The 70,468-nt window shown below is 54.7% G+C and overlaps 3 protein-coding genes across 8 annotated transcripts in view; 2 read left to right on the top strand and 1 right to left on the bottom strand.

The window, feature by feature from the left end:
- Positions 1 to 7,172, top strand: part of LOC133358276 (peptidyl-prolyl cis-trans isomerase G-like) — a 13,991-nt gene extending 6,819 nt beyond the window's left edge. The window contains exons 9-14 of the mRNA XM_061576513.1: positions 1,350 to 1,501; positions 2,337 to 2,510; positions 3,300 to 3,396; positions 4,599 to 4,777; positions 5,478 to 5,784; positions 7,014 to 7,172. Of these exons, the coding sequence (XP_061432497.1) occupies positions 1,350 to 1,501; positions 2,337 to 2,510; positions 3,300 to 3,396; positions 4,599 to 4,777; positions 5,478 to 5,784; positions 7,014 to 7,172 (1,068 nt within the window). The remainder of the gene's footprint in view (positions 1 to 1,349; positions 1,502 to 2,336; positions 2,511 to 3,299; positions 3,397 to 4,598; positions 4,778 to 5,477; positions 5,785 to 7,013) is intronic.
- A 9,079-nt stretch (positions 7,173 to 16,251) lies between these two features.
- On the top strand, positions 16,252 to 34,193 carry AGMO (alkylglycerol monooxygenase). Of its 6 annotated transcripts, XR_009757049.1 has the most exons (15): positions 16,404 to 16,463; positions 17,701 to 17,836; positions 18,906 to 19,033; positions 19,919 to 20,070; positions 20,966 to 21,069; positions 25,157 to 25,252; positions 26,464 to 26,530; positions 26,955 to 27,020; positions 27,973 to 28,052; positions 29,483 to 29,617; positions 30,492 to 30,608; positions 32,071 to 32,153; positions 32,359 to 32,449; positions 32,755 to 32,972; positions 33,132 to 34,193. XR_009757049.1 is itself a non-coding variant. In XM_061576651.1 (14 exons), the coding sequence occupies exons 2-14, from the start codon at positions 17,714 to 17,716 to the stop codon at positions 32,809 to 32,811; spliced, it is 1,299 nt and encodes a 432-aa protein (XP_061432635.1). In that variant the 5' UTR covers positions 16,252 to 16,426; positions 17,701 to 17,713; the 3' UTR covers positions 32,812 to 34,193. The 6 variants fall into 6 exon arrangements, 5 of the variants coding, with proteins under 5 accessions (XP_061432635.1, XP_061432633.1, XP_061432631.1 ...); XM_061576651.1 differs by having other exon boundaries at positions 16,252 to 16,426; positions 32,755 to 34,193; XM_061576649.1 differs by having other exon boundaries at positions 16,253 to 16,486; positions 32,755 to 34,193.
- A 9,648-nt stretch (positions 34,194 to 43,841) lies between these two features.
- On the bottom strand, positions 43,842 to 58,132 carry LOC133358397 (tetraspanin-31-like). The gene is made up of 6 exons (XM_061576716.1): positions 57,637 to 58,132; positions 50,828 to 50,995; positions 46,958 to 47,038; positions 45,907 to 46,023; positions 44,954 to 45,055; positions 43,842 to 44,620 (listed from the first exon to the last, which is right to left on the bottom strand). The coding sequence occupies exons 1-6, from the start codon at positions 57,697 to 57,699 to the stop codon at positions 44,546 to 44,548; spliced, it is 606 nt and encodes a 201-aa protein (XP_061432700.1). The 5' UTR covers positions 57,700 to 58,132; the 3' UTR covers positions 43,842 to 44,545.
- Between the last annotated feature and the right edge of the window lie 12,336 nt (positions 58,133 to 70,468).

Raw genomic sequence — 70,468 nt, 5'->3', positions numbered from 1 at the left:
AATGTATGCACTGTCCTTGAAATTGATTGGTCCACACCTGAGACAGCTTTCCTTAGAGCCTAGTCTCACATGGTGTTGGACCAGATGACGCCAAAAGGCGCACAACTCAAAGACAATGCACCATCAGAGTATGAGAGCTCTGGGTAAGCATTTCACCATTGGAACCTCCTTTGCCAGTAGCAAAATATGATAATTGTTTTTTTACCCTTTTATCTGGCAACAAAACTGACACCTTTTTTTACAAGGAGTCATGTTTATTATCATATTTAGCTACTGAATGAGAATGAGGTTCCAATGGTGAAGAGCTATGTAGTTCAGTGGGGCCTTACCTGATAAAATAAAAAAAGAGTTTAGTTTAGCATCGGGGAGCGTGACCACAGCGTCCATGCATGTGCAAGGTTGTTCTTGTCCTTCTTTTCAATCTTCTTGGTTCTTTCGGTAAATTCACGTCGAAGGGAAATAATAAAATAATAAAAATAAAACAATAAAATACAATTCTCACGACGTTTTGGCCACAACGCAAGCAGCCGTCCTCGGGTGAAGAACAGGTCTGTCGGAAAGACAGCGTCTGAATGAGCACCACCAAGCTTGGCAGCATATATTTAAGCTGGGTTAGAGGAGGAAGGGCGCCTTGACAAAGTAATTTGCATATCAACAGAGGAATTTAACATATTTATGGAAAATGCAGATATGGGATTAGTTGTGGAATGCGTAGGAGGTGGGGGGGGTCTCAAAGTCATATTATGCCCGTGCATTGTGTAGGATTAGCAGCAACAATGTTTATCTTCTTGGTTCTTTCGGTAAAGTCACGTAGAATGTAAATAATAAAATAAAAAAAATAAACATAATAAAATATTATTTTATTATAAAAAAATCTAAATAAAACATAATAAAATATAATTTTATAATGTTTTATTTTTATTATTTTATTATTTCCATTCTACGTGACTTTACCGAAAGAACCAAGAAGATGAATCCCTGCAGTCACGAAAGCTTTAAATCAAATTCTTAGGTTTTTTCGGTAAAGTCACGTAGGTAAAAAATTAAAATTAAAATTGATACAGCTATCGTGCTGTGACGGTTCCACCTGAAAACGGAAGCTTGTGTTGCCTCCGAAATGTCGTGATTTTTATTTTATTATTTTACTTTTATTAATTTTAATTACATTTTTTGACCTACGTGACTTTACCGAAAAAACCTAAGAATATGAATACTTGCAGTCACGAAAGCTTCAAATCTAGAATCTTTAAATCGAAATTTAACAATATTTTTATTCCTTCTTTTAACACAGAGAAAAAAAGAAGGCGGCAGCGGCGGGCAGCGGCGAGGAGTCTCCCTCCTCGTCCGAGAGCTCGTCCAGCAGCTCCAGCGAGACCTCCTCCTCTTCCTCTTCGGACTCGAGCAGCGACAGCGACGAGGAGGCCACAAAGAGGAAGAAAAAGAGGAAGACCAAGAAACACAAATCTGCCAAGGGCAAAAAGGAGGGAAAACGCGAGAAGACGTAAGGACGCAGATGTGCAAGGCACTGGCTGGCATTGCAGGGCATCGCAAAGTGACTAAGAGGCTATGGACTATGGGTCTCTGTGCGTGAGTCTTTGTCTATGGGTCTCTGTGCGAGTCTATGGACTGGGTCTCTGTGCGAGTCCTTGTCTATGGGTCTCTGTGCGAGTCTATGGACTGGGTCTCTGTGTGCGAGTCTATGGACTATGGGTCTCTGTGCGTGAGTCTTTGTCTATGGGTCTCTGTGCGAGTCTATGGACTATGGATCTTTGTGTGTTAGTTGATGTACTTTGGGTCTCTGTGTGTGAGTCTTTGTCTATGGGTCTCTGTATGAGTTTATGGACTGGGTCTCTGTATGAGTCTATGGACTATAGGTCTCTGTGTGCGAGTCTATGGACTATGGGTCTCTGTATGAGTTTATGGACTATGGGTCTCTGTGCGTGAGTCTATGGACTATGGGTTTCTGTGCGAGTCTATGGACTATGGATCTGTGCGAGTCTATGGACTATGGGTCTCTGTGCGTGAGTCTTTGTCTATGGGTCTCTGTATGAGTCTATGGACTATGGATCTGTGCGAGTCTATGGACTATGGGTCTCTGTGCGTGAGTCTTTGTCTATGGGTCTCTGTATGAGTTTATGGACTATGCATCTCTGTGTGTTAGTTGATGTACTATGGGTCTCTGTGTGTGAGTAAGGACTATGGATTTGTGCGAGTCTATGGACTATGGGTCTCTGTATGAGTCTATGGACTATGGGTCTCTGTGCGCGAGCCTATGGACTTACACGGTGCCGCCACCCTGCCGCCACCCTGCTGACTGAGTTCTGCCTCCCCCACAGGAGCGAGGCGGAAGTGGGGGCCAAGGAGGCGGTGGCGGGGGAGGCGAGCGCCCCGGAGCGCCACGAAGTTGAGAACGACGCAGCGGTGCCCTCGGTGCGGCCCGACGAGATCCCCACGGGGCCCTCCAACAGCTTCCTCATGCGGCGGAGCCCCCAGCGGACGGACGAGCAGAGGTAAGCGTGGGGGACCCGGCCCCCCCCCTCCCCCGCCGTCACCCCCCGGGGCGATCGTTAGTGCCGCCCTGACTGCCCCCTGGCGCCACGTAGCTCAGTCGACCATACATGGTAAGATAAACATAGTTTATAGTCATGTGGAAGGGGGGGTAAACAATTGTTTGACCACATCCTAACCTGTTTTACGTGTGCACGTGCGTTCTCTGTTTTGTCGCTCTGTGTCTGTGCACCGTGTGTGTGTTTCTGTGCACTGTGCGTGTGTGTGTATTGTGTGTGTCTGAGCACTGTGTGTGTGTTTCTGCACTGTGTGTGTGTCTGTGCACTGTATGTGTTTCTGCACTGTGTGTGTGTGCACTGTGTGTGTCTGTGCACTGTGTGTGTGTGTGTGTCTGTGCACTGTGTGTGTGTGTCTCTGTGCACTGTGTGTGTGTGTGTGTCTCTGTGCACTGTGTGTGTGTGTGTGTCTCTGTGCACTGTGTGTGTGTGTCTGTGCACTGTGTGTGTGTGTCTGTGCACTGTGTGTGTGTGTCTGTGCACTGTGTGTGTGTGTCTGCACTGTGTATGTGTGTCTGTGCACTGTGTGTGTGTCTGTGCACTGTGTGTGTTTCTGCACTGTGTGTGTCTGTGCACTGTGTGTGTGTCTGTGCACTGTGTGTTTGTGTGTCTGTGCACTGTGTGTTTGTGTGTGTGTCTGTGCACTGTGTGTTTGCGTGTGTGTCTGTGCACTGTGTGTTTGCGTGTGTGTCTGTGCACTGTGTGTGTCTGTGCACTGTGTGTATGTGTATCCAGCAGCACCATGACAAACTCTGGCGCTGAGTACCCACGTCAGTGGAACCGGCCCAAGTACACGCGGTCAGGTCGCAAGATCAAAGGGCGCGGACCCATGGTGGGTAACACCGCATCGCAGCCTCGCGAGGCCCGGCCACGCGGGGCTCGGAGACGCCGACATGCCACCGCTCAGACGCCGGCTTCCATTCCGCGTTTTAGATGCCGCTGCCCGTGATTAAACCGGGTTCTCAGGTGCTGTAGTGAGTTGGTTGTCTCGGCCCGGTCACCGCAGACTCGCACAGAGACGGGTAGACTCGCACAGAGAGCTACAGACTTGCACAGAGCCACGGACTCGCACAGAGATCCGCGGACTCGCACAGAGAGCCACGGACTCGCACAGAGAGCCACGGACTCGCACAGAGACCCGCGGACTCGCACAGAGAGCCACGGACTCGCACAGAGAGCCACAGACTCGCACAGAGAGCCACAGACTCGCACAGAGAGCGACGGACTCGCACAGAGGGCGACGGACTCGCACAGAGAGCCACAGACTCGCACAGAGACCCACAGACTCGCACAGAGAGCGACGGACTCGCACAGAGAGCCACAGACTCGCACAGAGACCCACAGACTCGCACAGAGAGCGACGGACTCGCACAGAGAGCCACAGACTCGCACAGAGACCCACAGACTCGCACAGAGAGCGACGGACTCGCACAGAGAGCCACAGACTCGCACAGAGAGCCACGGACTCGCACAGAGAGCCACGGACTCGCACAGAGAGCCACAGACTCGCACAGAGAGCCACGGACTCGCACAGAGAGCCACGGACTCGCGCAGAGAGCCACGGACTCGCACAGAGAGCCACGGACTCGCACAGAGAGCCACGGACTCGCACAGAGAGCCACGGACTCGCACAGAGAGCCACGGACTCGCATAGAGAGCCACGGACTCGCACAGAGAGCCACAGACTCGCACAGAGAGCCACAGACTCGCACAGAGAGCCACAGACTCTCTGTGCGAGTCTATGTAGCATGGTTGGCTACATACACTGCGACAGAAGTTCAGCCTACATACATACAAACGCACAAAGCAGTTCTAAAGAAATTACTTTTCAGTTTAGATACATAACATATTCCAATGTTATAATCGCTGTAAAGCGCCTTGGATAAAAAGCCGCTGCTGTGCAAATCTGGATATCGAGATAAGATGTTTGGGCAGCACGAGGCCCGACCGCTCGGCCACCGTCGGGCCGGGCCCTTCCGCCCGTGTCGCGCCTCGCGACGTCGCCGCTGACGCACCCCGCCTCTCGTTCCGCAGCGCTACCGCACGCCGTCGCGCTCCCGCTCCCGCGAGCGCGGCTCCCGCGGGGGCATGCGCAGCGACACGCCGCCGCACTGGCGCGCCGAGCTGCAGCGCCGGCGCCACAGCTGGCAGCTCCAGGGCAACCGGGAGCCGGGGAAGACGGAGCGGTGGAGCGCCGGCAGCGCCCTCGAGACGTAAGAGCCGGTTTCACCCGTCGGGTCACGTCGGGTATTGTTGTTCGCACGCGAGACGGGGACGATCGTTCAGCCTGCTTCATGACGCCGGCGGCTGTGGTGGTGGCGGTGGTGGTGGCGGCCTCGCCGCTGCACGTGGCCACCTGCGATCCAGCATTGTGGAGGCAGCGGCGGCAGCGAGGGCTGGTCGACCCGGTGCTGTACCGTGGGCTAGCGTAGCAAAGTGCAGACTAACCTCCATCTCATCGATCACCAATGGGATGGAGAGTTGCTCCATTGCACATTTGTGGGTTTTTTTCCCGAGTGCTCCGATTTCCCCCCACACGTATAAGCACATGTTAATTGGCCTGTATGTAGAGGACTGCAGAGCTTGGGGTGGAATTTGCTGCCTTACCGGCTGGTTGGCCGCTGCGCTGCTGCCTTTCCTGCCTGTTGGTGGCTCCTCCACCTCCTCCTCCCTCCCCTTCCTCTTCCTCCTCCCCCCTCCTTCCCTTCTCCTCCTCGTTGCGCCTCCGAGTCATCGTCGTCGAGAGAAAGCGGACAAGCGGGCCCTGTGGCGCACTGCTTGCGTAGAGACTCGTGCGTAGACTCAACCCCGAGCGCTGCGTACGCCGGTAGGCTAACCCATTTAGGACTGGCCTGGCCACTTGCTTCCGCGTCGCGGCGTCTCACTCTCGTCCTTCCTGCCCGGCGCCATCAGCAGAGGCAAGGAGAGGCACAAGGAGAACCGCAACGACGACGAGGAGGACGGGGAGCGCAGGAAGAGGAGGAGGCACGGCGGCGACGACGACGGCCGGGAGGAGGAGGGCGCCAAGCGCGGGGACCGGAAGAAGCCGGCGGGCGACGAGGAGCCGGAGAGGAGGAGGAGGAGGAGCGGCAAGAGGGACGGCCGCCACCGCTCGGAGGACAAGGGAGCCAGCCGAGGGGGCGGCAGGGACGAGGAGAAGGAGGAGCGTAGAAGAGGAGGAGAAAGGAGGGGGAACAGGAGGGGAGAGAGCCGGGAGGACGTGGGGGGGAATCACGAGGAGGCGAGGAGCGAGAAGAGGTCGAGGAACGCCGAGAGTGGGAAGGGGAAGGGGGAGGAGCGGGGGGGGGGAGGAGTGGGAGGGGGGGGAGGAGGGGGACGGGAAGAGGAGGGAGAGGGCGGAGGGGGCGCAGCGCGACCACGCGGAGGAGGGCAGGGGGGAGAAGAAGTCGCGTCACGAGGAGAGGAGGAGAGAGGGCAGGGGAGAGGGCAGGGGAGAGGGCAGGGGAGAGGGCAGGGGAGAGGGCAGGGGAGAGAAGCGAGAGGGGAGGGGGGAGAAGGGAGAGGGCAAAGTAGAGAAGGGAGGGGGCAGAGGAGAGAGGGGAGAGGGGAGGGGGGAGAAGGGAGAGAAGTCAGAGGGCAAGGGCGAGAAGGGAGAGAAAGGAGAGGGCAAGGGCGAGAAGGGAGAGGGGAGGGGGGAGAAGTCAGAAGGCAAGGGAGAGGGGAGGGGAGAGAAAGGGGAGAAAGGAGAGGGGAAAGTAGAGAAGGGAGGGGGCAAGGGAGAGAAGTCAGAGGGCAAAGGAGAGAAGGGAGAGGGGAGGGGAGAGCGGAAGGGAGAGGAGGGTAGGGGACGGGACAAGGAGCACAGGGAGAGATCGGGACGAGGCAGGAGCAGGTCCGAGGACCGGGAAGACGCTGGAAGAGGACATCGGGGAGAGAAGAGGGCGGACCGCGGGGAGCGGGACGGGCGGGGGGGCGCTAGCGAGGACAGGAGGGGGGGCGACGGAAGGGAGCAGCAGCGCAGGAGGGGGGCGAGCACGGAGGGCAAGGCGGGCGAGGGTCGAGCGCGGGGCCGAGACGGAGCCGGAACGGAGGGCGACGCTGCCCCCGACGGGAAGGGGGAGGAGAGGCAGGGGTGAGGAGGAGGAGGTGGGGGTGAGGAGGAGGTGAGGAGGAGGAGGCAGGGGTGAGGAGGAGGTGAGGAGGAGGAGGTGGGGGTGAGGAGGCCACCGAGAGCGCCCTGCGTGGGGTGGGGGTGTAGGTGAAGCCGGTGAGGAGCTGGGCAGTGGAAATAAATAGAAGAATGGTAAGCTGTTGCTGAACAAAGGCCCGGAGATATCAAGCGGCCGACCAGCAACAAAATTCACCGTCAAAGTCGCAATCTGTGTGGGTTAGCGCTGCGTCTCGTGTTGAGCGAGGTTGTTGTAGGGGGGGGGGGGGGGGGGAGTGGGGGGGGGCATCTGCCGCTTGCCGAGCCCCTGCGGGGCGCAGCGTCGCGAGGGCCGTCTCAGCGCTGTCTGCACAGCGCTGAGACGGGGCGGGGAGGAGGAAGGGAGCAGCAGCCTCCGTGGCCCGGCGGGGGGGGGCGGTGGGCGACTGTCGCACCCGCCGGCCCGCTGTCTCTTCTCCGGAGCGTATGCGGTACTTTGAGCCACCGTTACAACGACGACGACAAAACCTCCGCCTCCGCCCCCCCGCCCACGCCGCACCAGGTTATTATCTTTGCGGAAAATGTTAAACGGTGGCGTTTCAATCAAATCATCGGGTTAGGTGGGTACGTCGTGAACGTGCGATCGGGCTTGAGAAGGTTAATGTGAACAGTTATTCAAGTTAATCCTGACGTAGTAGCCTCTTGTCCTAGTATAAGTCCGTCGTTGGCTTAGAATGTAGACTTGTTTTTGTTTGGTTTGACATTTGCGTTTGTTTAGTGCTAGTAATTGGTGGTTGGCGCGCTGCGCTACGAACCCGGCGACAAGGGTTCGGTTCCCGCTCACGACCAATAACAATTGGCGGTCCTGGGTCTCCCCTAGGTAGACTCAGCCTTAAAAATGAGTACTGTGGTGCCGCAGTGTGTAAAAATACATCAGCGCTGGGGGAGGGGGGGGGGCGGTGGAGAGACAAAGACGGCTGGGCGTCGTGCTGGCCTGACTGCCCCCCCGCGTGCCGTGCCGGCCATCATCGGTGCTCGCTGACAGCACTTGCCCCAACAGACTGTTAAGGCTACACGGAGGGGCGGGGGGGGGGGGGGGTCTTTGTCTTTATAGCGGAAGTTTAGTTAAAGCAAATTGTGTTGAGATGCAAGGTGCTGGGAAGAGAACCCCCCCTTTTGTCTTATTGTGCCGGCCCGGCTAGTGACGCGCGCGTAAGCTCAAGAACCTCTCTCTCGCGCGCGAACGCGCTCCGTTGTCGTGTTTGTAACTGTACATAATGTATACTGTTGTATTTTTATCCTGTGAAATGATCACGTATAGTAGGGGCTAAGTAAGTCTCTACGTGCGCGGGTGTTTTTTTTTTCTCTTCTGATTTTCCGGGTTAAGCGGTCTTGTTTTACGTCTTGGGACAAAGTTTGTACGTGAAACGTGCCCCCACGTGCCTGACCTCCTTCGTGCTTGCCCGCGTTCCCTGGACCGCAAGACGCTGCGGAGTAATGCGAACCGCAGAGTCGTGGTCGGCGCCGGGATGTGTGGTGACGCAGTGGTGTACGCTCGCTCCTCGCAAGCAAGAAAGGGCCTTCTGTGTGCGGTTTGTTTATAGCGGGAAAATACTATAAACGTGTCACGTTTATTATGGATGCGGAGGGAAAAAAAACAGGAGGAGCCGGAGATTAAATCCACGCGACTGCGTCGAGAGGGAAAGAGGAGAGACATGCAAACTCCTCCAGATATGCAGGCGCCAGGGTCGGGATGGAACCCACATCCTCCTCCGTACCAGGCGAGGTAGTTAACATCTAGGCCACCGTGGCGTCAGGGTCCGGATCGAAGCCACGACCTCCTGTTTACTAGGCGAGGTAGTTAACATCGTAGCCAACCGTGGTGGTGGAGTATTCCTGGGTAAACGTGCACATGGTGCGGAGTAAACACCGAGGTGGCGGGGGAGTGGGCAACTGCGTCGTGTCCGCCTGGGTAAACGTCGCGTGTTGCCCGGCGGTCACACGGGGATGGGCACGGAGGCCACGTGCACACGGCAGCGTCGGCAAAAACGGAATGCTTGAAATTCTAGATTCGTTTGAAGAGGGGAGTTTGTGTTTTTAATTAATTTTATGATAATAAAACGTCATAAAAACCCCGCAAGGAAGTTGCACGCATGCGCGTTCGTTGTGAGTGTCGCGTTGCCGAGGTTCTCGGGACGAGTCCCTGCTACGTTGGGATGGTTTTGGCCAATGCCAGGGCCACGTTGTGTGGCCTTTGGGAAGACACCGTGGAAGCCCTGGAGAAAACACTCCACGTGGTGCAGGGGAGTGGGGGGGGGGAGAACTTTTCTCCGTTCCCACATGGCAGAGGTCGCAAACGGGTTTTGATTCCTTACCCGTACCAGGCCACACCAGGGTCGCAAACAGGTACCCGGCCGGGTAGGGTACGGGTATCGGGTACCTGATTGCGACCTCTGGGATGAAGCCATGTTCCAGGCGCGGGTGGGTTGATGCTAGGAACTTGAATTGTGAGAAGAGACAAGACGTTGGGAAATGAGTGACAAACAGTTACTCACCAGTGACTCACGGTATACCCGTACCCGGCCGCACCAGGGTCGCAAACGGGTACGGGTAGCCGGGTATCAGGTAGGGGGTACGGGTAGCCGGGTATCAGGTAGGGTACGGGTATCGGGTACCCGGTTGCGACCTCTGCCACACGGGGAGAGCGGAGCCAGGGTCCGGAATCTAACCCCGGAGACTTTTGCTGTGCGGCACAAGCGTCATTACCACTGCGCCACTCGACACGCCGTGGTTCAGTCGACGGCGTTTTACTGGTAGGAACCACCTGGTTCCACCAGCCCACAGGGGATTATTGTGTCCGTCCGTCGTGCATCCAAAAATGGGAGCGGTGGGGCTAGGTGGGGGGTGGGGCTGGGTGGGGAGGGGCTGGTCACCCCGTGGTGCCCTTATAAAACTCAACGTTTAACCTACTCACGCCGGCTTGTGCCCGCCCTCACGCCGCCATTGACCCTGGCCATTGACCGAGCAACCCAACGTTCCTACCAGCTCCCTCCGCAGGACAATGTGTTTAAAACTACGGGCGGTACTCGGAACGGGTTTACGTTCCTCGTAAAGTTTGTCGTTAAGTCGAAACTACGTAAGCCGAGACCCATTCCCCCCCCCCCATCAGAAACAATGAGAATAGCGAGATACGTTCCTGAACAAGGGTCTGATAAATTTCGATTTAAAGGTTTCGTGACTGCAGGGATTCATGTTCTTGGTTCTTTCGGTAAAGTCACGTAGAAGGGAAATAATAAAATTATAAAAATAAAACAAAATAATTCTCACGACGTTTCGCCCACAACGCAAGCAGCCGTCCTCAGGTGAAGACCAGGTCTGTCGGGGAGACAGCGTCTGAATGAAACACCACCAGGCTTGGAGCGTATATTTAAGCTGGGTTGGAAGAAGAGCGCCTTGACAAAAGAAAGAACCAAGAAGGGTCTGATACGCAACTTTTGTTTTAATACATATGAATGCCTCCAGAATATTTAATCAACTACCAATCGTATATAAAGTACAATAACAGCTTTTGTCAAGTGTTCATCCATTTTTAAGGATGACATCGATAAATAAATAAAATGTTCTTTGGTTCTTTCGGTAAAGTCACGTGGTTAGAAATAAAACAAATCAACGTTTCGATCGCAACACAAGCGGTTTCCTGATGACGACCGCTTGTGTTGCGATTGAAACGTCGTGATTGATTTGATCTTATTTCAAACTAAGTGACTGTACCGAAAGAACCAAAGAGTATGGATTCCTGCAGTCACGAAAGCTTCAAATAAAAAATGATTTAACAAAAATCACGAACGCTGGATGATGGAGAGAGGTCGTGGCCGCGGTGAGGCGGACTGGGCCGCCAATAAAAGCCACGTGGCCCAGAGTCTGCGTCGTGCCCTGGGCCACAAGCTCGGGCCTGGCGATCAGCGACCGGAAGACGCGAGTCCGAACAGCACTGAAGTGGAGGGCCGCCTGGCACGAGGCTAAACAAAACGTCAAGCCACCACCCACTGTTACGCACCCACCCACCCACCACCCTCCCATCTCCACTGGTCTCCACCCACCCACCACCCTGCCACCCTCCCCTCCACTGGTCACCACCCACCCACCACCCTCCCACCCTTCCCTCCACTGGTCACCACCCACCCACCACCCTCCCCTCCCCACCCTCCCATCTCCACCACCCACCCACCACCCTCCCATCTCCACCACCCACCCTACCCTCCCATCTCCACCACCACCCTCACCACCCTCCCATCTCCACTGGTCTCCACCCACCCACCACCCTCCCTCCCCTCCACTGGTTACCATCCACCCACCACCCTCCCCTCCCCACCCTCCCATCTCCACCACCACCCTCCCCACCCTCTCATCTCCACCCACCACCCACCCTACCCTCCCATCTCCACCCACCACCACCCTCCCATCTCCACCACCCTCTCATCTCCACCCACCCACCCTACCCTCCCATCTCCACCACCCGCCCACCTTCCCCATCCACTGGTCTGCACCCACCCACCACCCTCCCATCTCCCCCCCTCCCATCTCCACCACCCTCCCCCCACTCCCCCAGGCGACCTGGTCCATCCCACAGTGCTCGCTTGAGAACGCGCACTCACTTCCGCATTTCCGAACTAAGAAGACTTCGCTACCAGGGGACTCGCTAGCAGGGGACTCACTCGCTACCAAGAACACCTCGCTACCAGGGGACTCACTCGCTACCAAGAACACCTCGCTACCAGGGGACTCACTCGCTACCAAGAACACCTCGCTACCAGGGGACTCACTCGCTACCAAGAACACCTCGCTACCAGGGGACTCACTCGCTACCAAGAACACCTCGCTAGCAGGGGACTCACTCGCTAGCAGGGGACTCACTCGCTACCAAGAACACCTCGCTACCAGGGGACTCACTCGCTACCAAGAACACCTCGCTACCAGGGGACTCACTCGCTAGCAGGGGACTCACTCGCTACCAGGGGGCTCACTACCAGGGGGCTCACTACCAGGGGGCTCGTCACGCGTCACGCACCAAAGTTGTGGCCCCGAGTGCCGCCCTCGCTGCCCACCTCGTCGCGGAGACGTACACACATCGTCACGTCGACTCCGCTCATCCTCGCGGCGGCGTTTGGCTGCGAAACGTCGAACAGAGAGAGGGCGGAGGTCGCCCGCATCGCGCGGCGCCTTTAAAGGTGCCGCTGCTAAGGGGCCGTCCATAAATGACGTCACGCACCTATGGGGGGGAGGGGTCAGACATTTGTGACGATGTGTGACGCGGGGGGGGTGAGAAATGTGACGTCACGTCAAAATGCGCAACTTTAAATAATTATAGACAACACGTTCTACTTAATTAAATTGACTTTTTGAGAAATGTTTTCTCCTACAACATCAGAGTGCAGCGCCACATTAAATACGCACTACAATGACAATAGTTTAAAGCGATTTGAAGCATGTTTTAGTTTTTTTGGGGGGGCAGAGCTTTGTGACGTCATATTTGAGGGGGGGGGGTCTGACTTTTTGTGACGCCGTGTGACGAGGGGGGGGGGGGGTCAAAAATCGTACAAAATCGCGTGACGTCATTTATGGACGGCCCCTGGGGCCGTCTGGAACGCTCCTCCGACGTTGGGAAGACGCTGGGAGCTGTGCGCGCTTTTAAATCGTCGCCGAGATTGACAAATTCGCTTTGTTTAGAACGTCTGCTTTGTTGTTGTTGTCGTGTTCAGTGTGTTGTCCTTCCGCCGATTTGGCAGGGTGGCTACGTGCGGTGCGAATGAAGTGCAACGCACAGTACCGTACGTCCCCCGTGAACTCGCTCGGTGACGCGTACAGGGTTGACAAGCCACAGCGACACTCGACAAAGAGACGCAGAGACACGCGCAAAGACAAAGACAAAGATGGTCCGTATAGCCTCAACAGACTGTTGGGGCAAGTGCTGTTAGCGAGTAGCACCTATGAAGGCCGGCACGGCACACGAGGGGGTGGGGTGGCCAACACCACGCCCGGCCGCCTTTGTCTCCCCAGTGGCGATGTTTACTACACACCGCGCCAGGTGCTCATTCGAGGCTGAGTAGACCTAGGGCAGGCCCAGGATTGGTTCCGAGAGCGGGAATCGAACCCGGGTCGCGAGGTTCGCAGTGTAGCGCTAACCACTACACTACCGCTCCCCACACACACACAGACACACACGAACACACACAAAAACACACACACAGACACACACATAAACACATACACACACAAACACACACACAGACGCACATAAACACACATAAACACAGACACACACACAAACAGACACACACAAACACATACAGACACATAAACACACACAGAGACACACATACACACACACAAACACACACACAGATACATAAACACACACACAAACACACACAGAGACACACACATACACAAACACAGACACACATAAACACATACACACACACATACACACACAAACACACACGTAAACACACAGACACACACACAGACACACGTAAACACACACAAACACACACATAAACACACACATAAACACAGACACACACACATACACACACACACGAAAACACACACACAGACACACACAAACACACACGAACACAGACACACACGCAAACACACATGCACACACAAACACACACACAGACACACACATAAACACACACACGTAAACACAGACACACACATACACACACACAAACACACACACAAACACACACACAGACACACGTAAAAACACACAAACAGACACATAAACACACACAGAGACACACACATACACACAAACACACACGTAAACACACAGACACACGTAAACACACATACAAATACACACGTAAACACACAGACACACGTAAACACACATACAAACAGACACACACGTAAACACACAAAGACACACATAAACACAGACACACACATAAACACACACACAGACACACACACAAACACACACGCGCCGCTCACACGGTTGGGCAGATTCTCGTCGCGGATGTTGGCAGCTCCACCAGAGTTCATTGCCCTCTGGACGCGACGAGAGCAAGGGGGGAGCGAGGGGAGAGACGTGCCGGCCTTCAAGGAGCAGTGGGCGATGGAGGAGGCCGTGTGCTCCGTGGCAGATGATGGGGAGCTCTGCATGCTGTTATGAGCTACCCGTCGGAGGCCGTCGGACTGCGAGGGGGGGCGGCGTACATAACGAGAGAGTGAGCGCGAGAAAAGGAGCGAGAGAATGAGCGAGAGAGAGAGCGAGCGAGCGAGAGAGCGAGCGAGCGAGCGAGCGAGTGAGCGAGAGAGCGAGCGAGCGAGGGCAACATAAAGCCCCGTTTAAAAAAAAAAATTACGAAATGATGAACGAAACAAAGTGCCGAATACACCGAGCATCTTCTTGTTTCCACTGATCGTAAAAAAAAAGAGAGAGGATAGAGAGAGCAAGGGGAGAGAGAGGAGAGAGAGAAAGAGAGGAGAGAGAGGAGAGAGAGAAAGAGAGGAGAGGGTCGTGAAGGCCTCCCTCAGCTGACGCCCCGACCCCCCATCCCCAGGGCCACGCAGCGAGACGGGGCCTCCGCGTGCCCCCAGTTCGCGTGCGGGTTGACTGGCCCACGTGCAGGGAGCTCCTCTACTTGCGAACGGGTCAAAGGTTGCCGTTCGTAAGTCGATTTGTTCGCTGGGTCCAAACTGGGGGAAGGTGAGCTGGGTGGGGGGGTGAGATGGGTGGGGGGTGAGTTGGGTGAGTTGGGTGGAGGGTGAGTTGGGTGGGGGGGTGAGTGGGTGGGGGGGGGGTGAGTTGGGTGGGGGGGGGTGAGTTGGGTGGGGGGGTGAGTTGGGTGGGGAGGGTGAGTTGGGTGGGGGGGGGGTGAGTTGGGTGGGGGGGGTGAGTTGGGTGGGGGGGGGTGAGTTGGGTGGGGGGGTGAGTTGAGTGGGAGTGGGGGTGGTGAGTTGGGTGGGGGGGGGGGTGAGTTGGGTGGGGGGGGGTGAGTTGGGTGGGGGGGGTGAGTTGGGTGGGGGGGGGGTGAGTTGGGTGGGTGAGTTGAGTGGGGGTGGGGGTGGTGAGTTGGGTGGGGGGGGTGAGTTGGGTGGGGGGTGAGTTGGGTGGGGGGGGTGAGTTGGGTGGGGGGGGGTGAGTTGGGTGGGGGGGTGAGTTGGGTGGGGGGGTGAGTTAAGTGGGGGGGGGGGGTGGTGAGTTGGGTGGGGGGGGTGAGTTGGGTGGGGAGGGGTGAGTTGAGTGGGGGGGGGGGGGGGGTGAGTTGGGTGGGGGGGTGAGTTGGGTGGGGGGGGTGAGTTGGGTGGGGGGGGGTGAGTTGAGTGGGGGGGGGGTGGTGAGTTGGGTGGGAGGTGAGTTGGGTGGGGGGGTGAGTTGGGTGGGGGGGGGGGTGAGTTGGGTGGAGGGGGGGGTGGTGAGTTGGGTGGGGGGTGAGTTGGGTGGGGGGATGAGTTGGGTGGGGTGGGGTGAGTTGGGTGGAGGGAGGGTGAGTTGAGTGGGGGGGGGGGTGGTGAGTTGGATGGGGGGTGAGTTGGGTGGGGGGGGTGAGTTGGGTGGGGGGGGTGAGTTGGGTGGGGGGGTGAGTTGAGTGGGGGGGGGGTGGTGAGTGGTGAGTTGGGTGGGGGGTGAGTTGGGTGGGGGGGTGAGTTGGGTGGGGGGTGAGTTGGGTGGGGGGGGGGTGAGTTGGGTGGAGGGGTGAGTTGGGTGGGGGGGGGGTGAGTTGAGTGGGGGGGGGGGTGGTGAGTTGGGTGGGGGGGTGAGTTGGGTGGGGGGGTGGTGAGTTGGGTGAGGTGGGGTGAGTTGGGTGGAGGGCTGAGTTGGGTGGGGGGGTGAGTTGGGTGGGGGGGTGGTGAGTTGGGTGGGGGGGGGTGAGTTGGGTGTGGGGGTGAGTTGGGTGGAGGGTGAGTTGGGTGGGGGGGGGTGAGTTGGTTGCACTCTGCACTGCGCTCGACCGAACTCCGGATGGCGCCATCGCAGCATCGAGTCCAGCACGGAGGCCCCATCCTCGATGGAAATTCCCCATTCCTGTGACGGGGCTACCGAACCTTAATGCCCAATGGGGAATTCACCAATGGAAGTGGCCCCACAACATCCACGAGGGACAGCAACACGTGGCGCTGTTCTGTGAACGTTTTTATTTTTGTTGCCGGATAAATGCACGCACGGTTGGTTGTGCGTTGGAGAGCCAAGCCACAACATTTACAATCTTGAGTCCGACGTTTCGCCAGCAATTACAACCAGCTTCGTCAGGCGACAAGCCAGATTTGTGGAGAAATCCTCCTCCGACACACAACCGATGTGTCGGAAGGAGGATTTGACAAACCCTTACTGGTTGGCTGTGTCGGATGGTGGCGGTGTTTTACGACACATTTATACATTTACGCGATCTTAACCCACGACAACAGAACCCTGCATTAGGCTCAACGTCTCTCAAAGAGGCAGCCACTCCAGCTGGGAGCCACCACCACCACCAGGCCCTGCGCCATGGATGATATTGGTCGCGACAGCAGCACAGACAGACAATGAGCACTTGGCAGTGGCCTTCTCGCCAACAGAGATGCCCTCGCGTCTCTCTCCCTGTCTCCCTGTCTCCCTCTCTCGCCCCTTGTCCACGCGTAGAGCAACTCGGCCACTCACCCCTGCAGAACGCGCGTAAAGTCACACACGCCCCTGACGTGCAATTGGACCGTGGGCAAGGATCTTTAGACCCCGCGACATCCGCCGTGTCGCCTCTGGGTCAGCACGTTGGTGGGACGCACAGTGCAGCGGCTGCGTGCGTCTGGCAGAGGAGAGCGAGTGAGAGAGTCTGTGAGTGTGTCTGTCCGTGTGGTAGAGCAGTCGGACAGAGGTGTAGGGAGTGAGTGTGTGAGTCTGGGTCCGTCTGTCCGTGTGGCAGAGCACAGTCAGAGGGAAGGGAGTGAGTCTGTGAGTCTGTGTCTGTCCGTGTGGTAGAGCACAGTCAGAGGGAAGGGAGTGAGTGTGTGAGTCTGTCTGTCTGTCGTGTGTGCTGGCAGAGGGAAGGGAGTGAGTGTGTGAGTCTGTGTCTGTCTGTCCGTGTGGCAGAGAACAGTCAGAGGGAAGGGAGTGAGTGTGTGAGTCTGTGTCTGTCTGTCGTGTGTGCTGGCAGAGGGAAGGGAGTGAGTGTGTGAGTCTGTGTCTGTCTGTCCGTGTGGCAGAGAACAGTCAGAGGGAAGGGAGTGAGTGTGTGAGTCTGTGTCTGTCGGTGTGGCAGAGAACAGTCGGACAGAGTGAGTCTGTGAGTCTGTGTCTGTCTATCGGTGTGGTAGAGCAGAGTCAGAGGGAAGGGAGTGAGTGTGTGAGTCTGTGTCTGTCCGTCTGTCTGTCCGTGTGGAAGGAAGGGAGTGAGGCTGTGAGTCTGTGTCTGTCTGTCCGTGTGTGCTGGCAGAGGGAAGGGAGTGAGTCTGTGAGTCTGTGTCTGTCTGTCTGTGTGTGCTGGCAGAGGGAAGGGAGTGAGTCTGTGAGTCTGTGTCTGTCTGTCGGTGTGTGCTGGCAAAGGGAAGGGAGTGAGTCTGTGAGTCTGTGTCTGTCTGTCTGTGTGTGCTGGCAGAGGGAAGGGAGTGAGTCTGTGAGTCTGTGTCTGTCTGTCGGTGTGTGCTGGCAGAGGGAAGGGAGTGAGTCTGTGAGTCTGTGTCTGTCTGTCGGTGTGGCAGAGCACAGTCAGAGGGAAGGGAGTGTGTCTGTGAGTCTGTGTCTGTCTGTCCGTGTGGCAGAGGGAAGGGAGTGAGTCTGTGAGTCTGTGTATGTCTGTCCGTGTGTGCTGGCAAAGGGAAGGGAGTGAGTCTGTGAGACTGTGTCTGTCTGTCTGTCCGTGTGGCAGAGGTGAAGGGAGTGAGTGTGTGAGTCTGTGTCTGTCTGTCGGTGTGTGCTGGCAAAGGGAAGGGAGTGAGTGTGTGAGTCTGTGTCTGTCTATCCGTGTGGTAGAGCAGTCAGACAGAGATGTAGGGAGTGAGTCTGTGAGTCTGTGTCTGTCTGTCCGTGTGTGCTGTCAGAGGGAAGGAAGCGATGGCGCCAGGAAGGGACGCTCCGCTCTCCGTGGGAGAGGGAGTGCGCATGATGTTTTACGCCCTGTCGCCGAACGAGTCCTCCTTTCAGACGCTCCAAGAAGTACCCAACTACGTGGCGCAGGTAACCCAGCCCGAACTCGCAGGCAGGACCGCGCTGCGACTCGGACAGCCTTTGAATCGCTCGCATTCCATTTTTTGTTTGCTTCACTGCCGCGCTGAACTTGGGTTCGTTTGCTTTTTTGTTTCGTGTTTGCCTTCGTCATGTAGGGTGAGAGCCGTTTGTGTGTTTGTGGTGTGGGTGTGTTTGTGGTGTGTTTGTGGTGTGTTTGTGGTGTGTGTGTGTGTTTGTGGGGTGTTTGTGGTGTGTGTTTGTGGTGTGGGTGTGTTTGTGGTGTGTTTGTGGTGTGGTCACTCGGTCTTGAACGAGACAATTGGTTCCCATTCTCTCCCCCGCTCCCCACGGCAACCCCTGGGTCTGTTGGGTTGCTCGCGCCTGGTGGCAAGGTGACACGTGGTGAAGGTGGTGTGTGTGGCAAGGTGGTGTTTGTGGCAAGGTGACACGTGGTGGCAGGTGGTGTTTGTGGCAATGTGGCAAGGTGGTGTCTGTGGCAAGGTGGTGTTTGTGGCAAGGTGGTGTTTGTGGCATGGTGGTGTTTGTGGCAAGGTGGTGTTTGTGGCAAGGTGGTGTTTGTGGCAAGGTGGTGTTTGTGGCAAGGTGGCAAGGTGGTGTTTGTGGCAAGGTGGTGTTTGTGGCAAGGTGGTGTTTGTGGCAAGGTGGTGTTTGTGGCAAGGTGGCAAGGTGGTGTTTGTGGCAAGGTGGTGTTTGTGGCAAGGTGGCAAGGTGGTGTTTGTGGCAAGGTGGTGTTTGTGGCAAGGTGGCAAGGTGGTGTTTGTGGCAAGGTGGTGTTTGTGGCAAGGTGGCAAGGTGGTGTTTGTGGCAAGGTGGCAGGCGGTGTTTGTGGCAAGGTGGCAGGCGGTGTTTGTGGCAAGGTGGTGTTTGTGGCAAGGTGGCACGTGGCAGGTAGTCCCCCTTGACATGTGTGCACGCGCGTCCTCACCCTCCCCGCGCGCCGGTGTGCGAGGACACGGGAAGACGCACGCAGCGCAATGGAGTGTGCCACTCTCCGCTCTCCGCGTGCCGCGTGCCGCGTGCTGCATGCCGCTCTCCGCTCTCCGCGTGCCGCGTGCAGGCGGTGCCGTACTTCTGGGCGATGATCCTGCTGGAGGTGACTCTGTGCTGGCTCAAGGGCGCCCGCCTGCCGCGCGTCAACGACACCGTGGGCTCCGTGTCGGCCGGCATGCTGTCCCAGCTCGCCAAGTGCGTCGCACGCGCCCTGCAAGCACCGATGGCAAACGGGGGACGAAAGATTGTCCACCCCCCACCGCCGGCCGCACACCCGGGTAACCTCCGAACAGGCTGGGTGGGGGGGGTGCGCTGCTGTAAGCGAGCACCTATTGAAGGTGTCATCACTCTCCGGCCGGATCACACCAGCGACAAAGATCCCCCGTGTAGCCTTAACAGGCTGTTGGGGCAAGTGCTGTTAGCGAGCACCTATGAAGGCCCACGAGGGGGGTGGGTGGCCGGCACTACGCGCAGCCGCCATTGTCTCCCCCCAGTGGCGATGTTTACGCACCGCGCAGGTACTCATTTCAGGCTGAGTCGACCTAGGGGAGGCCCAGGGACCGGTTCAGATAATCGTCACCGGTGTTGGCCGTGAGTGGGAATCGAACCCGGGTCGCCGGGTTCGTAGCGCAGCACACACACACACGCACGCGCGCCCACGCACGCACGCGCGCCCACGCACACACGCACATTCACGGAGGGCTGTCACCTCTGAGATCAAAAAACAAAACTGGAGACACCAATCATGGGCCAGGTCACATCTTTTCCAGTGTCGCCAAGCCGGGCCTCTTTATCCACTTGTCGTGCCCGGGAGCCGTGCCAGAGCCAGGCTAGAGCCAGCTCGGCACGCGTTGCTTTTCCACTGCGCATAACCGAGCCACGCCTCCGTGTCCTCGCTTGCCCTGCTCGGCCTCCCCCCAACCCCCGCCTCGCCGTGGCACGCCTCCTTACCGTGCCGGCGGAAGGAAAACAAACCGCGCCCGTGCCCTGCTGGCACCCGTGCTGGCACGGCCCGCCCCGGCTGCACGAGCGGAGAACGGTGCCAGCGTCCCTGGCGTGCGCTCCGCCTTCTCCTCGCAGGTTGCTGACGCGCAGCGTGGAGCTGTCGGCGTTCATCTTCGTGCACGAGCGCTACCGCTTCGCCTCGCTGCCCTGGGACTCGCCGCTCACCTGGGCCGTGACCTTCCTCGGGGTCGACCTCGGCTACTACTGGTTCCACCGTCTCGCGCACGGTGAGGGCCGAGGCGACGGGGAGGGCGCGCCGCCACGGCCGCCACCCGCGACGGTCTCTCTCGTTTGCCGACGTGGGCAACGGCGATTTGGAGATTCTCGGTGCGGGGCAATCGGCGCGTTCTGCTTGCGCGACGTGGAGCTTGGGCGATCGGGCTGCGTCGGGTGGCGGTGGTCGGGACGGACGGCACGCACTCGTCTCTGCACGATCTCACGCAAAACAAAAATAGCATCTCCGGTGTGGAACTGAAAAGGGGGGTGCGTGTCACCTCGTTATCCGATCCACGGATGGATTAGGCAAATGAACGGGCACACGGCGACATTGACCCGCAAATGACGATGAACCCGGTACAAAAAAAATGTTCGACGTTCGTTTATTACCGGATCGACTGCAGCGCTGTCGATTCACTCTCATCGCGATTGACGATCTGCGTTATGCCACATGTGGGTAAAGGTGGCCCCCTGCCCCCCCCCCCCCCCCACCATTCGATCAAACGCCCCCCACCTCTCCACTCTCTTCCAGATGTTATCAAATTGCAGCGCAGGCCGAGATGAGAATTTTTATAATTCATGCTGCCGGAGGAATCCGATGAGCTGCGATCCTCTTTGTCGTCACAGATGTCCAGTAAGGGACACCACGGGGGGTCAGCGAGTTATCTGTGTGTGTGTGTGTGTTTGTTTTTCGATTTAAAGCTTTCGTGACTGCAGGGATTTTATTTTTATTATTTTATTACTTCCCTTCTACGTGACTTTACCGAAAGAACCAAGAAGATGTGTTTGTTTTATTAAATAGCCGGCCGGTTCTCGCGTGACGCTCAAGACGCAACGGCCCACAAGGAGCGGACTCCATCGCTTCATCTCTCTGTCTCCCGCCCTCCCCTCCCCGTTCTCGCGCAGAGGTGAACGTGATGTGGGCGGCTCACCAAGTCCATCACAGCTCCGAGTACTACAACCTCTCCACAGCGCTTCGGCAGTCCGTCGTGCAGCCGTACACATCCTGGGTGCGTGTGCAGTGCGACACTCCACCTACCACACCTGTGTGTGCGTGTGTGTTAGTAACCTGTGTGTGTGTGTCACCTGTGTGTGTGTTAGTTACCTGTGTGTGTGTTAGTTACCTGTGTGTGTGTGTCACCTGTGTGTGTGTGTGAGTCACCTGTGTGTGTGTGTCACTGTGTGTGTCACCTGTGTGTGTGTGTGTCACTGTGTGTGTGTGTGTCACTGTGTGTGTGTTAGTCCGGCAAAACAACCTCCTACCTCCTCGCGGTGCCGGACGGGCAACACTGTCGTGGGCAGTGCTGTGGGGGGAGGGCCAATGCCCATTGGCCTCTCCCCTCATGGCGTCTGTGACCACCACAGTGGCTAAACGGGGGCTCTGGACGGGTGTGAGGGGCTGGTAACCCCTCCACCTTCAATTCATTACCACTAAACCACGAATTAAACATAAACCTGTAACAAATAAGCTTGTGCCGGAGGCCCCGGGGGGTCAGGCTTTTATGACGTCTCCTGGCCAAACCCCATTTGGCGGAGCCAGGAGATTGAATTTTCACCCTCGGGGCTCCTCCAGAAACAACAAAAAACCATTGCGGATGGCCACGTGGAATGTTCGAACGCTCACTGCGGAGGAGAGGCTGCCACTCCTCTGTCGGGAGCTGGACCGGTACCGCCTGGATCTCTGTGGCATTCAGGAGGTCCGGTGGACCGGTTCTGGCTCCTGCCACCATGAGGGGTGGACAGTCCTCTACTCGGGGCAGGAGACTGCCAAACAACAGGGTGTGGCTCTTCTTCTGAACAAAAGAATGAAGGGGGCGTGGGAGCGTGGCGGTGAGGTGTGGGAAGCTGTAAGCCCCAGGATACTTTGGGCTCGCCTTCCCATCAACCAGAGGCGAGGAGTGGTGGTCGTGGTTACTTATGCCCCCACCGAAGACGAACATCCGTGGAGGGATGCAAGCAAAGCCGATGAGTCAGACGCTTTCTATGACCTCCTGTCACAGGTGTTGGCTAAAGTGGCCACTCGGGACAGAGTCATCTTGTTGGGTGACTTCAATGCCCGAGTTGGTCATGATGCTGACACCTGGTCTGGAGTGATTGGAAGGCATGGGCCAGATCAGCTCAATAATAACGGTAGGAGGCTGCTAGATTTTTGTGCAGCCCATGGGCTTGTAATTACCAACACGCTCTTCCGGCATCGGCGCATCCACACAACATCATGGATACATGCCGGGTCCAAGCAAGAACATCTGCTGGACTACATAGTGACGGACCAGCGGATGCGAACCCATGTCCTTGACACCAGGACCTACCGTGGAGCTGATCTGTCCTCTGACCATCGACTAGTCATCTGTAAGATGCGCCTGCCTTTCTTCCACTCCGGTGGTGGGTGTACACCCAGGATCCCATTCCAACCAAAAGTGGCCTGGTCTCAGTTAGCTGATGAAAGTTGCAAGCGAGAATTTCATCATCGCTTGCAGCTGGGGTTGGCATCGTCCCCCACTCCACCTGATGTCGAGGGTAAATGGGCGAGGTTTAGGACTGTGACTCATGCAGCTGCAATGGCTGCTTTGGGTACGCGGTCCAGACCTCCCCAGAAACCCTGGCTGACAGAGGAGGTGTTCAGGTTAATTGAGAAAAAGCGACAGGCCCACTCTCATCGCCTACAGCATCCCACGTCAGAGAATGAGGAGGTTTACCGCAGCCTTCGCTCGGAAGTTCGGAGAGCCGTAAGGCGTTGTAAGGATGGGTGGTGGTCGCGGGTTGCTGAGGAGATGGAGTCTGCCTCAGTGGCCCGTGATCACAAATCACTATTTAACTCCATCAAAAAAGTAACCTGCAGCGCCACACCTATTACCATAATTAGAGGAAAAAACGGTGATCCAATCTCCGACCCTCAGGAACAGGTTTGCAGATTTGCTGAGCATTTCTGTGAGGTCCTGGGGGAGGGAAATTCTCTCAGCCAGGAAAACATCATGGCACAAAGTGGGGATAACCCTGCTGAGGCTGCGGTGCCTCAAATATTGGAAGAGGTCACCCCCTGTGAGTGGCTGGCTGAGGTTCCAGCTGTTGAGGAAGTACTGAGGGCGATCCGGAGTCTGAGACCAGGGAAGGCACCGGGCAGAGATGATCTCCCAAGCGAAATGCTGAGGGAGGGTGGCGTTTGTGCACAGACTGCCCTATATGACATCATAACAACAGTCTGGACCACTGGACGGGTTCCGCAGGACTGGAAGGATGCCCTGGTGGTCCCCCTCTTTAAGAAGGGGGACCGCACAGACTGTAACAACTACAGGGGCATCTCACTCCTCAGTGTGCCGGGTAAGGTCCTGGCAAGGATTATTCAACATCGCCTTGCTAGGCACGCTGAGGAGGGGCTTGCGGAGCCCCAATGCGGTTTCAGGAAAGGGCAGTCCTGCACAGATGCCATATTTTCTGTCCGTCTGCTACAGCAGAGGTGTAGGGAATTCCAAAAAGACCTACATCTCTGCTTTATTGACCTGGTCAAGGCCTATGATACCATCAGTAGGACTGGACTCTGGGTTGTTCTTCGTGCTTTCGGAGTCCCTGACCCTCTGCTCACGATCATTAAGGACCTTCATGATGGTGAGCGGGCCCGGGTAAAACTACGTGGCCGGGAGTCGGAGCCTTTCCCTGTACACCTTGGGGTGCGACAGGGATGTCCTCTGGCTCCCACATTACTTAACATCTATTTTGACCGCGTAGTTCGTGAAGCCTTCAATAGCTGTACCGGGGGAATTTCCGTTTGGTACAGATATAATGGGAGGCTGATCGACGCCCGGGTGCGATCAAGGGATGGCTCCCTATTGGTCAACCACGTTATGTATGCCGATGATTTGGTAATAGCTGCTCATTCAGAAGAGGAGTTGGAGGCGCTGCTGCTGAGACTGGAGCGTGCCACTAAAAGGTGGGGCCTTACCATCAGCCCCACCAAAACCAAGCACCTGCCTGGGTATTTTGTACCATCGGACACTCCACCCCCACAACTCCCAATTGGTGATGGGGCAGTTGTGGAGAGAGTGGAGAGTTTCCCATACCTGGGCAGTGTGCTTATGACCGGCTCCAGTCTATCAGCAGAGGTCTCACTCCGAATCAGTCGAGCGGCAATATCTTTTCATCGGTTGCGTAACGCTGTGTGGAAGCTACCTGGTCTGTCGCTCCGCACGAAGCTTCAGGTCTTCTCGGCCACGGTCATTCCCTCCCTTCTCTACGCTTGCGAGACGTGGACCCCCCTGGTGGAGCATCTTCGCCGGTTGGAAACATTTAGGCTGGCCTGCCTACGATCCATCCTGGGTTTAACCAGGCTGGATTGTGTGAGGAGCTCACAAATCCTTGAAAGATCTGGGCAAAGTCCCATCAGTGAGCTCCTCCGGCAGGCAAGGCTGCGTTGGCTGGGTCATGTAGCCCGCATGCCCAGCCACCGCATGCCTAAACAGCTTTTGTTCGGCCGGATCGAGGGGGCTAGACGGGCGCGGCACGGGCTGGAGAAGAGATGGAGTGATGTGGTACAGGAGGACGTGGAGCTGAGTGGACTTGCCGATGACTGGTACCAGCGGTGTCAAGATCGGCCTCAGTGGAGGAGGCTCGTGAAGGACGCTACTGGGCAGTTGGAGGCAGTCGCCCTCCAACAACAGCGGAGGGCGGAGGAGCGACGCTCACAACAACGAGCGGAGCGCCGGGTGGCTAAAGCACAGCAAGTTGGCACAGTAGGGGGCACAGGTGGTGCATCAGCCAGTCATCTCGGTCATCTCGGTCAGTCGACCAGTGGCACCTGGGTCTGCCCCGTGACCTCCTGCCAGCGGGCTTTCGACACTTCACGTGGCCTCAAGGTGCACTTGGCCTGGCACAAGCATCGTGGTGACGTCACCGCCACTTAGTGGCGAATGGCGGTTGTTGTTGTTGTTGTTAGTAACCTGTGTGTGTGTGTGTGTCACCTGTGTGTGTGTGTGTCACCTGTGTGTGTGTTAGTCACCTGTGTGTGTGTCACCTGTGTGTGTGTGTGTCACCTGTGTGTGTGTCACCTGTGTGTGTGTGTCACCTGTGTGTGTGTCACCTGTGTGTGTGTGTGTGGTGTTGCAGGTCTTTTATCTTCCAATGGCCCTCTTTATTCCACCGCCAATCTTCATCGTTCACATCCAGTTGAACCTCCTCTACCAGTTTTGGATCCACACGGAGGTACCCCAGGCCCATGCCTCGACGGCCAGTGGTTGCGGTGCGGCAGCGCTGCATCCGACACTTTTTCTGATTTTAAATCTGGTCTGGTGATGCGTCGACACCGCTCGAGGGTCGCGTGACGAACATCCTCAGATAAGTGGAGAACGGGGGGGGGGGGGGTAGCCAGCCGGGCGGTGAGCCAGTGCCGAATTTCCCCTCCAAGTTCTGTCGGTCCTCTAGCTATGGAGCTATGGAACTCTCTAATCCCCTTTGCACATCCGCAATATCAAATGCACTCCGACTTTCAAGAAACGTCAAAAGGCCTCCTCTCGCTGTCTGCGTTGGCTCAGGGCTTTCGAGGAGCCCTGAGCCTGGCACCGCGCCTCTGAGTTGTTGACTTGTCTGCAAAAAATCTGCCGCGTTCTAAATGTCTATTATCACTGGCTGAGCCAGTGGCGGGGGAGGGGGGTAGCACGTGCCCCCCCTATGATCCGATCAAAATCCCTAATTTCAATCGGATCATTGGGGTTTATTAGTAATAAATCGGCATTTTCCGACCCCCACTGCCACTGTGTAGCATATTAGTACGTGCCAGGGACTCTATGAGATGATAGGACATCAAAGCAGTTATAAGTGACTCACAGAATTGTGCGCAGTTGCGTATACAGTACACGACTTCCCTGAAGGCATCGCGGTTCGAATTCGACCCTCGATCGATGCTGCGCTATCGCCGCACACGCGTCGAATAAAAAGCAACTAACAAGTCCTTACTTACTAACAACTCCTCTATCATTTTTCATTGCTGGAGGGGTTGCCCCCCCTACCTGAAAATCCTATTATTGTTCTTCGTCTTTTTCTTTGGCTGATTGAATACAAAGGGCGATGAAACCCAGAGCACCCGGGATCCTTCGCGTCCCTCGTGAGTGCGACGGACGACGCGGAAGCATTTTACGGTTTCATGCCACGGCGCCGCAGTGTTAAACCGGGGTGACCCGCTGGATTCGAACCGCAAAAAAAAACCCTTCCGTGACGACAGCCGGCCCAACGCGCTGACCGCCGCCGGGACCCACGGCGCCGCCCCACAGGGGTCAACCGCGGCACCGCGGCAGCTGCAACATCCCCGTCGCGAGGCGAACAAGAATCGCGTCGCTGGAGACCCGCCCCACCCCCGCCGGCGGGGACACGGAGGTGGGTTGCTGCGCCAACTCACGCGCGGGACGTTACCGTTGCAGATGATCACTTCCCTGGGACCTCTCGAGCACGTGCTGAACACCCCGAGCCACCACCGGGTCCACCACGGTGAGCCCGCCGCGTCGCCGCGTCTGCGGCGTCAGCGGGCGGACGGTGACACGCATCCCACTCGTATCCGACGAAGATTTTTTTTTTTACAACGACGCGTTCATTCTAGGAGTGCATTGGTTCGACGTGAGCAGCAACAAAACAACAACAACAACAACAACCCCGGGGACTGGTTTCGGCAATCGGTGTCACATCGGCGGAACGAGGCGCGCTCGTGTGATTGGCTACATTGGAGATTGGCCCCAACAAATCCGACCGTTTTAGTTTTAATTGATTGGTGGGTCAAAGACAACCGCAGTTCGAACCTCGCTCAAAGGGTTCGGGTTTACGCCCAGCGAGACGCAGCGTCTCTCGTCGTTGTTGTTGTTGTCGTCGTTGTTGTTGTTGTTGTTGTCTAACCACGCGTGTCGCGATCGTGCCCTAGGCCGCAATCCGTACTGCATCGACAAGAACTACGGTGGCACGCTGATCATCTGGGATCGCTTGTTCGGTAACTCGCTGCCCCCCAAAGATCCCACGCAAGCTCCTACACACGCACACACGCATGCTCCTACACACGCACGCTCCTACACACGCACGCTCCTACACACACACGCTCCTACACACGCACGCTCCTACACACACACACACGCACACACGCACACACGCACGCTCCTACACACGCATGCACACACGCTCTTACACACACGTACGCTCCTACACACGCACGCACGCTCCTACGCACGCTCCTACGAACACACACACGCACGCACGCCAACGTCGGCGCAGCCCAGCGGTGGCGCGTCTGGCTACCACTTGCGGCAGAGGCTCGCGGTTTCGACTCCAGTGGCCGCCCTGGTTAATACTGCGACCATAGATATACCGCGCGCCGTCGTCCGCAAGAGCTGCCCATCGTGGCCTAAATGTTCCAGATTACGAAAAGGAACGGCCCCCTTAATCACTCAACCGGGATTACGAATCTCGTAATTACTGCCCCCGCGCAGCCTCCCTACCGGCGAAACTAACTCCCGCCTGCGGGCCAGCTGGCGAAAGTCACTTTACGCCGCACGGGGACAGCTGCCGCTGGGGGTTCCCCTCTTTGCGACGCGCCGTGCGGCGCACGATGGCCCGGGGTGGAGGTGGGCGGGCCCCCTTCAAACAAAGCCGGCTCATTATCCATTCTAGATTTAAAGTTTTCGTGACTGCAAGGATCCATACTTTTTGGTTCTTTCGGTAAAGTCACGTAGGTAAAAAATTAAAAAACAGATATGTGGAAATCCTCCCCGTAGAGGTGGTTCATTCTAGATTTGAAGTTTTCGTGACTGCAAGGATCCATACTCCTTGGTTCTTAGAATGAACCACCTCTACGGAGAGGATTTCCACATATCTGTTTTTTTTTTCACCTACGTGACTTTACCGAAAGAACCAAAGACTACGGCTCATTGTGTCGCTGTCTCTTGAAGGGACCTTCCAATGGGAGGGCGAGAAGGTCGTGTACGGACTCACCCACAACATCAACACCTTCAACCCCTGGGTGGTGCAGGTTCGTGGTCGACCCTGCGTGTGAAGGTCACATTTGGAGTTTGCGTCTCTCTCTCTCTTTCTCTGTCTCCCCCCCCGTGGTTCCGTTAATGTTTGCCCGGGCCCTCCGGTTTCCCCCCTCCACATTTAGAATCAACCTCACGCGTTGAGAGAGTGTAATAAGACTCCTTGAGACGACTTCTGGAATCCGTCTTTTATTCACTTTGGGTTACATCTACTTCACACTGCTGATAGACAACATGAAGGGACAGATAGACCGAGAGAGACGCACTGCCACGTGGCAACTCGGAGCCCCACTCTCGCGTGGCTCCTTCCTCCGTTGGTTCCCGTTCTGACCCCGTGTCGTTCCTCTTTACCCCTATTTAATCCCTGGGTCACGTGGTACGCTTCAGCCAATCCTCGTTAGCCTGCATCGAATCTTCCAGGCTCCCTCGTCATCTCCCGGGACCACGCCCCTGACTCATCTCCCCATTGGCTGAGGCCAAAGCCAGCAGAACCAATCTCCATAGCTGTCACCTTTCCATTACGTCAGGGCCATGCCCCTAGGCTTCCCCCCATTGGCTGTAAACCAGGACCGGCAGAGCCAATCACCATGGCAAGGTGTGATACGTCAGTGAGCCGGATATATTGTCATATTACAAGAGTTTTCGGCTGCTGTAAATTCCCACGTGATGATGATGATAAGCCACTTCGTTGAGCAATCATTTGTGATAGCCAGGTCACTTCTGATAAAGAGCTATACAGTTTAGTGGGGCCTTACCTAGTAAAGTAGAAAAAATAGTTTAGTTTAAAGGCGCAGCCCTGCAATTGCTGGCTCCCGCTACCGCTGGCTGGCTGGCAGCGGGACTTCCTACACAAGACTGAGCGAGTTCAGAGAGCCGCTCTCGAGGGTTTCTGGGCCGACTCTTCATACGCCGCCCAGATGCCGTTGGGAAAAGATGGGAGCACCCAACACCGAGAGAGGTTTAATGAGTTATCTTACGCTCCTTAATTCGCACGTCGTGTTCTTATCGGATTTGATTTCGAGCCGATGTCTGACGCAACCGATTTTTTCTTCAGATCGTGAATTTGAAAAGGGGGCCCCCTGTGAGCTCTTAGGGTCCCTACGATTCTGCCGAGCGTCGCCATCACCACCACTACGACTACCACCACCATCACCACCACCACCATCACCACCACGACCACCATCACCACCACGACCACCACCACCATCACCACCACCACCACCACGACCACCACCACGACCACCACCATCACCACCACCATCACCACCACTACGACTACCACCACCATCACCACCACCAACACCACCATCACCACCATCACCACCACCACCATCACCACCACCATCACCACCATCACCACCATCACCCCACCACCACCACGACCACGGAACGTTGACTCGTCTTCTGCCAACGTTTCGGTTCTCAGTACGTCCACTTCCGGCACATCTGGCGCACATTCTGGACGACGCCAGGCTGGTGCCACCGCCTCTGGGTTGTGATCAAGGGCCCCGGCTGGGCCCCCGGGAAGCCCAGGCTGGGCTGCCTCGACGACATCCCCAAGGTCTCTGTCTTCCGTCGCTCGTGACCTCTGGCGTGGCGACCCCTGGCCTTGACCCCTGGCATAGCGACCCCTGATCGTGACCCCTGGCATGGTGACCCCTGACCGTGACCCCCTGGCGTGGGGACCCCTGGCTGTGACCCCTGGCTTTGACCCCTGGCATAGCGACCCCTGACCATGACCCCTGGCATAGCAACCCCTGACCATGACCCCTGGCATAGCAACCCCTGACCATGACCCCTGGCATGGTGACCCCTGACCGTGACCCCCGGCGTGGTGACCCCTGGCCATGACCCCCCGGCGTGGCAACCCCTTGGCTGTGACCCCCCGGCCATCTTCAGGATCTCGTTCTGAAGACGCTCTACGCAGTTTCAAGAGAAGCGTCGCGTACCTCGCGCAGCTAAGGTCGGTCGTGAGAATCGCTCTGCGACTCCACGGGCGGCTGGGCTGAAGCTGAACGCTCGCACCACGCCACGTGGCGGCTTTGTTTGGTGGTGGAGGGTTGTCGCTGTGGAAATGTTACCGGATTATTTCATGGCCCAACCGATATTTTTTTTTACACGAATCAATGGCTCCAGCGTCTCGCATTTGACCCAGACAAGGAATGGGCATCCAACATCTGGGGTGGCAGGAATTGATTTGTACCGAGATCTGGTACGGTACGGGTCTTGCAGCAGCCAACTGAACAGCCCTAACAGTCCGCGAGGCTCACTGAGAGACGTCTCGGTTGCGTCTACGCTCGACAAAAAATTAAGTGAAGTTCGACCGGCGCCGTTACGGCTCGGTCGAATCCCCGACGCGGCGTGCGACTGTGGAGGCCGGCTCCCATCCAGCAGTGGATTGATGAAGGCTGGGGCGTGCGTGCGCCCGTGTGCAGATAACGGGGGGCGAGGTGCCCTACGACCCGGCGCATCCCGGGTGGGTGCAGGCCTACGTCGCGGCGCACTACGCACTCGGCTTCGGCCTCTACGAGAAGCTCATGGCCGGCAACGAGGTGAGGACGGGGTCGTAGGGCACCTCGCCCCCCCCCCCCCCCGGTGAGGGCGAGGAGCGACTGGAGCGCTCTGTCACCGCTGCTGCTGAGCGGATTTTCTATCGAACGGCCCCGTCGGCCCGGAGCCGCCGCCGTGCTGTCGAGAACAGTCACTCACGTGCCCACCCCACCCACACACCTCACCCCCCCATACACCTCACCCCCCCCACACACCTCACCCCCCCCACACACCTCACCCCCCCATACACCTCACCCCCCCCACACACCCCATCCATCCATCCACACACCTCACCCCCTCCCACACACCCCACCCCCCACCCACCCCACCACCCCTCCCCACACATCCCACCCCCCCACCCACCCCACCACCCCTCCCCACACCCCCCACCCCCCCACCTCACACATCCCACCCCCCCCCACACACCTCAAACACCCCCCCCCCCACCACACGGCTTCCCGTTAACGCCGACGCGGCGGCTCGCAGACGCAGCGGCGCTCGTTGTGACGTCACCGCCGACGCCGCCGCCATTTGCGGTGTTGCCGTGAATGTGCACGCGATGATCGGGCCGCTTCGTCGAGATCTCATTCGCGATGGCCGGGTCGCTTCTGAAAAAGAACCTAATAGCTCGGGTGGTTTTACCTGGCAAGATTTAAAACCAAAAAGTTTCGTTTTATTTGCGTATATTTTTTAAAGCGATTCGCTCGCCTTTCCTATACTCTGCACCGCCATTGTGTTGTTGTTGTTGTTGTTGTCGTTGCTCGTTGTTGTCACGTCCTCGCCCCAGTGGCCCCCTGCCGGACGTCTGTGAAGAAGAGCTTTCTTACGGCTCTTCGGACTCCTCCTGCGGTCTCAGCAAACGTCCCGGTTGCGAATTCGATCTGCGGCCCATAGAATCGCCCGACACGGGGCTCCCAGTGTCTGTGCGCGACGAACAACGCTCGTGCGCTCGTCCGTGTGTCCCACCAGGCAACAGCTCGATCAACGGGGAACACAGTTTGGGGGGCCGAGTGCCTCTCCGCTGCCCCCCCCCCCCCATTCTCCGTGGTAGTGTCTCCGTTTCTCTGACGGGACCGTTGTAAACCTATATTCTTAGGTTTTTTCGGTAAAGTCACGTAGGTAAAAAATTAAAATTAATAAAAGTAAAAAAAATCACGGCGCTTCGGAGGCAACACAAGCTTCCGTCTTCAGGTGGAACCGTCACAGCACGATAGCTGTAACCTCGATAGCACGATAGCTGTAACCTCCCGAGAGAGGAAAGGGAGGGGGCAAGTAGAGACGCCCAGACCCCCCAGGGCCTTGCAACCGGGAGTGCGTCAACAACGCTGGCGGCCTCAGCATGTCCCTCGCAACACTCTGCCCTTGTGAAGTCTCCCGGCCGCCGGGAGGGGGAGGGAGGGATGGGGGGGGCGCGGCGGCTCCCCGCTCGAGCTGAGCGCCGGATGTCACCCTCTGCCCCCACAGGCGGCGACGCAGGCTGAAGTCCTCGCGCTCCTTGCGTCCATCCTGCTGGCACTCAGCAGCTACAGCTTCATCATGGACAAGCGGTGAGCGTCCTTCCACCCGCCCCACCTCCCATCCCTCCCCCACCCTGGCGCTCGGCCGTGCCACCGTTCGATTCGGGGGGGGGGGGCGGAGAGGGGGGCAATGGGCACGAGCCCCCTCGCGAACTCGCGAACAGCACTTGCCCTAGCATGCCCGTGTCAGCAACACGGGGGGGGGGGTCTTTGTCTTTGCCCGCGTGCACCGCAGGACGTACGCTGCCCCCGTGGAAGCTGCGCGCTGCGCCCTCCACCTGGCCTGCCACCTGCTACAGCTCGTGGAACTGGGACTCCCTGCGCAGGTACCGGTACCGGTCGCCCGCGGCGATGGCGACGACCGTGGGTGGCGCGCCGTGCGTCCCCGCACCGTCCCTCGCCGTGTGACCTCCAAGGTCACTTGGAGGGGGACCTCAAAGGCGGCTCTGCGATGGCCACGTCCGCGGGCCCGTTGGCCTGACATTTTACAACCGCGCCTCCCGTTTGGCGCGGTTGGTTACGTATGGTGCGAAAGAAGTTAACCGTACGTACACACACACAGAGAGAGCTGGACGTGAATTTTCAACTCTTGGTGAAAAGGATCCTGTCCCCCCCCCCCCCCCCCCGCCAGGTGTTGTTTGCATCCTCGATGGTGATTTGGAGCCTCAGAAGCCTGAGAGTGATTTAGCTTCCGTCGCCAGACTCTCCAGCCAGCCGACGAGCGACCGCAGCCGGATCCGTGGGACGTCATCGAGGACAGAATGCGCGTGACGCCTCCCGACGCCAGCTCTGGGAGGCGAGGCCGATGTCGACGCGGCTGGGCCACGACCACAATGCCCCGCGGTCGAGGTGGTCGCTCCCCCCGCTGACTGGGTCCCTACCCACAATGCCCCACGGTCGAAGTAGTCGCTCCCCCCGCTGACTGGGTCCCTACCCACAATGCCCCACGGTCGAGGTGGTCGCTCACCCCGCTGACTGGGTCCCTACCCACAATGCCCCGCAGTCGAGGTGGTCGCTCGCCCCGCTGACTGGGTCCCTACCCACAATGCCCCGCAGTCGAGGTGGTCGCTCGCCCCGCTGACTGGGTCCCTACCCACAATGCCCCGCAGTCGAGGTGGTCGCTCGCCCCGCTGATTGGGTCCCTACCCACAATGCCCCACGGTCGAGGTGGTCGCTCCCCCCGCTGACTGGGTCCCTACCCACAAGGCCCGGTCGTGCATGACGCCATCATCCCTCCCAGCCACCGCTTCTCAGCCTCTCTCCTCCTCACTCACTCACTCTCTCGCTCCACTCGCTCCACTCACTCACTTCACTCACTCACCCCACTCACTCACCCCACTCACTCACCCCACTCACTCGCTCCACTCACTCATTCACTCACTCCACTCACTCATTCCACTCACGCACCGCTCACATTGCCCAGGCCGGCTTCATCTCTTGTGGCTATACCGAGACAAAAATCCATCGCTCGGGGGGGGGGGAGGGGGGGCCTGAGTTGGGGAAGATTTTATGAAAGAAAATGACTGAAGAATTTACACCATTGGAACCTCATTTGCCAGTAAAAAATATGATAATTGTTTTTTTACCCTTCTATCTGGCAACAAAACTGACACCTTTTTTACAAGGAGTCATGTTTGCATAGACCACAATACCTGCAGTCATAATGCAAACAAAAAACACAACTCTGATAATGTATGCACTGTCCTTGAAGTTGATTGGCGTCATCTGGTCCAACCCATGTGAGACTAGGCTCTAAGGAAAGCTGTCTCGGGTGTGGACCAATCAACTTCAAGGACAGTGCATACATTATCAGAGTTATGTTTTTTGTTTGCATTATGACTGCAGGTATTGTGGTCTATGCAAACATGACTCCTTGTAAAAAAGGTGTCAGTTTTGTTGCCAGATAGAAGGGTAAAAAAACAATTATCATGACTGAAGAAGCTCACTTTTCTTTGGAACATTTCGTTTACGTGATCAAAGCAAAACGCAATATACACGAGCTGTTGTGATCGGAAGCCATTGGACTTCCTGTGATATTGCCGTTTGTAACAATAAACGATATTCTGTTGACGCGTTTGGCCGTGTCAATTTTATTTTGCTACAACTTGGCTGCTAGTGCTAGCAGGAGGAATCGAACCGGCCCCTCATTGGATTGCAAGCCCAGTGTGGTGACCCATCACACGACTGTGGCAGCTTGCATCTATTTAAAGCTGTGTCTTGATGTGAGTCTACGGGTCTCTGAGTCCATGGGTCTCTGAATCTACGGGTCTCTATTCGAGTCTACGGGTCTCTGTGTGAGTCTACGGGTCTCTGTGTGAGTCTACGGTCTCTGTGTGAGTCTACGGTCTCTGTGTGAGTCTACGGGTCTCTGTGTGAGTCTACGGGTCTCTGTGTGAGTATATGGGTCTCTGTGTGAGTCCACGGGTCTCTGTGTGAGTCTACGGGTCTCTGTGTGAGTCTACGGGTCTCTGTGTGAGTCTATGGGTCTCTGTGTGAGTCTACGGGTCTTTGTTCGAGTCTAGTGGTTTCTGTGAGTCTATGGGTCTCTGTGTGAGTCTATGGGTCTCTGTGCGAGTCTACAGGTCTCTGTGTGAGTCTATGTGTCTGTGTAAGTCTATGGGTCTCTGTGTGAGTCTACGGGTCTCTGTGTGAGTCTACGGGTCTCTGTGTGAGTCTATGGGTCTCTGTGAGTCTATGGGTTTCTGTGAGTCTACGGGTCTCTGTGTGAGTCTACGGGTCTCTGTGTGAGTCTACGGGTCTCTGTGTGAGTCTACAGGTCTCTGTGTGAATCTACGGGTCTCTGTGTGAGTCTACGGGTCTCTGTGTGAGTCTACGGGTCTCTGTGTGAGTCTATGGGTCTCTGTGTGACACGGAACTCATCCCAATCGATTTGCCAAACTCAACCACCCACCCACCACCTCACTGCTTCTCGCAAAACAAGACTGCCATTCGTTGTCTCTCGAGCGCTCGGCCGCTTCAACAAGACAGAAGTGGGGGGCTGGGTGGGTGGGTGGGGGGGCAGCTCCGTGGTTGATCGACAGTTCCGCAGGAGTTGGGCGACGTGCGATGCAAGGTCGGCCGCGTTAGATCGTGAGACAACAATAATTATCCTACGCTCGTTTAACCTTCGCAGCGCAAATCATTTCCCGATTAAAAGCGCTTCACCAACATTCAACTGCTATAAATTGCCACGTGATGACAAGCCACTTCGTTGAGCAACTTGTCGTTTGTGGCCAGGTCGCTTCTGAAACAGGAGCTATTTAAGCTCAGTGGGATCTTACCTGGTCAAATAAAATGAGTTTAGTTTGGTTAGTGACCGACCGTAACCTCCACGCAACTGTCACACAGACAGTGCCAGATTATCGCAGGAACTACATATGTAGTAGCTACATGTAGTAGCTACATATGTAGTAGCTACATATGTAGTAGTAGTTACATAAGTAGCTGCTACGGGCCCCGCACTTTCAAGGGCCCCGCGCTAAATGCTTTCAAGCTATCAATTCCGGTTCAGTGATTCTGCACTTGCTCTATGACTATAGTACTATACCGCCTTCGACTTTTATGAACGACCGGGTGTTTAAGGTTAGCGATTTGTCGTATTATCTGGCTGTATAGCAAATGAGAAAATACAATTACTTTACTAGTAATTGTATGTGTGTGTTTTTTATTTAGGACCCCTTTATAACCACATATGCTGCAGGCCCCGCAATATCTTAGTCCGGCACTGCACACAGCACCCCCATCCTACTCCCCAGCCTCTTTCGCCATGACTAAAAACAAGACCACAGCGATTATACAATGCAGCTGATCATCGATTATTTTATTGTCCGGCTGCTTCCAATAATAATCCGGCGGTCCCGGGGTCGATCGGGCGAAACCGCTCCAAAGGTCGTAACCCAGTCCGGCGATCGTCACACGCAATCGTGGTGGTGGTTGTTGTTGTTGTTGTTGAAACAAGAGCGTGGTGGTGTCACGACTCGGACGACGACGTTACTAGGGGCCACAATCTGGGCCCGAGATTCGTGCTTGGACTTGAACTTTCCCGTCGAACGCCACCCCCCTCCCACCCCCCTCCCACCCCCCTCCCCCTCCACCCCCTCCCCACCCCCTCCCACCCCCCTCCCACCCCCTCCCACCCCCCTCCCACCCTCTCCCACCCCTCCCACCCCCCGCCCACCCCCTCCCACCCCCTCCCACCCCCCTCCCACACCCCTCCCACACCCCTCCCACACCCCTCCCACCCACTCCCACCCCCCTCCCACCCCCTCCCACCCCCTCCACCCCCCTCCACCCCCCCTCCACCCCTCCCACCCCCCTCCCACACCCCTCCCACCCCCTCCCACCCCCTCCCACCCCCTCCCACCCCCCCTCCCACCCCCCTCACCACCCCCCTTCCCACCCCCCTCCCACCCCTCCCCCACCCCCCTCCCACCCCCCTCCCACCCCCCTCCCACCCCCCTCCCACACCCCTCCCACACCCCTCCCACCCCCCTCCCACACCCCTCCCACACCCCTCCCACCCCCCTCCCACCCCCTCCCACCCCCCTCCCACCCCCTCCCACCCCCTCCCACCCCCCTCCCACCCCCCTCCCCCCCCCCTCCCACCCCCCTCCCACCCCCCTCCCACCCAACCCTCTCCCACCCCCTCCACCCCCTCCACCCACACGGTCCCACCCCCTCCCACCCCCCTCCCACCCCCTCCCACCCCGCCCACCCCCTCCCACCCCCCCTCCCACCACCCTCTCCCACCCCCTCCCACCCCCCTCCACCCCTCCTCCCACCCACCCTCCCCACCCCCCCTCCTACCCCCCTCGTGCTTCTGCCCTTTCACATCGTCCCATTGCCCCCGTTCTCGAATGCCCCCTCACTCTTTTCCCTGAGCCCAATCCCCTTGCCCCTTGCCACCTCTGACGGATTCTCCCAACCCTCACCTCAGGGTCACGTTCTGTTTTCCCGCCGTATTCTCATTTACACCTTTTCCTCCATCATACAGGTGGGGGTTGTTATGGGTTAGATCGCGTAAATATATAAATGTGTCGTTAAACCCGCCACCACCCGACACAGCCAACTAGTAAGGGTTGTCACGTAAACAGAACGTGGTCAATTCGTCACTAGTACAGCACTAATGTGTAGTGTATAGTAGTGTATAGTGTAGTGTATAGTAGTGTATAGTGTAGTGTATAGTCGTGTATAGTGTAGTGTATAGTCGTGTATAGTGTAGTGTATAGTGTATAGTATAGTGTAGTGTATAGTGTAGTGTATAGTAGTGTAGTGTATAGTAGTGTATAGTGTAGTGTATAGTCGTGTATAGTGTAGTCTATAGTGTAGTGTATAGTGTAGTGTATAGTAGTGTATAGTGTAGTGTATAGTAGTGTATAGTGTAGTGTATAGTCGTGTATAGTGTAGTGTATAGTGTAGTGTATAGTCGTGTATAGTGTAGTGTATAGTGTAGTGTATAGTAGTGTATAGTGTAGTGTATAGTAGTGTATAGTGTAGTGTATAGTCGTGTATAGTGTAGTGTATAGTCGTGTATAGTGTAGTGTATAGTGTAGTGTATAGTGTAGTGTAAAGTGTAGTATACTAGTACAGCACTAACCGATGTGTTCGAGAGCCGAGCCACAACATTTACAATCTGAGTACGACGTTTTGCCAGTAATTGCAACTAGCTTCATCAGGCGACAAGCCAGATTTGTGGAGAAGTCCACCTGTTTCGTTCCTTATAAAGAGGCATAGATGTGGTGACAACACTTGTGCACTCTTCTTGTGCGAATAGGGGGAGGTTAATGGGTCAACATACATGATGCATTATGCGAGCCCATTGATCTTGTACTTTCTGTCGATTGTGTGCAATTAAATAGCCGTACCAACGGTAACCACTATTGAAGTATGGCGGCCTGTATAGGCATGCATTTAAACAAAGTATCATTTGACGATTCGCTTCCAAGCAGCACTAAGCCTATAGCTATCCGAACGGTTAAATTAATTAGTATTTCTCTCAGTTTTAACAGATTCTCTAATTAGTCTTGGCCAGTAGTTACTATTTTTTCCCCCTACAATAATTTCAACGCCCAGCCTGCCGACCAATCACCGTGGAGGCCTCTTTCAGCCAATCGGAGACCTTGGTTTATCTTTGAAGTCGTTCGGCTGCACATTGGCTTGGAACATTGCCCCGTGATGCAGAGTCTTCGAGATTAGAATGGTAAGGTACGGTATAGTAAATACGATAATTATTTTACAGTAGGATATTTATTTTTGTCTATGTGTACGTTTATTCGTGCCCAATTTCATAGAGTAAACACGTTTTGAAAACGCAAACAACACCAGAAACGTAATGTTACGCAATCATGTGCAAAGATAAGTTATCTTAAATGATGATGTCGTGATTATCCATTTTTAAATCCTTTATATTAAGTTCGCTTGCTTGCTTGCTTAGGACCGTGCAAATCTTTCGGTCGTTTTTTAACCCACTTCCCGTGATCCAATCGAGCTGACATTTTGCACACAGACTCGTTGTGCGTGACAATGAATTTTCGTGACATTTTTTGTCCAAAATTTTACACTGTTTAGGAATTTTTTTTAAATATTTATTTACCAATTGGTTAATGCTGGCACACAATCATCTGACCCATAGGTGGCAGCCATCTCAAGCCAGAGGACGAGAGGACTCTAGCCGCCCCGATGCCACGCATATAAAGGATTGATAGTGAAAAACTTTGTTTTTACGGGTTAATTTTTTAAATGTCCTGTCAGAACATTGAATTTGTCATCGATGAAAATGAACGGCATCCTTTTAAAGCTGCGCCATCCAATATAATAATCATAGGAAAAAAATAGTCGAAGACATTTTTGCTTAAAGTATTTCTAGGAATACCTTGATTTTTTTCTCAATTATTTCAAATTCGATCTGCTTATGTGCGGCACACAGCGCGCGCGCTCCCATCGAATGAGGGCAGCAGCAGCAGCACCAGCTGTTCGAAAGTAATCACTGACGTATATTCTTAGGTTTTTTCGGTAAAGTCACGTAGGTTAAAAATTAAAATGAATAAAAATGAAATAAAAATCACGACGTTTCGGAAGCAACACAACGTCGATTTTTATTTTACTTTTATTAATTTTAATTTTTTATCCTACGTGACTTTACCGAAAAAACCTAAGAATATGAATCCTTGCAGTCACGAAAGCTTCAAATCTAGAATTAATCACTGAAGGCCTACGAAACAGAAGTGCATTGGCCCTACAAGAGCCTTACTCCGACCCTACCCCCACCCGAGTTCTCCACTCGCCCTTCCCTTCCAGAACCGTCCCTGTGTCTCTCATTCCTCATCGCACGGTGATCGGGTCTGTCTGTCCCCACTCCCCCCCTCCTCCTCGTGAACTCTCTCGCCATCAAGCACGCCGACAGCTGTCTGTCCTGCACAACCCCCCCGCGCCACCTTGATCAGCTAAGGGGGGGACCAATAGAAGCACGAAGAGTACAGTACAACAATGGAGTTCACGGCAAGAACTGAAAGAGGGAGACACGGACGAGCGGGTTAGAGAGGGCACGTGGGTCGTGGAGTCAAAGTTCAAAGGTCTCGGCTCGGCTAGCGGGGTTGGCGGACGATGTGGCCCAGACACAGAGCTGCAGCCTAGAGGCGAGGCCACGCGGCCCAAAGGGGTCAGCTTCTCCCCCGTGGAGACGGAGCGATGAAATCGACTCCGGTTGGATTTGTCAGTCATCGCATGGCGGCTTGCGGGGGGGAATGGCAGGCAGGTTCGCCTTCATCCAGCAGTGGATGATGCATCACGGCTGTTGGCGATGCCGATGTGTGATAAACATTGCCGCTGCGAACGTGTCAAAGGTTGAAGAGTGAAAAGCTGTAAAAATTTAGGTGGGCAGGGGGGGGGGTGAACAAACAATTTGCTGGTGCTGCGTTGGCAGTTGGCACACAAGCAAAGCCGACAACATGATCAACAACAACGTTTCGGGCAACGATCCTTCTTCATATCGCACGTGCAATTTTTCTACGCAAGGAACGTTGCCCGAAACGTCGCCCCGTTACCACCGCGGTTGCTTTCCTTCGAAGGCCACAACGCGGCTGTTATCGACTCCCCAGTGCGCCGAGTTGTTTTTGTTGCTTTAGGAGGGTCAAAGGTCGCCTTCTCGGGGCCAGAGTTCGCTGCAACGCGGCGCGCGCGCTCCTTGCGGTAGACGCCGTCGTCTGCCTGGTGCGGTCACAGTGACGTCACGTCCCGTACTGACCACGCCCACCGCCACCACCACCACGGGGCAGAGGTCGCAATCGGGTACCCGATACCCGGCTAACCGTACCCGGCTACCCGTACCCGGCCGCACCAGGGTCGCAAACGGGTATCCGTACCTGGCTGGGTACGGGTAGGCCGTGAGTCACTGGTGAGTAACCGTTTGTCACTCATTTCGGGTAGGGTACCTGGTGCGGCCGGGTATGGGTACGGGTAAGGAATCAAAACCCGTTTGCGACCTCTGCCACGGGGACCTCCGTCCACCCGGCAGCCGCCAGTAAAAATATGATAATTGGCTTTTTACCCTTCTATCTGGCAACAAAACTGACACCTTTTTACGAGGAGTCATGTTTGCATAGACCACAATACCTGTAGTCATAATGCAAACAAAAACACAACTCTGATAATGTGCACTGTCCTTGAAGTTCATTGGTCCACACCCGAGACAGCTTTCCTTAGAGCCTCGTCTTACATATTTTTGTAAAAAGGTGTCAGTTTTGTTGCCAGATAGAAGGGTAAAAAACAAATTATATTCTTACTGGCAAATGAGGTTCCAATAGTGTAAATACTTACCCCGAGCTCTCATACTCTGATGGTGCATTGTCTTTGAGTTGTGCGCCTTTTGGCGTCATCTGGTCCAACCCATGTGAGACTAGGCTCTAAGGAAAGCTGTCTCGGGTGTGGACCAATGAACTTCAAGGACAGTGCACATTATCAGAGTTGTGTTTTTTGTTTGCATTACTACTGCAGGTATTGTGGTCTATGCAAACATGACTCCTTGTAAAAAGGTGTCAGTTTTGTTGCCAGATAGAGGGGTAAAAAAACAATTATCAACTTTATTATTATTTGACCAGGTAAGGCCCACTGAGCCATAAAGGGGCCGTCCATAAATGACGTCACGCGATTTTAGACGATTTCCCCCCCCCCCCTCGTCACACGGCGTCACAAAAAGTCAGACCCCCTCTCAAATGACGTCACAAAGCTCTGCCCCCCCCCCGAAAAAAATGATAGCTCAACAAAAGTGGCTTTCTCGTCACGTGGAAATCTAAAGCAGCCAAAATACAACCGAAACGCGAGATGTTGGTTCTAAATGTGAAAGGGGAAGGAAACACAACGGAGCCCCCGGAGAAAAATCCACGCGACCGCGGGGAGAGAGACACCGCAAACTCCAAATATACAGCAGCAGGCTGCCGTCAGGGTCGGGATCGAACCCACGACCCCCTCCCTGTTACATTACGAGGAGTGGAGTCGAGGCGATTCCTGTACGGGAGAAAGTGGAAGGCAGAGGAGAGGGAAGAGAGAAGAGAGAGAATGGGAAGTAAGGGGGAAGATGGTGGTGGGAGAAACGGGAGCCAAGGGTCAGTAGAGACGAGGAGAGAGAGAGGCTGCGTCAGGGCCTCCACGCTGCTGCTTCTGCTGCACGGAGCAGAGTCTGTTTTCACAGCGGGCGGTGACGGGGAGAGGGTTCAGAGTGGGGGGGGGCGGCCAGGTAGAGGTCACGTGCTCCACGTGGCGAGTGCTCCCCTGCCCCCTGCTGGTCAGCACGAGCATGGCATCATCGGTGGCAGGGCGACCGTGGCCAGGTGGCTCATGAGGTTAGCGAGACGGTTATCCAGAGTTTCTCAAGTGTACTGCGTTGATGGTCTCAGCCAGGTCACCAGTGACTCACACAGACACCCACAGACTTAAAGAGACCGCGTTCCGAGTAAACCGGTCTTCTCAAGTGGAGTGAGTTGGTGGTCTCAGCCCGGTCACCACTGCACAAAAACACCACCCCCCCCCCCATCTCACTACATTTGGTTCTGTACATATTTGTGGGAAAAAATTACAGAATTAAAGATGTCGGTTCGAGAGTCATGCGATGAACATGAATGAAAAACGTTAGAGCGGGTGGGAAATTGCTCCTGCAATTTGTACGGAGAACTTCTTTCGCACCATACATAGCCGCCCGTGCTAAATCAGGTGCGAATTTGGACCAGAGATAACTTGCAGAAGGGATATCGGAGGAAGCTCTGCGATATCCGCTTCTGCGGGCTGTTTCACGAATGTGAAGGTTTCGCGCTGCTCACTGCAACATCTCCAGATGTGCTGCTCCTCTCGTGTTGACACGACGCCCGTGGGACAACCGGGATATATTTCTGCCGGGCCATTTACCTGGTTGGGTGCCCACCCAGCACACCAAAGACAAAGATCCCCTGTGTAGCCTTAACTGACTATTGGGGCAAGTGCTGTTTGCGAGCAGCACCAATGAAGGCCGGCACAGCGCACGAGGGGGTGGATGGCCAGCACCACGCCCGGCCGCCTTTGTCTCCCCAGTGGCGATGTTAAGATACCGCACCAGGTACTCATTTGAGGCAGAGTCCGCCAAGGGGAGGCCCAGGACCAGTTCAGATAATCGTCACTGGTGTTGGTGGCCGTGAGCGGGAATCAAACTCGGGTTTGACGGGTTCGTAGCGTGGCGTGCTAAACGCTACACCACCGTACCCCGGGGCACACCACGTCCACTGACACTCACTGTGGGCTGTGGTTGCTACTCATGCCTTGCCACCTCGGCCAGGCGGTGAGAAATGCTTATCGCTTCTTCGGCTCTTGATGCGAGACGGCAGAGTGGCACCGCGCGTACAGGTGAGAGACATCGACCAGTGTGTGACCCCCGTCTCCACGTGACCACGTTTATTCAATGATTTTGCTCCCCTTGCAAACAGAAGCACGACATTCAAACTCCCACACATCGTCTCCCACCGACGATGCCTCCACCACCTTCCACAACTCCCACAGGTCACCTCCCGGCCACGATACCTCCTCCATCCTCCTACGGAGCCCGGCTCTCGTAATCTCCGATTCACGCCAATCACCGCCCCCACCAACTCCCGCCGAGCATCTTTGTGCGAGCGCAGACACGGACCGTCGAACGACAGGAGCGCTACATTCACCGGACGATTCAGTACAAGTGTCGACACGTTCGTCAGTAAGACTGCGTGGGGCCTTAAAAGAAAGAAAAAACTAAGTTAATAATTGGCAACGCTACAGACAATGGCCCGTTTCTTTATGGCACGTAAATGATTTTAGATTCATTTATGACCAGACAGCGTTACTTATTAATGTATTGAGTCTTCTGTCATTTATCTGGGCTGGTGCGAATTACTGCCAATGCAGCGGCGGCGGCGGCAACATCACCGTATAATTTGTTAAAATAAAAATGCGATCCGCATTTAAATCAAGACGTCGCGTGGAACCTCTTCCTGGTGTCCCGCGGTAACAGGCGACGGTGACGACGGTGACGACGGTGACGACGGTGACGACGGTGACGACGGTGACGACGGTGACGACGGTGACGACGCTCGCGTCGGGCATTGAGCAGCCGCTCGCATCGCGCAGTGAAAACGATCGGGGAAAAAATGTGAAAACAAAGCTCAGAAATTGTCCTCAAAAATCTGAAAGTGTTTAATCCGAAACTCATCCCCGCCCGCCCGCCCGCCCGCCCGCCCCCACACACTGTGAATCTACACAGCAACATAAGCAGGCGGAAATTACAACGCAAAACCAAACCCGTGCCGATTTCCCCCAAAAATAACGCGAGCGGATATATACTGGGTCCCGCGCACAAGAGAGTGGGGGGGGGGGGAGGCTTTTTGGAGGACCCCCACAAAGGTGCAGAGAAAAAAACTGAAAAAGCGGTCGCTCGCAAAGCTCCACAGCGTTAACGGCGCAAAGCAACGCGGGGGGAGCCTTGCGTGCACAGCGCCCCCCACCGCAGACTTGACGTGAAACCGCGTCTCCGCAAACGCGCGCAAAAAGACGTCGCACGCCCGACATTCCCGGTGTAGTTCCGTGCACAGGCAGTACAAATATTACCCACAGGGCAGCGCTGCGTGCGGCCTTCTCCGCGAGCCCCCCAGGCCAAGATTCAATCAGTTTTTAGCGTTTACTCCCGACAGGGTCAACTACGCAGGCTGCCGCGTCCTCAACAACGAGGCCGCAGGGCGTGGACACAGGCCCGAGCAACGGCCTTCGTGGAATTAACGGGGTTTCGTTTTAGAAAACCGATACCGACTTAATCGTCGTCATGTGACTGACCCCCCCCCCCCCCTGCCCACCCGGAGATAAACGGCTGCGGGTAGGCGGTGAGGGTGGCGGTGAGGTGGTGGAGGAGGGGAGGGAGGTGGAGGAGGCGGAGAAGGTTACAGGAATGCCCCGGAGTGACCCCGCGGATCCTTCTGGTTGCGGTAGCGGTGGGTCAGCCACAGTCCCAGCAACTGGCGGACAAACACACGGGGGGGGGGGGGGGGGGGGGAGACCGCAACGGGGAGGGGGAGGAGAGTGTGTCAGACACGGGGAGTGGGAGACGTGGGTGATTTGGGGAGTGGGAGACACGGGGAGTGGTACAGTGGAAGACACGGGGAGGGGTGATGTGGGAGATTTGTGGAGTTGGGGGATGTGGGACACACGGGGAAAGGAACGGTGGGAGACACGGAGAGTGGGAGACACGCGGAGGGGTGACGTGGGTGATTTGTGGAGTGGGAGACTCAGGGAGAGTGAGGGACAAAGATGGACGAGAAGGGGTGGGAGAAACAAAGATGGGGACGCACCAGGCTGAAGGCAAAGAAGAGTCCAATGCCCCCGACTGCGCGTAGGAGTCCGTCTAGGGACTTGCCAAAGACCAAGCTGCACGGCGTGTAATTGGGGTGAGCCTGCACGACACACGACACACGGTACACAGACACAGGTTACCACGGCGCCTGTACCAGGCAAGGTGCGCTCTGAGGCTATCACTTCAGGTGTGGAAGGCTCACAGGAGGTCACAGGACAGGGCCAGAAGACGACTGCCAGATGTGCCACTTATGCTCCCCACTGTCACAGTTCTGCATTTTATCAACCCGGTGGTCCGTTCGTTGTTGTGAGCATTGCTCCTCCATCCCTCCACTGTTGATGTCGGGGGCAACTGCCTCGTAACTGCCCCAATAGCGCCGCCGGTACCAGTCATCGGCAAGTCCACTGGCCTCCACCGTCAGCCCATCTCTTCTCCAGCCCGTGCCGTGCCCGTAGAGCCCCCTCTATTCTGGCCAAACAGACGCCGCTTGGGCATGCGGTGGCAGGGCATGCGGTGGCAGGGCATGCGGTGGCAGGGCATGCGGTGGCAGGGCATGCGGTGGCTGGGCATGCGGTGGCAGGGCATGCGGTGGCAGGGCATGCGGTGGCAGGGCATGCGGTGGCAGGGCATGCGGTGGCAGGGCATGCGGTGGCAGGGCATGCGATGGCAGGGCATGCGGTGGCTGGGCATGCGGTGGCTGGGCATGCGGTGGCAGGGCATGCGGTGGCAGGGCATGCGGACCACGTGACGAGTCCCCGCCTGCAAGAGGAACTCACCGATGGGAATGTGCGAGTTCGCGGGCGTCTCCCGAGGATTCAAGCCGGTGCGATATTTACAAATAGATCCGGTTTCCCCTTGAGCAGACTTTGAGCCCGTAAGCTCGCTCAGTTAGCTCAGCGTTGGTGGTCGTGGGGCTGTTGTTGTGGCGGGGGAGTGTTGTGGTCGGCAAACCTCAGCGCAGAGCGGATCTTCCGTGGTGTTGGTGAAGCCACAACACTGCAGGTACTTCTGAACGTCTTCGCGGGTCTTGTTGTTGGCGTTGGCCCAGCTCAACTCCAACAGGGTGTCCTACCGGAACACAAAGACAAAGATCCACCACGTAGCCTTTAATAGACTGTTAGGGCAAGTGCTGTCAAGCGAGCATCTATGAAGGCTGCAACGGTACACGAGGGGTGGGTGGCCAGCACCACGCCCGACCGCCTTTGTCTCCCTAGTGGTGATGTTTACACACCGCACCAGGTACTCATTTGAGGCCGAGTCGACCTAGGGGAGGCCCAGGACCGGTTCAGATAATCGTCACTGGTGTTGGCAGTGAGCGGGAATCGAACTCGGGTTGCCAGGTTCATAGCGCAGCGCGCTGACCGCTCCACTCCCGCTCCCCAGCACACACACAAGGGTACACAAACACCCAGGACAAAGATCCACCCCCCCACCCCCCCGTGTAGCCTTAACAGACCGCTGAGGCAATTGCTGCTGTGGCATCACATTACCATCAGTCATGGTCAAATCCACTGCTGGATGAAAACCTCCCGAATTCCACTGCCATCTCTCGCTAATAATAATCCACCCCCGCCCCCACATGGCCCTGCTTCCCCCCCCCCCCCCCCCCCCCCGAGCCAGACTCGGACAGACGTTGTCTCGTGAGGCCAGCAGCATCGCCACGCTCTGGTTCTGGCTCGGCTCGGCAAAATAGCCGGTGGGGAAAAGAAATTATCAGAATCCCACCGGAGACCGGGAGGGGCACCCGTGCGCTGACCCGGCTGGGATCTGCCACCGGAAAACAAGCGGTAAGGGAGGGGGGGGGGGTCACGCTGTATGTCCGCTGGGGGCAGCACGGGAACACGTGCTCACACGCAAGGGAAATCCTTAGAGTGGAAACGAAGGCCTCGACCTGACCCTGCGTAGGACCCCCCCCCGCCACTACCCTCACCGAACCCCGGCCGTGGTTCGCTGGCACTTGCGCGGTTCCCGTCTCACCAGCAGCTGGTTCCCGTGGTCTCACCTGCTGGTTCTCGTTGAGGGCGAGGCAGGTGCAGGACACGCCGAGTTGCACGATGAACATGGGCACCAGGATCACCATGTACTGCACACGCGGCGTCAAGGACAAAGGGAACTGCGCGGGAAGGAGCCACGCACGTGACCCACGGCCGAGCCCTCGCTCGCCCCTTTAGCCGTCAGCACCACACTCGTCCTCGACATCTGTTCAACGTTTCACCCTTTCACGTTCCGAGACGTGAAAGGGTAAAACGTGCGGATGTCCCCCGTTCACCGCCGAATCTCGGGGAAAACGCGGGCGGCCCAGCGTCCATTTTGCTTCGAGAGGCGAAGCGGTGCCGCTGTTTTCTGAAGGACGCTGTACAGTGCTCACCGCGGAGAACTGTAGCGGCACGACCGCCGACAGCCAAACTGGTGCCACGCGCCCTCCCGCGTGGGCCTTTCACTCGCGAATCGATTACCGTTCCGCCGACGTAAACGTCCGGAATCGGAAGAAAAACCGATGACGTACGTGTACATCATTGGAACAGGAAAGGGTTAATAAGCAACTTCTTATAATTAGAGGTTTTTTGGGTTACATCGCGTGGAATATAAATGTGTCGTTAAACCCGCCACTAGTACAGCACGCCGGTGTTGGAGAGCAAATCGACAACATTTACAATCTGAGTAGATTGTAAATGTTGTGGATTTACGCAGTAAGGAATTGCCATGCTCTGTTTACGTGACAAACCTTACTAACTTGGCTGCCGACTGGTGGCGGGTTTCACGACAGACATTTATAGTTGCGCAATATAACCCAAAAAAAACCTGTATTATGGATATTGGTCGCGAAACTAAGCAACTTTTTTTTAGTAACTTAAAAATAGATACATTTCCACGTACATTTACATCCATACCAATGAACCCCCCCCCCCCCCCCTCTTGCCACTACTGTTTTAGGCTCTCACAGCTTGTACCGATTGACGTTGGATATTATATAGCGACCCGCTAACCTTTTCTCTACTTTGCACTCCCATAGTGTTTACGTGTTGTTTGTTGTTGTAACTTTCTGATCCCCCCCCCCCCTACTGGACATCTGTGAAAAATTAGCTTCATAGCTCCTCAGATTCCTCCAGTCAGAAATACATATTCTGATTCTGATACAGTTGGCTTAGCTGTGTGGCGATTGGGTCCAGACAAGGGTCAAAGGTTATGAAACATTTTTTCTTTAAAACTGCTTTCTCGTGTTTAGTTTGTCTTCCTTCCCCCGCGGTTGGCTACGTACAATACAAAAGAAGTTCAACTTACATACACCGCGCCTCCGATAAGCACGTACAATTTGGTATTAGAGACAAATTGTATGTAACCGTAAGAGTTTTTGTTGGGGTTAGATCGCGTGAACGCGGTGGTACCGGCGTGCCAGTACCACCGCAACAACCACCGCAACAACCACCACCACAACAACCACCACTCAGGGCTGCTGTGGAACCACAACCGCCCCCCGTCGCTGGAGACAGGAAGTGGAGGCAGGATGTCAATCCGAGACAGGACAGGATGCCGGGCAGCGAAAAATCCAATGCAGCTCACAATCGCGCCAGCCCCTCCACCTCCCCCCCCACGCGCTTTTGTGAGCGACCGTACTGACCCCCCACCGCCACCCCCCATGGTGGCGTTACCCAGCATGCACCCTGCAGAGCGGGGGGACCCAGCGGTGGCGGCGGCGTCAATCGCGGAAGCGAGCGCCGGTGACGGTGGGCAGAGCCACTCCAGCACGCTTGTTGAGTGAATGTCATCGACACAGGGAGGGATACATACATGGAAGGAAAACCACAATCGCCGACGCACTTGAGAAAGGACTCGCATGAGCACCTGTGTTCCACCACCAGCAGCAGTACCAACACAACCCCTACAACCAACACCACATCCACCAGGAGTACTAACACAACCCCTACAACCACCACAATAACCACCACCAGCACTAACACAACCCCTACAACCACCACAATAACCACCACCAGTACTAACACAACCCCTACAACCACCACAATAACCACCACCAGCACTAACACAACCCCTACAACCACCACCACATCCACCAGGAGTACTAACACAACCCCTACAACCACCACCACCAGTACTAACACAACCCCTACAACCACCACAATAACCACCACCAGTACTAACACAACCCCTACAACCACCACCACCAGTACTAACACAACCCCTACAACCACCACAATAACCACCACCAGTACCAACACAACCCCTACAACCACCACAATAACCACCACCAGTACTAATATAACCCCTACAACCACTACAACCACCACCGATACCCCAACCACCACCATTAACAGAACCAAAACAGCCACCACCACCACCGATACCCCGACCACCAAAACCACAAACATCCCCTACAACCACTACCGATACCCCCTACTACCACCAGCAGTATCCCTACCATGACCACCACTAGCGCTACCGCCACAAAAAACAAAGATCCCCTGTGTAGCCTACGCAGGCTGGAGGGGCAAGTGTCGCAGTGAGTATGAAGGTCGGCACAGCATACGAGGGGGGTGGGGTGGCCAGCACCACGCCCAGCCATTTTCGTCTCCCCAGTATGGATGCTTACAAACCAGAGGTCGCAACCGGGTACCCGATACCCGTACCCTACCTAATACCCGGCTACCCGGCCGGGTACGGGTACGGGTAGCCGTTTGCGACCCTGGTGCGGCCGGGTATGGGTACGGGTAAGGAATCAAAACCCGTTTGCGACCTCTGTTACAAACCGCACCAAGTAATACATCTAAGGCTGAGTCGACCTAGGCGGAGAGGTGGAGAGGTGGGAGGGCGGTGGGGAGGTCCCGGGACCGGTTCAGATATTCATGAACTGATGTTGGCCGTGAGTGGGGAAATTGAACACGACAACGTCGAGGGGGGGTGGGGGGGGGGGGTGCGTTTGTTAGCACGTAAACCGCTGCACCGCCACTCCACACAGCGACGACGACGACTCAAGTAATAAAAAACACGCCGAAATCGCGAGCGGCGCGAAATAAATCGGCATCCAGTTTTGGCGACGATTCATCGCGACGCCGGTTCACGACCACCTGACACACCCCCCCGATCACGGTTCACGACCACCTGACACACCCCTCCCCGTCGATCACGGTTCACGACCACCTGACACACCCCCCCCCGTCGATCACGGTTCACGACCACCTGACACACCCCCCCCCGTCGATCACGGTTCACGACCACCTGACACACCCCCCCCCCCGCCAATCACGGTTCACGACGCCGCCTCTCCACCCCGATGGCTGTCGCCACCTGGCCGCGCACAAGCGGCAGGCTCGGAATGAGATGCGGCCGGTTTGAAAGTCATCGAGAAGATCGACTCCCCGCCCCCCGCTCCGCCTCCCTTGGCCACCGCCACCGACTGCCGCAGGGTAGGTGGGGAACGCGGAGCCACCTGCACGGGCAGAGCCGGCGTGGCAACCCCCCACTCCCTCCCACTCCCTCCCACTCCCCCCCACTCCCTCCCACTCCCTCCCACTCCCTCCGTCCCCCCACGCCTTCCACTTCACGGCCGTGAGACGCTCAACGTTGTGAGAAACCCGAGTCTCGGGGGGGTAACGACGACCCCCGAGAATAACGGCGACCCCAAGGGTAGGGGCAACCCCCAAGGATAACAACAACGCCCGAGGGTAACGGCGACCCCTGAGGGTAACAACGACCCCTGGGGGTAACAGCGACCCCCGAAGGTAGCGACGACCCCCGAGGGTAGCGACAAGTCTCAATGGTAACAGCCCTCGAGACTCGGCTGCGTCCGGCCGCGCGACGTCCCGTGGTGCCGCCCTGCCTCGGTGGCCCCCCCGCTGCGCCAGGCCGGTGAGGATACGAAGAAGAGCAGCACCTGGTGGTGCTTGACGGCACCGACGAGGCCGACGATGGAGACGAGGAAGAGGAAGAAGCCAACGGAGATGACGCCGCCCACCACCGAGATGCTCGAGATGATGCCGAAGCCTGCGCCGTAGGCTGCGACCCCGATCAGCAGCAGCCCCACGAGCTGCACGGTGGAGGGGGGTCGGGGGGGGGTGAGAGAGGTTGGGGTTGAGGTAGGGAGGTTTCAGTTTATTTGGTATAGCCCTGTGAGCCATTCGGGTCTTGAATCGGGTGCAACTGCAACAAAACAAAAACATGAACAAGAAAACATCTTAAAGTGACTATGCGCAAACAGAAAAATCCAGAAAAAACTGCAAAGTCTTCCAGAAAAGCACCGTACACCAACGCTGTGTGCAAAAATCCCAGTGGGATGCAAGTCAAACACCAACAACCACCACAAGACAACTTAGATTAAAACCATCAGTCTAACTCCATACTATAACAAACAAAACATGGCCAAACCCAAAAACTTTTTGATATCACCATAATAAAGCCATAAGCAATGTAACAGTGATGATAGGAACTGTGACCGAATTTTCACAATAAACGACATAAACAACATGTACCACCAAACCCCGTGGCCATAGCTGGCTGCACGAGTCACTCCACAACAGCAGGAGCATCAGTCGGAGTATCAACATTTGTCAATGCACCTTTAAGATCAGCGCACGAAATCAAAACACAGATCATACTTTGCAGCGGTCATCTGGAGCGAAAACATTTGATTTTAGGCCATTCTGAATAGCAGTAGCAGCTAGGGGTGTACAACTCCTCTAGAGCAGTTTTGAGTGAAGATCTCACAGGTAGTGATCCAAGTTGCAGTTTATTGGCGACAGCATTCCAGACCCTGGGGGCATCAATAGCAAAGGCCCTTCCTCCAGTATTTGTACAGCAATAAGGAATGTTAAGCTGGTAATTGAGCGAAGACCTTAGGTCACATTTCTTCTTCGAAACAGAGAGGAGATCCAGCAGGTAGTCTGCGGATTGTTTTGTAAGTACATCGTGAATAAATAAGATCTGGTGCACAAGCCGTCGAACATTAAGAGATGTTAAGTTTGACCCAATGTAGAGATCACAGTGGTGAGTCCTATATGGGCAGTTCAATGCAAATCTTAAGGCCGAGTGATAAATTGAGGTGGGGGGGGGAGGGGAGAGAAGGAGGCGATGGGAGATGGGCGATGAAGTGACGATGTGAGGGGAGCGTGTCGCGGGTGAGAAGGGAGAGGGGTGACGGGAGGGAGGTTGACACGGAGGTTGACACGGAGGTTGACACGGAGGTTGACACGGAGGTTGACACGGAGGTTGACACGGAGGTTGACACGGAGGTTGGAGAAGTTTGAGGGAGACAACGTCGAAGTGGATTGAGGAGCAGAAGGAAGGAGAGATGCAAGAGGAGAGGGAGGAGGGTGACGAGGGCGAGGTGGAGGAGGGGACGCCGATGAAGGAGGATGACGTGGAACAGGGTTAAGAGGTCAGAGGACATCAAACAGAAATGCTTCTTCCGATTGCAAATCCACCCTTGAACAATCATCGCCCACTGCGGTCACTTACAGTGGTCGGTTTACCGTCACGCCCGAGAGCCCACGACGTATGTGTGTGTGTTGAACTTCTTTCGCACCGTACGTAGCCAACCGTGCTAATTGGAGGTGATGGCGGTGTAGATGTGTGTGTGTGCTGGACTTCTTTCACGCCGTACGTAGCCAACCGTGCTAATCGGAGGTGATGGCTGTAGGCAAGCAGTGCAGATTCGCTAGCCCCCTTACCAAACAGGTAAATGCCAGGTGGCATAGACAATCGCATCTCACGCAAAATTGAACTAATCTTTAAATGTATATTTTAAAATCTCTTTCAGCCAACTGCATCTGGATTGTGCTGCTATTGGTGCCGCGTGGTCACGAGACGTAGAATCCATTTGGAGCTCTCGCAGTGAGCAGTGTGATCCCCTTCGCGTTAGAGATCGGCCCACGGAAGCGGATATAACAGAACTACCTCCGAGATCCCCTTCTTCTTCAAGTTACACTCTGGTCCACGCAAAACGGCCCACTGAAGTGGATATTACAGAGCTCCCTCCGAGATCGCCTTCAAGTGACACTCTGGTCCACACAGAACGGCCCACTGAAGCGGTGATCACAGAGCTACCGCTGAGATCGCCTTCTTCAAGTGACACTCTGGTCTACACAGAACGGCCCATTGAAGCGGTGATCACAGATCTACCTCCGAGATGCCCTTCATCTTCAAGTGACACTCTGGTCCACACAGAACGGCCCACTGAAGCGGTGACCACAGAGCTCCCTACCGAGATCCCCTTCGGCTTCAAGTTCTACTCTAGTCCACACAGAACGGCCCACTGAAGTGGTGATCACAGATCTACCTCCGAGATCCCCTTCTTCAAGTGACACTCTGGTCCACACACAGAACGGCCCACTGAAGTGGTGATCACAGATCTACCTCCGAGATCCCCTTCGGCTTCAAGTTCTACTCTGCTCCACACACGGGAGGGGGCAGCGCCTTACCGCCCCGCCCCTCCGCCCGAGAGCAATGTGCCGTCGCATGACAGCCACAACCAAATGAGGTTCAGAGAAGCACAGTGCGATGGGGGGGGGGGGGGGTTGTTGTGCAGCCATTGGTGACCGGGCTGAGCCCAAAAACTCACTCCAACACTTGAGGAACCGGTTTCACCACAGGCGACTGAAACCCGATTACAAGTCTCCTGGCCTCCTTGGTTCAAAATAATTCACGGCTACATTTCGGATGAATGTGGCTTGTGTCAACGGTGGCTAGGAGATGTTAACTACCTCACCTGGTCTACAGGAGGTCGTGGGTTCAATCCCGACCCTGACGCCTGCTGCTGTATATTTGGAGTTTTCGTCTCTCTCTCATCATCATCACGGTGGCTAGGAGATGTTAACTACCTTGCCAGGTCTGCAGGAGGTCGTGGATTCAATCCCGACCCTGACGCCTGCTCCATATTTGGAGTTTGCGTTTCTCAACTTCTCTCACCATCATCACGGTGGCTAGGAGATGTTAACTCCTAGGGGGGGCGAGAGGGGGCAGGAGGAGTTCAGAGGGGGCAGGAGGGGGCGAGGGGACGGGGAAATAAGGCGAGGGCGAGCGGGGACCAAAAGAGAAGTTGACGAGGGCAGGCAGATGGCGTTGATGGGAAGGTGATGAGGGGTGAAGAGGTGAGGGGTGAAAGTGATGAGGGGGAGTTGAGGAGGGAGGCGAGAGAAGGCAAGTGGATGAGGGTAGGTGGGGATTGGGTGTGAGGAGGAGGTGATGCTGAGAAGAGGGGAAGAGGTGAGGTGTGAGGGAGCCATGAGGTTGAGGATGGAGGTGCGGGCGAGAAAAAGAGGCGGAGGAAATGGCAGGCGATGAGGGGAGCGGTGGTGGAGCGGTGGTGGAGCGGTGAGCGCGACCCGAGTTCGATTCCCGCTCGCGGCCAACACCAGTGACCGGCCCTGGGTCTCCCCTAGGTCGACTCAGCCTCAAATCCGTACCTCGTGCTGCGTGTAAACATCGGGGGTGGGTGATGGGGGGTGGCGATGGGGGTGGCTGGTGATTAGGGGGGGTGATGGTGATGGGGTGGGTGATGGGGGGTGGGTGATGGGGTGGTGGTGATGGGGTGGGTCATGGGGGGTGGGTGATGGGGGTGGTGGTGATGGGGTGGGTCATGGGGGGTGGGTGATGGGGGTGGTGGTGATGGGGTGGGTCATGGGGGGTGGGTGATGGGGGTGGTGGTGATGGGGTGGGTCATGGGGGGTGGGTGATGGGGGTGGTGGTGATGGGGGGGGGGTGATGGGGGGTGGTGATTAGGAGGGGGGTGATGGGGGGTGGTGATTAGGGGGGGGTGATGGGGGTGGTGTTGGGGGGGGTGATGGGGGTGGTGTTGGGGGGGTGGGTCATGAGGGGTTGTGATGGGGGGGGGGTGATGGGGGGGGTGATGGGGGGGGGTGATGGTGGTAGTGAGGGGGTTGTGGTGAGGAGGTGGGTCATGGGGGATGGGTGATGATGGGGGGGGTGATGGGGGGGCCGCCAGGTGAACGGCACAAACGCGGAGGGGATTTCCAGGAGTCGTCGTCTCAGCTCACAGAACCACCCGCCCCCACCCCCCCGAGACCAGCCAGGCTCGATCCACAGGTTGATGTCAAAGTTTGACATCAACCTGTGGCTCGAGCCCCCCTCTGAGTCTCTCGCCCCCCCCCCGCCCCCCACCGTGTCTGTGGCGACGTCGACCGCTGTCCCCCCGCGTTTAATTGACTCGTCAAAAGTTCGCGTCTTTTGTAACGGAATCGAACGTTCTCGTCTCGCCTCGGCGTATCGATACCGCACGAGACGCGTACGGAACGGATAAAACAACAGATTTAAAATCGAGGCGATTCTCTCTCTCACCTGGCCCACATCGGAGGGGTCCCCACCATGAACACGCCACCGCATCCCTCACGACCCCCCCCCCCCCACCCCGAGTCCCCTTAGGACCCCGATGATACCGAGACCCTCACACCCATATACCCCCCTCATAAAAGACCCCCCCCCTCCCCTATGAGTCCCCGCTTTTCATAGAGACACCGATCCCAGATCACAGATATGTCCTCCCTTATATGAAAAAAAAAACCCAAATCCTACACTCAGAAAGACACCTCTTTCTAGAGACTACCTTGAAAAGTTATTTTCTTTAGAACTGCTTGTTGCTGTTGTGTTAGTTTGTTTGCGCGGTTGGCTACGTACGGTGCGAAAGAAGTTCAACAAACATACACTTCACAGGGACCCCACTCCTGTAGACCCCTGCAGAACCTCTTTACACATCCTCAGAGACCGCATAGAGACCCCCTAAACACACCGACCCCACTCAGACAGACCCCTAAACAGCCCACAGGGACCCGACACCCCACACCCACAGACACCTACAGATCAAACACGTACGCCAAGCTCTTAAGGCTAATGGTTACTCCGACTACACAATCCGCAAAGCCATCACTCCAACCATCAAGAAGGATCCTGTTGAGGAGCCTTTCAAGACCATCACCTTACCCTACATTGCTGGGGTCACAAAAAAGATCTCCAAAATCCTGATTAAACACAAGATCCAGGTCCGATTCAACACAGTACATAAAATCCGTGATCTGGTCCCGTCTGTAAAAGATGTGGTTCCAGACATACAGTACCCTGGCGTCTACAAACTAAGTTGCCTCTGTGGTAGCAGTTACATTGGAGAAACCAAACGACATGTCTCGGACCGCATCCGTGAACATAAGGCAGACCTGAAACACGGTAGGACAAACACCTCAGCCGTGGCAGATCACTGTTACAATTCAGTGGGCTCACATGACATTGACTTCTCCAAGACAGAGGTTCTCTGCAAGCCATCTGGCTATCATGAGAGATTCGTTCATGAGGCGATCCACATATACAAACACAGAGACAATTTCAACCGAGAAGATGGATTCTGGCTTAGCAATCATTGGAAGGACGTAATAAACCATTTCGGATCTTAACTGATTGTGTTCACGTTTACGGTGACTTTCAGACCGCGTTCCACTCACTGGCATGGTGCAGTGTGCAGAGTAATGTATGGTGTCGTAATTGTATAGTAAACATATAGCAGTGTGATACACATTAGGGTGGGTAGAATAATACATAGTGTTATATTAAAATGGATAAGGCAGCAACTGCAGGAGCAGCATCAAGTGCAGCAGCAGCAGCAACTGCAGCAGCAGCAGCAGCAATTGCAGCAGCAGCAGCAACTGCAGCAGCAGCAGAAACTGCAGCAGCAGAAACTGCAGCAGCAGCAACTGCAGCAGCAGCAGTAACTGCAGCTCCCTTTGATGCTGTTAATCCTGCATAATGCACATGCATATGCAGTACTAATCACATTCCTGCATTTCCCATAAATATGCTAAATTCCTTTTGATATGCAAATTCCTTTGTCAATGCGCCTAGCTTATATATATGCTCCAAGCTCGTGTGCTGTTTCATTCAGACTCTGTCGCCTCGACGGACCTGGTTTTCACCTGAGGACGGCTGCTTGCGTTGTGGCCGAAACGTCGTGAGAATTGTTTTATTATGTTTTATTTTTATTATTTTATTACTTCCCTTCTACGTGACTTTACCGAAAGAACCAATAAGATAAGACCTACAGACCCCTAGAGGGAACCCAGAAACCCCTAAACAGGCCACATGGGCCCCTGAGACCCCACACCCACAGACCCCTAGAGACAGAACCGAGAAACCCCTAAACAGACCACAGGGACCCCTTACACCCCACACCCACAGACCCCTACAGACCCCTAAGAGACAAACCCAGAGACCCCTAAACAGCCCACAGACCCCTAGAGACAGAACCCAGAAATCCCTAAACAGACCACAGGGACCCCTTACACCCAAAACCCACAGACCCTTAGAGACAAACCCAGAGACCCCTAAACAGCCCACATAGACCCCTGAGACCCCACGCCCACAGACCCCTAGAGAGAGAACCCAGAGACCCCTAGAGACAAACCCAGAGACCCCTAAACAGACCACAGGAACCCCTTACACCCCACACCCAGAGACCCCTAGAGACAAACCCAGAGACCCCTAAACAGACCACAGGGACCCCTTAACAGCCCACATGGACCCCTGACACCCCACACTCAGAGACCCCTAGAGACAAACCCAAAGACCCCTAGACAGACCCCCCGGGAACCCCTGACACCCCACGCCCACAGACCCCTAGAGACAAACCCAAAGACCCCTACACAGACCCCGCGGGAACCCCCGCCGCCTCACCATGAAGAGGGTGTTGAGCGCCCCGAGGGCGTTCTTCGAGCAGACGAAGCCTCCGCACACCATCTTGGCGTCTGGCGGTATCCGGACTCTTGTCGGGGCGATGAAGCGGTGAGAGAGGAGGGGGAGGAGGAGGAGGGGAGGAGGAGGAGAGGGGCTTCTCCTCGGCTCGGTTCGCGAGGTCCGCTCGGGATCCGGTGGAGGATCTCGATGGGAGGAATCGGAGACGGCGGGCGCGGGAGAGAGGAGGGTAGATGGAATGGACGTCGGCAGAGAGAACCAGGTGTCTGCGTTGATCCTCAGCCAGGTGTCTGCGTTGATCCTCAACCAGGTGTCCGCGTTGAACGTCGACCAGGTGCCGGGCAGGTGACGCAGATCTAGGACTGCACCGTCGGTGAGGTTTGACTGCAGCGGGAGGAGGAGGATGATGAGGCGGCGAATCGACGAGGTTCCGGTGTGAGCCCCGGACTGTGTAGAGGAAGGAGGTGGAGGGGGAGGTGGAGGGGGGGAGGTGGCAACCCACGCTCCGCCCCCCATCTCCACGTCGCGCATTTCGCGTGGCCCGGCCGCACCTGCGCGCTCGCTTGGCCAGGGCTGTTGCCAACTCAGCGGATTTTGTCGTACACCCTCGCAGAGACCCACAGACTCGCACAGAGAGCCATAGACTCACACAGAGACCCACAGACTCGCACAGAGACCCACGGACACGCACAGACACGCACAGAGACCCACAGACCCATAGACTGACAGACCCACAGACTCGCACAGAGATCAACAAACTCGCACAGAGACCCACAGACACATAGACTGACAGACCCATAGAATCGCACATATAACCATAGACTCATACAATCGCACATAGACCTATAGACTCTCACAGAGACCCACCGACTCTCATAGAGATCCAGAAACTCGCACAGAGACCCATAACCTATAGACTCGCACAGAGACCCACAGACTAGCACAGAGACCCAGAGACTTGCACATGCACCCATACACTCTCAGAGACCCATATACTCGCACAGAGACACATAAACTCGCACAGAGACCCACAGACTCGCACAGAGACCCAGAGACTCGCACATGCACCCATACACTCTCAGAGACCCATATACTCACACAGAGACCCATAAACTCGCGCAGAGACCCATAGACTGCCACAGAAACCCATAGACTCGCACAAAGACTCGCACAGAGACCCAGAGACTCGCACAGAAACACATACACTCTCAGAGACCCATGTAATCACACAGAGACCCATCGACTCGCACAGAGACCCATAAACTCGCATCGATACCCATAGACTTTTATTTGAATCCATATACAGTACTCACAGAGACCCACAGACTCGCATACATATGCAGAGGTGCTGAAACCCTAAACTAAAAGTTATTTTATCAGGTAAGGCCCACTGAGCTAAGGGGCCGTCCATAAATGACGTCACGCGATTTTGGAGGATTTTTTACCTCCGCCCCCTCGTCACACGGCGTCACAAAAAGTCAGACCCCCCCTCAAATATGACGTCACAAAGCTCTGCCCCTCCCTCCCCCCAAAATAAAATATGCTTCAAATCGCTTTAAACTATTGTCATTGTAGTGCGTATTTAATGTGGCGCTGCACTCTGATGTTGTAGGATAAAATATTTATTAAAAAAGTCTATTTTATCAAGTAGAACGTGTTGTCTATATTTATTTAAAGTTGCGCATTTAGATGTGACGTCACATTTCTCACCCCCCCCCCCTCGTCACACATCGTCACAAATTTCTGACCCCCCCCCCCCCTAGGTGCGTGACGTCATTTATGGACGGCCCCTAAGTGGCTATTTTTCAGATGCGACCTGGCCACAAATGACAGCTCAACGAAGCGGCTTATCACGTGGACATTCGTAGCAGCAGCCAAACACTCTAAACGCGTGACGATTGATTCTAAATGTGAAGAGAAAAACCGGAGGACCCGGAGAAAAATCCACGCGACCACGGGGAGAGAGAGACACGCAAACTCCAAATATACAGCAGCAGGCGTTAGGGTCGGGTTTGAACCCACGACCTCCTGTACACCAGGCGATGTAGTTAACATCTCTTAGCCATCGTGATGATGATGAGAGAGAGACACGCAAACTCCAAATATACAGCAGCGGGTGTCAGGGTCGGGACCGAACCCACGACCTCCTGTATACCAGGCGAGGTAGTTAACATATCCTAGCCACCGTGATGATGATGAGAGAGACACGCAAACTCCAAATATACAGCAGCAGACGTCAGGGTCGGGATCGAACCCACGCCCTCCTGTAGACCAGGCGATGTAGTTAACATCTCCTAGCCACCGTGATGATGATGAGAGAGAGAGACACGCAAACTCCAAATCTACAGCAGCAGGCGTCAGGGTCGTGTTCGCACCCACGACGCCCTGTATACCAGGCGAGGTAGTTAACATCGTTTTCGTTTGTCAATCCGACTGGAATATTGTTGCGTCATCAGTTCACGACTGAGTGGAACGCGAGGTAGTCTCGTGACGTGGACTGTTGATGACTTCAGGATGTCTCTCTGGCGACATCTAGAGATCGTGTGCGGTTCGAACTCAGACAGAGACGACCCTGGATTCAGGTGAGCGTGACTGCTGCTGATGAGGGACTGAATGTGGAAACCCCGGCCCTTGCCTTTGATATCTGGCGGTTTCATACTCTTAGGCTTTTTCGGTAAAGTCACGTAGGTAAAAAATAAAAATAAAATTAATAGAAGTAATAATAGAAATAAAATAATAAAACACGACGTTTCGGAGGCAACACAAGCGTCCGTCTTCGGGTGGAACCGTCACAGCACAATTGCTGTATCAAGTAAAGAGAAGTCCCAAGAGACCCGATCTTATATACTGGTTGAGGGGGGGAGGAGCCAGGGTGGGCCGCGGGAGAGGAGTTGTTGTGAGATGGTTAGGACGTCTGCTGCTTGTTGGTACTGAGCCTTTGTCATGTAGATGGTAGGAGCAGATAAGCAAGTCAGGACCAAGCAGTCCCTTGCTATGCTGCTGGGTGGGTAAAACTCAAGACAGGCAACCAGCGTGTGAAAAAATAAGCTAAACAGGATAAAACAAAACTGGCTGTCTATCAGTAAACTGTACCGTAACTAAAGAAGTTACTCAGTCAAACTGAGTAATCATTGGAAAGATGTTATTAACCATGCAAAAAAGATTTAACTACACATATTTGGACCATCTTATTTGACAGGTACTATTCTTTAGTTACCGTACAGTTTATTGATAGACAGCCAGTTTTGTTTTATCCTGTTTAGCTTCTTTTTTCACACGCTGGTTGCCTGTCTTGAGTTGTACCCACCCAGCAGCATAGCAAGGGGCTGCTTGGTCCTGACTTGCTTATCTGCTTCTGCCATCTACGTGACAAAGGCTCAGTACCAACAAGCAGCAGACGTCCTAGCCATCTCACAACAACTCCTCTCCCGCGGCCCACCCTGGCTCCTCCCCCCATTAACCAGTATATATATACACAAGGTCGGGTCTCTTGGGACGTCTCTTTACTTGATACAGCAATTGTGCTGTGACGGTTCCACCTGAAGACGGAAGCTTGTGTTGCCTCCGAAACGTCGTGATTTTTTATTTTATTTCTATTAAATTTTTTTTTACCTAAGTGACTTTACCGAAAAAGCCTAAGAGTATGAATCCTTGCAGTCACGAAAGCTTCAAATCTGGCGGTTTACCAGCATTGATTCAGGCGAGCCTGATTGCTGTTGCTGATGAGACACTGAACGTGGAAACCGGTCCTCGCCTTTGACATCTGGGGCAGTTTACCAGCATTGATTCAAGCGAGCCTGACTGCTGTTGCTGATGAGACAATGAATGTGGAAACCGGTCCTTGCCTTTGACATCTGGGGCAGGTCAACAGCATTGATTCAGGCGAGCCTGATCTCTGTTGCTGATGAGACGCTGCATGTAGAAACCCGGTCCAGAGTTGTTTGTGTTGCTTAAACAATTGTTGCCGCTCCGGGATGATGCCGGCTTCGTCTGGGAAGGGAATGGAGTTGGTGGATACGCGCTCGTATTATAAATATTTTTTAAATAATTGCGTGTTTTTCTTGGAGGGTCCCAGCAGATGGCGGTCATCGGCCGGCAACGGGAATCCTGGAGCCCGGATCGAGTCGCCCGGCTCTGTCGGACGATCCGAAGAAACGGACCACGAACTACTCTGGGAGTTAACTCTCCTCCGCTTCACTCCACTGCTGGCTGAAGGGCGTCGAGTGGTGGGAGTTCGAGTTGTTTTTGTTGAAAGCTGGGGGGAGAACTCCAGAGGCCGGGATAGAGGAGTGTCGTTTGGAAGAGATCAGTGAAATGAGTGGGGTGGTGGATGAGTGTGATGGTGAGTGAGTGAATGAGTGGGTTGGTGGGTGAGTGGTGAGTGGGTGGTGAGTGAGTGGGGTGAATGAGTGTGATGGTGGGTGAGTGAATGAGTGGGGTGGTGGTGAGTGGTGAGTGGGTGGTGAGTGGGTGGTGAGTGAGTGGGGTGAATGAGTGTGATGGTGGGTGAGTGAATAAGTGGGGTGGTGAGTGAGTGGGGTGAATGAGGGAGTGATATGGTGAGTGAGTGAGTGAATGAGGTGGTGAATGAATGAGTGGGATGAATGAGTGTGATTGTGAGTGAGTGAATGCGTGAGGTGGTGAGTGAGTGAATGAGTGATATGGTGAGTGAGTGAATGAGTGAGGGAGGGAATGAGTGAGGTGGTGAATGAGTAGGTAATTGATTATTAAAACACACATTTTTTTTTGTTGCATAGTAAAGTAATTGTATGTGTGCATGTGCTATAGAGCCAGGTAATACGACAAATCGCTAATCTTAAACACCCAGTTGTTCGTGAAAGTTGAAGGAATGATCGAAAATTACCTCGAGCCAATGTGCAGCCTAACGACTTTATTCAAAGACTAGGACGGAAGCTGTAATATTAAAGATATAAATTGACGTTTTATTGTGATTGTTAATTTTATTAGGAAATGTAGCATTTAAAGAAAATGTTCTTAACTTACTCAATTAAATTAAGGAATTTGGAAGATTTCTCGCTATTCGATATTTTGTGTGAATCTCGTATCACTGTTCAAAAGTTTTCCCTGCAGTTGGCTATCCTTGATGATGAACACTTTGATCCGCTGAGGATATTCAGATCTCGACAGAGGTACGTACAACTGGTCATGAGAAAATACGGGTCCATTGAGATAAATACCCACATTTTTGAAAACTCTGACCCTGCGACTTGTTGATCGTCATCGCATACGCAAGAATTATGAGAATTTGTCGTCGTTTCACTTGGGGCGAGGTCGATTTTTGGGATGAAGACGATTTCGCCTCGGTCGCAAATGTGAACGATGTCTGTGGCTGTATAATTATAAAAACCCGTAACTTCACTTTAGCACTGTTTTATAATCACCTGAAGCTGTTAACTGACAAATTTATCCTCGTTGGGTCTTTCGGTAAAGTCACGTAGATAGAAAAGTAATAAACTAATAAAAAAAATCACGACGTTTCGATCGCAACACAAGCAATCGTCTTCAGGTGAAATAAGTATAACCCGTAAAAACAAAGATTTTCACTATAAATCCTTTATATGCGTGGCGGCTAGAGTCCCCTCGTCATCTGGCTTGAGATGGCTGCCACCTATGGTGCAGATGATTGCATTGCACCTTTAAGCAATTGGTAATTAAATATAATATTTTTGTCCTAAAAAGTGTAAAATTTTGGAAAAAAAATTTCACGAACATTAATTGTCACGCACAACGAGTCTGTGTGGAAAATGTCAGCTCGATTGGATCACGGGAAGTGGGTTAAAAAACGACCGAAAGATTTGCACGGTCGTAAGCAAGCAAGCGAACTTAATATAAAGGATTTAACAAGTAAACCCGTAAAAACAAAGTTTTTCACTATAAATTCTTTATATGCGTGGCGGCTAGAGTCCTCTCGTCCTCTGGCTTGAGATGGCTGCCACCTATGGGTCAGATGATTGTCTGCCACCATTAAGCAATTGGTAATTAAATATTTAATTTGTTTTCCCTAAACAGTGTAAAATTTTGGATTTTTTTTTCACGAAAATTAATTGTCACACACAACGGGTCTGTGTGGAAAATGTCAGCTCGATTGGATCACGGGAAGTGGGTTAAAAAACGAGCGAAAGATTTGCACGGTCCTAAGCAAGCAAGCGAACTTAATATAAAGGATTTAAAAATATATTCGCCTGTAGAGGACGCGGGGATCGATCCCGCGACCTTTGGCATGGGAAGCGAGGGCGCTACCAACTGCGCTACTCCGCCACGGCCTGTGGAGGGGTTACGCTCTGGGCTCTTACACTCTGACGTTCAGCCAAAGCCATGAATGCATTCTATTTGAATATATGTAAAATTATTATTTTTTGCCTAAAAAGTGTAAAATTTTGGGAACTTTTTTTCACGAACAATAATTGTTTGGCACAACGAGTCTGTGTGGAAAATGTCAGCTCGATTGGATCACGGGAAGTGGGTTAAAAAACGACCGAAAGATTTGCACGGTCCTAAGCAAGCAAGCAAGCACGCAAGCAAGCAAGCAAGCACGCGAACTTAATATAAAGGATTTCAAAATACAGCCTGCTGTATTTTGTTGCGATCGAAACGTCGTGATGTTTTTATTTTTTATTTTTCTATCTACGTGACTTTAACGAAAGACCCAAGGAGTATGAATTCCTGCGGTCACGAAAGCTTTAAGTCAAGATTTAACAAATTCATCTTCACCGATGGACGCTTGATAGCGAAGAGTGAATAGAGTAGAGTGCTGATACTGTCCGAAGTAACTTAGCAAATAACGAGGACCAAAGAGAAGCGTTAGAGTTACGAATAAATTTATCAGAGTATAATTTTACATTTTCTAAATGTAATGGCAGGGAATATTGAACAAAAATAATGTCATAAAACACCTCACAGCATTTGACCGCAGGACTGCATTAATGGCAGTGGTTGTTGCACGGAACTAAGTCATGAAACACATCACGTAAGGGGCCGTCCATAAATGACGTCACGCGATTTTGGACGATTTTTGACCCCCCCCCTCTTTGTCACACGGCGTCACAAAAAGTCAGACCCCCCTCAAATATGACGTCACAAAGCTCTGCCCCCCCACCCCAAAAATAAAAAATGCTTCAAATCGCTATAAACTATTGTCATTGTAGTGCGTATTTAATGTGGCGCTGCACTCTGATGTTGTAGGAGAAAACATTTACTAAAAAGTCTATTTAATTAAGTAGAACGTGTTGTCTATATTTATTTAAAGTTGCGCATTTTGATGTGACGTCACATTTCTCAACCCCCCCCCCCTCGTCACACATCGTCACAAATGTCTGACCCCCCCCCCGTCTAGGTGCGTGACGTCATTTATGGACGGCCCCTAACGTCACAGTATCAATGTATTTAACGGACGTTCAATTACCTGCAATGCACTGCTCTGATACTTGCTGATCTTCCGTTTTCGCTCGCTGGGGTTGAAAACAATTGGAATTCGATACAATTTCGATGTAAAGCTTTCGTGACTGCAGGCATTCATCTTCTTGGTTCTTTCGGTAAAGTCACGTAGAATGGAAATAATAAAATAAGAATAAAACATAATAAAACAATTCTCACGACGTTTCGGCCACAACGCAAGCAGCCGTCCTCAGGTGGCGTCACTCGACAGAGGCACGTACAACGCTGTCTTCTCGACAGACCTGTTCTCCACCTGAGGACGGCTGCTTGCGTTGTGGCCGAAACGTCGTGAGAATTGTTTTATTATGTTTAATTTTTATTATTTTATTATTTCCATTCTACGTGACTTTACCGAAAGAACCAAGAAGGTTCGATACAATGTCTGCAAAGTAGCAGAGAAATGTTCATTGCAGCATCATTTGGAAGCGTAAAGTTGACTTGCCTTGTGTTGTGTTGGACATGCCGAAGAAACAAATAAAGGCACCAAACGCACTGCGATGCAGCGTAAAATTAGTTATTGCCTTTCACTTTCTATAAAGATCCGTAAAATCGGAAGCGGATTTGCGTTAAAAAATTATCATAGCCGCTCGACCTTTTTCTGCGTTAGTTAGTCAAAAAAATCCGGCACACGTGAATACTAATGAGTGGGGAGGGGCATGTGGAGTGACGTCACGCGCGGGACACACACACAGCCCTTGTTGGCTCGTGATATTAGTTGCTGCGTAGATGTCTTTATTGGCTTAACTTCCCACGAAGAAAGGTCAAAATGAAAGCTAATTTGCGTTAACAAATTTTCGTTTCCGCTCCACCGTCTTCATGCGGAGTGACGTCACCCGTTCATGATTATTATTGACGGGGGTGGGGGGGGGTCCATGCGGAGTGACGTCACCCGTTCATGATTATTATTGACGGGGGTGGGGGGGGGGTCCATGCGGAGTGACGTCACCCGTTCATGTTTATTAATGGAGGGGGGGGGGGGTCGACGTGGAGTGACGTCACACGCGTTACACACAGACATTCTTTTCTCATTATATTCGAGAAATAAACCAAGGTCTCCGATTGGCGGAAAGAGACCTCCACGGGGATTGGTCGGGAGGCAGGGCCGTTGAAGTGATTGGAGGGGAAAATAAGTATAACCCGTAAAAACAAAGTTTTTCACTATAAATCATTTATATCCGTGGCGGCTAGAGTCCTCTCGTCCTCTGGCTTGAGATGGCTGCCACCTATGGGTCAGATGATTGCATTGCAACATTAAGCAATTGGTAATTAAATATAATATTTTTGTCCTAAAAAGTGTAAAATTTAGGAAAAATGTTTTCACGAACATTAATTGTCACGCACGACGAGTCTGCGTGGAAAATGTCAGCTCGATTGGATCACGGGAAGTGGGTTAAAAAACGACCGAAAGATTTGCACGGTCCTAAGCAAGCAAGCGAACTTAATATAGAGGATTTAAAAATATATAGTAACTACTGGCCAAGACTAATTAGAGAATCTATCAAAACTGAGAGAAATAAAATAGCTTTACCGTTTGGATAGCTATAGGCTTAGTGCTGCTTGGAAGCGAATCGTCAAATGATACTTTGTTTAAATGCATGCCTCTATACCGGCCACCATACTTCAATAGGGATCACCGTTGGTACGGCTATTTGAATACACACGATGGACAGGAAGAAGAAGATCAATGGCCTTGCATAATGCACATGCATCATGTACGTTGCCTCAGTAATCCCCCCACCCCACACACTTTGCACAAGAGCGCAGAAGCCTGATCACCACATCTACGCCTCTATTTGAGGAACGAAACAGGTGGACTTCCCCAGCAAACCGAGTGGTAATTACTGGCAAAACGTCGTTCACTCAGATTGTAAATGTTGTGGCTTGGCTCTCCAACACACCGGTTAGTGCTGTACTAGTATACTACACTATACACGACTATACACTACACTATAAAATACACTATACACTACACTATACACTACAATATACACTACTATACACTACACTATACACTACACTATACACTACACTATACACGACTATACACTACACTATACACGACTATACACTACACTATACACTACACTATACACTACTATACACTACACTATACACTACACTATACACTACTATACACTACACTATACACTACACTATACACTACACACTAGTGCTGTACTAGTATACTACACTATACACTACACACGAGAGCTGTACTAGTGACGAATTGGCCACGTTCTGTTTACGTGACAACCCTTACTAGTTGGCTGTGTCGGGTGGTGGCGGGTTTAACGACACATTTATATATTTACGCGATCTAACCCATAACAACCCCCACCTGTATGATGGAGGAAAAGGTGTAAATGAGAATACGTCGGGAAAACAGAACGTGACCCTGAGGTGAGGGTTGGGAGAATCCGTCAGAGGTGGCAAGGGGCAAGGGGATTGGGCTCAGGGAAAAGAGTGAGGGGGCATTCTAGAGAGGGGGCAATGGGACGATGTGAAAGGGCAGAAGCACGAGGGGGTGGGAGGGGTGGGAGGGGGTGGGAGGGGGGTGGGAGGGGGTGGGAGGGGTGGGGGAGGGGGGTGGGAGGGGGTGGGAGGGGGTGGGAGGGGGGTGGGAGGGGGTGGGAGGGGGTGGGAGGGGGTGGGAGGGGGTGGAGGGGGTGGGAGGGGGGGGAGGGGGTGGGAGGGGGGTGGGAGGGGGTGGGAGGGGGTGGGAGGGGGGGGGAGGGGGTGGGAGGGGGGTGGGAGGGGGGTGGGAGGGGGTGGGAGGGGGTGGGAGGAGGGTGGGAGGGGGTGGGAGGGGGTGGGAGGGGGGTGGGAGGGGGTGGGAGGGGGGTGGGAGGGGGGTGGAGGGGGGTGGGAGGGGGGTGGGAGGGGGGTGGGAGGGGGTGGGAGGGGGTGGGAGGGGGGTGGGAGGGGGGTGGGAGGGGGTGGGAGGGGGGTGGGAGGGGGGTGGGAGGGGGGTGGGAGGGGGGTGGGAGGGGGTGGGAGGGGGGTGGGAGGGGGTGGGAGGGGGGTGGGAGGGGGGTGGGAGGGGGGTGGGAGGGGGTGGGAGGGGGGTGGGAGGGGGTGGGAGGGGGTGGGAGGGGGGTGGCGTTCGACGGGAAAGTTCAAGTCCAAGCACGAGTCCCGGGCCCAGATTGTTCGGTGTTAAGAAAGTGGCTCCTTGTAAAGGGCCGTCCATAAATGACGTCACTCACCTGGGGGCGGGGGGGGGGTCAGACATTTGTGACGATGTGTGACGAGGTGGGGGGGGTAAGAAATGTGATTTCACATCAAAATGCGCAACTTTAAATAAATATAGACAACGCGTTCCACTTAATTAAATAGACTTTTTGATAAATGTTTTCTCCGACAACATCAGAGTGCAGCGCCACATTAAATACGCACTACAATGACAATAGTTTAAAGCGATTTGAATCATGTTTTATTTTGGGGGGGCAGAGCTTTGTGACGTCATATTTGAGGGGGGGTCTGACTTTTTGTGACGCCGTGTGACGAGGGGGGGGGGGGGGCAAAAATCGTCCAAAATGGCGTGACGTCATTTATGGACGGCCCCAAACATAAATTCAATATTCAATCGTTAAAATTAAATATTCCCTGCAGGCGATGAGGCCGCCGCTTCACCGCACACCACTCGTACACTGCAGCATCGCGCAGTCGTGATTACAATGAAGTTACGCGGGGAACTTTAACAGCTTGGAGGGTGACTATTGTGTCGATTTGGAGGGTGACTATTGTGCCGATTTGTAAACAGACGAGGGGGGAGGGAGAGCACGTGCACCATGCCAAATGCAACTGCAAAGTGAAGTTATCAAAAATCGAAGGCTCCATCATCAACCTGTGATTGGGATGAGAGCGCAAAGGTTATCTGGGGGACCTTTGCCTTTGTGCCTGTGTGTGCGCAACGTGTGTGTGTCAGTGTGTCAGTGTGTGTGTGTCTGTGTCAGTGTATGTATGTGTGTGTCAGTGTGTGTATGTGTGTGTGTGTCTATGTCAGTGTGTGTATGTGTGTGTGTCAGTGTGTGTATGTGTGTGTGTCAGTGTGTGTCAGTGTGTGTGTGTGTCTGTCAGTGGTGTCAGTGTGTGTGTGTAGTGTGTGTGTGTCAGTGTGTGTGTGTCTGTGTCAGTGTGTGTATGTGTGTGTGTCAGTGTGTGTATGTGTGTTCGGCCGGATCGAGGGGGCTAAACGGGCGCGGCACGGGCTGGAGAAGAGATGGAGTGATGTGGTACAGGAGGACGTGGAGCTGAGTGGACTTGCCGATAACTGGTACCAGCGGTGTCAAGATCGGCCTCTGTGGAGGAGGCTCGTGAAGGACGCTACTGGGCAGTTGGAGGCAGTGGCCCTCCAACAACAACGGAGGGCGGAGGAGCGACGCTCACAACAACGAGCGGAGTGCCGCGTGGCTAAAGCGCAGCAAGTTGGCACAGTAGGGGGCACAGGTGGTGCATCAGCCACTCATCTCAGTCAGTCGACCCGTGGCACCTGCTGGGTCTGCCCCGTGACCTCCTGCCAGCGGGCGTTCGACACTTCACGTGGCCTCAAGGTGCACTTGGCCTGGCACAAGCGTCGTGGTGACGTCACCGCCACTTAGTGGCGAATGGCGGTTGTTGTTGTTGTCAGTGTGTGTGTCTGTGTGTGTATGTGTGCGCAACGTGTATGTCAGTGTGTGTGTGTGTCAGTGTGTCAGTGTGTGTAGTGTGTGTCAGTGTGTGAAGTGGTGTGTGTCGTGTGTGAAGGAGCGGCCATATCCTGGGTCCCTTCCCCTAGATCGACGGTGTACAACCATCAAGAAGACAAAGGCGGTCGGGAGTGGTGGTGGTGGACACCCCTACGTACTGTCCATACAATATTTAGAATTTCTTTTGCACCTCCGCTTGTCATTCCTACGTACGGTGCGAAAGAAGTCCAACACACATCCACCGCACCTCCGATTGGCACGGTCGGCTACGTACGGTGCGAAAGAAGTTCAAGATACGGACCGAAGCGTAGCCAGCCGTGCTGAACGGAGGTGTGGGTCACGTACGCTGCACTGATTTGAAGCTCCTCGCGAACCTCCCCTAGGTAGACTCGGCCTTAAACTTTTTGTTGGTATCCAGTTCCGTGCGGAAACCATCAACACGGGGGGAAGACAAAGGCGGCCGGGACTGGGGGTTCCGGCCACAGCGAGCGCGCGCCCGCAATGTAGGTCAACAGAAAGGTTGCAAATTGGCATTAGCGTCGGGATCGGTTCCTGCACGAACGCTAATCTCGCTGTGAGCTCATCTCCCCTTGAGCGTCGGCAGGCCACGATGTGTCACCTCCCAACGTCGCCACTGTGGCGACCGCAGCGATCAGAGAGAGGGAGAGAGG

The sequence above is a fragment of the Lethenteron reissneri genome, chromosome 61, assembly GCF_015708825.2.
Source record: "Lethenteron reissneri isolate LAM-NWPU_2019-01 chromosome 61, ASM1570882v1, whole genome shotgun sequence".
In the NCBI taxonomy this organism is placed as follows: Eukaryota; Metazoa; Chordata; class Hyperoartia; order Petromyzontiformes; family Petromyzontidae; genus Lethenteron; species Lethenteron reissneri.
Note: the sequence above shows the minus strand (reverse complement) of the source record. Positions and strands in the feature narration are given on the sequence as shown.

Coding starts and splice junctions, on each gene's coding strand:
- AGMO (XM_061576651.1), top strand. CDS start 17,714: ATGGCGCCAGGAAGGGACGCTCCGCTCTCCGTGGGAGAGGGAGTGCGC. Junction 25,253..26,463: donor AGTTTTGGATCCACACGGAG/GTACCCCAGGCC, acceptor TTACCGTTGCAG/ATGATCACTTCCCTGGGACC. Junction 26,531..26,954: donor CCACCACCGGGTCCACCACG/GTGAGCCCGCCG, acceptor ATCGTGCCCTAG/GCCGCAATCCGTACTGCATC.
- LOC133358397 (XM_061576716.1), bottom strand. CDS start 57,699: ATGGTGTGCGGAGGCTTCGTCTGCTCGAAGAACGCCCTCGGGGCGCTC. Junction 46,024..46,957: donor CCCTCAACGAGAACCAGCAG/GTGAGACCACGG, acceptor GTGTTCCGGTAG/GACACCCTGTTGGAGTTGAG. Junction 45,056..45,906: donor AAGATCCGCTCTGCGCTGAG/GTTTGCCGACCA, acceptor TGTGTCGTGCAG/GCTCACCCCAATTACACGCC.